This window comes from Pseudophryne corroboree, chromosome 4 (assembly GCF_028390025.1).
Source record: "Pseudophryne corroboree isolate aPseCor3 chromosome 4, aPseCor3.hap2, whole genome shotgun sequence".
NCBI lineage: Eukaryota > Metazoa > Chordata > Amphibia > Anura > Myobatrachidae > Pseudophryne > Pseudophryne corroboree.
Genome location: NC_086447.1, coordinates 76,603,615 through 76,675,703, shown reverse-complemented (window position 1 = coordinate 76,675,703; position 72,089 = coordinate 76,603,615). Strand labels below are relative to the sequence as shown.

Genomic DNA, 72,089 nt, shown 5'->3' with positions numbered 1-72,089 from the left:
GCAGAGGGAGGTGCCGGTAAGGCAGATTTTATGAAACGGCGGCGGGGCGAACATCTCGAACTCCAGCCTGTACCCCTGAGAAACTACCTGAAGGACCCAGGGATCCATGTGAGAGAGCCCACTGGGCGCTGAAATTTCTGAGACGGGCCCCCACCGTACCCGGGTCCGCCTAAGCAGCCCCAGCGTCATGCTGTGGGCTTACCGGACGCAGGGGAGGACTTCTGCTCTTGGGAACTAGCTGTTGCTTTTTCCTCTACCTTTGCCTCTCGGCAGAAAGGATGAGCCTCTAGCCCTCTTGCTTTTCTGGGGCCGAAAGGACTGTACTTGATGATACGGTGCTTTCTATTGTTGTGGGGTAATCTGTGGCAAAAAAGTCGATTTCCCAGCAGTAGCTGTGGAAACGAGGTCTGACAGACCATCCCCAAACAGTTTTACCCCCTTATAGGGCAAACTTCCATGTGCCGATTCGAGTCGGCATCGCCTGACCATTGCCGAGTCCATAACCCCCGTCTGGCGGCAATGGACCTAGCACTTATTTTTGATGCCAGTCGGCAATTATCCCTCTGTGCATCACGCATGTATAAGACCACGTCTTTTATATGCTCTATTGTCAGCAAAATATTGTCCCTATCCCTAGTTATTTTCCGACAGGGAATCTGACCATGCAGCGGGAGCACTGCACATCCATGCCGAAGCAACGGCTGGTCGCAATATAATGCCCTAGTGTGTGACTATATCTTATAGGGTAACCTCCTGCTTTCTATCAGCAGGTTCCTTCAGGACGGCCGTATCCGGAGACGGTAGTGCCACCTTTTCTGATTAGCGTGTAAACGCTGTATCTACCCTATGGGGTGTTTCACCGCGTGACCTATCCTCTGGCGGGAAAGGGTACGCTGCCAATAACCGTTTTGAAATTATCAATTTCTTATCGGGAGAAGACCACGCTTCCTCACACACCTCATTTAATTTCTCAGATGCAGGAAAAACTACTAATAGTTTTCTCTCAAAAAACACAATACCCTTTTTATGTGGTATCTGGGGTATAATCATAAATGTGTAATACATTTTTCATTGCCTCAATCATGTAACGGGTGGACCTATTTGGAGGGTACACTAGTCTCATCGTCGTCGACACTGGAGTCGGCATCCGTGTCGACATCTGTGTCTGCTATCTGAGGTATGTCGTCGACCTTTTATGTAAGGAGTTGACACTTTCACGTAATCCTTCCATAAATTCAACCACACCGGTGTCGACCCCGCAGGGGGTGACAACATATTTACAGGCATTCGCTCCGCCTCCACCTCATTATCCTCCACATACATGTCGACACAGCCGTACCGACACACAGCCCACACACAGGGAATGCTCTGATAGAGGACAGGACCCCACAAAGCCCTTTGGGGAGACAGAGGGAGAGTATGCCAGCACACACCAGGGCGCTATATATCACAGGGATAGCACCTATAAAAAAGTGTTTTCCCTTATAGCTGCATATATATTGTATACTGCGCCTAAAATGTGCCCCCCCTCTCTTTTTAACCCTTTCTGTAGTGTATTAACTGCAGGGGAGAGCCAGGGAGCTTCCCTCCAACGGAGCTGTGAGGGAAAAATGGCGCCAGTGTGCTGAAGGAGATAGCTCCGCCCCTTTTTCGTGGACTTTTCTCCCGCATTTTTATGGATTCTGGCAGGGGTTAATGTACATCCATATAGCCCTGGGGGTTATATGTGATGTATTTTTGCCAGCCAAGGTGTTTATATTGCTGCTCAGGGCGCCCCCCCCCCCCCCCCAGCGCCCTGCACCCTCAGTGACCGGAGTGTGTGGTGTGCATGAGGAGCAATGGCGCACTGCTGCAGTGCTGTGCGCTACCTTGGTGAAGACTGATGTCTTCTGCCGCCGATTTTCCGGACGTCTTCTTGCTTCTGGCTCTGTAAGGGGGCCGGCGGCGCGGCTCTGGGACCGGACTCCGAGGCTGGGCCTGTGTTCGATCCCTCTGGAGCTAATGGTGTCCAGTAGCCTAAGAAGCCCAAGCTGGCTGCAAGCAGGCAGGTTCGCTTCTTCTCCCCTTAGTCCCTCGATGCAGTGAGCCTGTTGCCAGCAGGTCTCACTGAAAATAAAAAAACTAAAACTATCTTTTTTCTAAAGAGCTCAGGAGAGCCCCCTAGATTGCACCCTGCTCGGTCGGGCACAAAGATCTAACTGAGGCTTGGAGGAGGGTCATAGGGGGAGGAGCCAGTGCACACCAGGTAGTCCTAAAGCTTTCTTTTTGTGCCCAGTCTCCTGCGGAGCCACTATTCCCCATGGTCCTTACGGAGTTCCCAGCATCCACTAGGACGTCAGAGAAACTAAACTTTTTCTAAGAAACTCAGGAGAGCCTCCTAGAATGCACCCTTCTCGGCCGGGCACAAAAATCTAACTGAGGCTTGGAGGAGGGTCATGGGGGGAGGAGCCAGTGCACACCAGGTAGTCCTAAAGCTTTACTTTTGTGCCCAGTCTCCTGCGGAGCCGCTATTCCCCATGGTCCTTGCGGAGTTCCCAGCATTCACTAGGACGTCAGAGAAATGGAGATTATTAATGATATAATTATAGTCTACTAAAATGTATATAACAATGAAATGCAGATGTATATACGTATTGGAGCTGTGTGTATTGATTCTAGGGGAGATCAATAGAGTAAAGTGGAAGTTGTTAGTGAGGAGTGTTTATTGCATGAATACATTGACTGAGAAGAGGGCTTTGAGGTTGTAATGATGTTGCAGCTGCTGCCAACACACGGGAGCCCACGCGCCGGTGAATTAGTGCCGTGTATAGTGTCATGGAGCCCACGCGCCGGTGAATTAGTGCCGTGTATAGTGTCATGGAGCCCACGCGCCGGTGAATTAGAGCCGTGTATAGTGTCATGGAGCCCACGCGCCGGTGAATTAGAGCCGTGTGCAGTAAAAGAGACGCATGAGCTGGTAAAGGCAGGGCCGTGTGCAAAGGAGGGGAGCCGCGCGCCGGTAAAGTAGGGCACTGTGCAAAGGAGGGGGCCCACGCGCCGGTACCCGGGAGGATATAAAAAATGCTCCCGCTGGCGAATGGCAGTCTGCAGATCCCCCTGACCAGTGCGCACCTCTGTTCCTTAATCTGCTGCTGAGCAAAAGAGCGAGCTGTAAACACAGCAGGGGCTGAGGAGACCAGAGAGAGCACCAGCACAGGGTTACTGAAGGCCAGTCACCAGAGGCCGTGGGGGTATTGAGAACGGAACTCCCGCCGATGTGCAGCACAATCAGTGTTGCCAACTCTGAAATGAAAAACAAGCAACCGATGACTGAAAAATAAGCCCAAACCAATCCTAAAAAGCCCCAAAAAAAGCCCAACTCAAGTTTTTTTTTTTATATATAACAAGTAACTAACATTATTGTTTGTCTTATTAAAATACATATAATTATTTATATAATCTGCCTTTTAAGGTCTTTACAATGATATTTATCTGCACAAAACTGGCTTTTAAAGAATACTGGAATTTTTATAAATATTATAGTTAGAGTTGTGAATTTAAGATACTATACTTTCATGTTTCCTCTAAAGAAAAATCTCAAGTGAAAATTGCCAACTGTATATACTGTATCTGTGGTCATTTGTATTCACTGTGAAATATTTATTCTATGGAAAGATAAAACAAATAATCTTAGAACATCCAACTTTGTACTTCTATTAAATAAATGAGGCCAAATCAAGGTAACAAAACAAAAGATTATTAAGACAATTCAAAATAATAAATGCATATATAAATATTAAATAGTAACTCAATTCAATAAATAACAAAGGAATTACTGAGAGGTAAAGTGCATTGCAGATGGCACACTGTGAGGTAAAGTGCATGGCACACTGTGTGAAGTAAAGTGCATTGCAGATGGCATACTATGTGAGGTAAAGTGCATGGCACACTGTGTGAAGTAAAGTGCATTGCAGATGGCATACTATGTGAGGTAAAGTGCATGGCACACTGTGTGAAGTATAGTGCATTGCAGATAGCACACTGGGGGTCATTCCGAGTTGTTCGCTTGTTGCTGATTTTCGCAACGGAACGATTAAGGCAAAAATGCGCATGTGCATGGTACACAGTGCGCATGCGCTAAGTAATTTAGCACAAAACTTAGTAGATTTACTCACGTCCGAACGAAGAATTTTCAACGTTGAAGTGATCGGAGTGTGATTGACAGGAAGTGGGTGTTTCTGGGCGGAAATTTACAGTTTTCTGGGAGTGTGCGGAAAAACGCAGGCGTGCCAGGATAAAACGCAGGAGTGTCTGGAGAAATGGGGGAGTGGCTGGCCGAACGCAGGGCGTGTTTGTGACGTCAAACCAGGAACGAAACGGGCTGAGCTGATCGCAGTGTAGGAGTAAGTCTCGAGCTACTCAGAAACTGCTAAGAATTATTTATTCGCAATTCTGCTAATCTTTTGTTCGCAATTCTGCTAAACGAAGATACACTCCCAGAGGGCGGCGGTCTAGCGTGTGCAATGCTGCTAAAAGCAGCTAGCGAGCGAACTCGGAATGACCCCCACTGTGCAGTAGCGGATCTTGCCACAGGCAAGCAGGACTTTTTCCCCGGGCGCCGCCTTCCGGAGGGCGCTGGCGCCATCCGGAGGGCGCCGCACCGTGGCAAGATCCGCCACTGCTGCCCGCTGTGTCCCTGTCCGCCTCCGCTGCCGTCCCCATCCCCGTCCCCGTCCGCCTCCTGAAGGGAACTAGACGCTATGCGTCTAGTTTCCCTTCCTGGAGAGTAACTTTGCTGAGCGGTGCGCGATGACGTCATCGCGCACCGCACAGCAAAGGTCCTCTCTACGAAGGGAACTAGACTCATAGCGTCTAGTTTCCCTTCGTGGAGAGGACCTTTTGCTGTGCGGTGCGCGATGACGTCATCGCGCACCGCTCAGCATTCAAGCGGCGCTTTTAATGTACAGGGGGCGTAATTGACCACGTATTAGGCCACGCCCCATTTCCTGCCCGGGGCGCAGAGCGCCCTTGAACCGGCCCTGCCACTGTGTGAGGTAAAGTGCATGGCACACTGTGTGAAGTAAAGTGCATTGCAGATGGCATACTGTGAGGTAAAGTACATAGCACACTGAATTACAAAGGTTTTATGTAAAATGGATATAAGCAAATTCATCTGAGCTGTCTCCATCGTCTATAGAAGCTTCCATGTTATACATTCCTGAGTTGAAGCGCTGAAGCATATTGGTAGTTGGTTTAAAATCCTTGCAACAAATACCCAAGCGTCTTAAACCATATCTGACATAAAGAATACCACATAAAGTGGTCCTAAATTGCTTCACTGTTGTGTGTCTGGTCAGTGTCTTTGTTGTTGTCATTGTTAAAAACAAATTAGCCCTACTGAATACACACAAGCGGCAGTCGGCAACAATAGACATAATGATTGACTCATCATCATTTCTTTAAGACTCTATTCATCCACAACGTCTCACCTACAGTATGTCTGTGTGAGGATCTGTGTTATATGGATGAATGACTAATTATCTCTGAAAGTCGGTGTCAGTGATACCTAAAAACAAAAGAAGCCCAAAAACAAGCAGCAAAAAAAATTATAAGCCCAAAAACAAGCAACAAGCAACCACCCAAAAAAATAAGCAACCAAAAGAAAAAAACAAGCCCAATTCCGCTTGTTATAAGCTGAATTGGCAACTATGAGCACAATCTCTTACCGCACAGAGCTGTAATCGCGGAGAGAGGCTGCCGCTTGTAGCGCTGACTCGTAGCTATGGGAGCCCCAATACCCTACCACAAGGCAGGTGATAGGATGCTGGCTAGGGAGCGGCGGTCCGGAAGAGTGTAGGCGGGGCCGACGCTGTTAGAAGCCTCCCAGAGGCAAAGATAGCTGCTGGCCATATTACATAGCCTATAGTAAAGCCGGGGAAGTCGCCAGTGAGCAACCAATCAGAGAGTCGGGGGAGTGGCCATACTGGAGGAACCCGAGCCAGAAGGAAGGATGAGGCAGTAAAGCATAGGAAGGGTGAGAAAGCTAATCTGCATCACACAGCACCTATTGCACTTCAAGACTAAAATTAGCATAAGCCAGCCCATTAGTAGACACTAAAGTCAGGCAATCCAGTGTGGGTTGGATGCTTAGAAGAAGCAATAAGACCACAAGCAAACTTACTAAAGTCCAGTGGCATGTCAAGGGACATTATATAGTAAAGGGGAAAGTTAATGACTATTTACCACAGTATTCAGACTGCATAGTGAGTGAGGATTAACTATTACCAAGCTAGTATGCATATGATTTCACATTATATTCTATTGATTGTCCTCAGTTAAGTATCTGACAAAGGAAAAGAAGGACTGGTACATCACTTTATTAAATATTGTCACAGAAATGGAGATTAGAATTGTGTATATATGCATACACAAGGGGGATGAGATTACCTATACTGCTGAGCATGACTAAAGACATTTGCGTGTAACTTCTAGTTATTTGAGACTACAAAGAAGAAATGCAGAGAGAGAGAGAGAGAGAGACTGATGCTGTAATTTTAATGTAGAGAATACATAAAGCAGGAATTAGCCTGTAAAAGGAAAGACTGTCAGCTAATGGACTGATCTGTCTGGATATCAATGGATTTAGAGTAATCTTATCCAAAGTTAGCACATTAACTATCAGCATACAGACGAGATATATTGTGTCCTATTATTTCATTGCCCAGATTGGTTAGCTACATGTGGCTACTGGATACAAAGTAATGTAATTGAATCCTAAAGTGATAATACTGTAACTTTTAAAGGAACTGTTACAACCCAAGAGAGAAGAGTTCATCATTACTAGTTAAAAGCTGGATTTAGACTCAGTAAAAGAGACTTTCAAATACTCAAATCTGGAGTATTATCATCACTATTCACTACTGACTTAATGGGCTCCAACTTGCGCAATACAGGTTTTAAGAGTACCCGGGTCACTCACTAACCTAGGTTTAACAAAACTATTTTTTTTGTTTTGCATGCAATTGTTATGTATAGGAAAGTGGGGAATTTAGTGAAAATTATAAATGTTGTAAGCATACACATATTTACAGAGATGTGAAATGTTATGTAATGTTATAATTAAAATTCTTATACTTACCAACTGTCGGTTGCTGGAGATTGATTCGAGAAAACTGAAAAAGAACAGGTATATTAATGAAGCATAAGTGTTAAGCAATTAAAATACGCATTTAATGTTTAGTGATAAAAGCTAGGCTACCCAGGTGGCTTAGTAATAGAATGATAGCTTTGGTGGAGGCACATTGGTAATATTGTAGGTAGCCCATATAACCTTAGGATTAAAGGGAGGGTTACAACACTTTACCAATAGTCTCTGGACTGAGCTAGTTTAGGGAGACCATAAGCCACAGTTCAGTTTATTTTGGTGGAACTTTGTCATAACAGTGTGATACTGATAGAAACTAAGCACCTGATTGTGATAAAGTTCAGCTCCCCCTCACAAGGGACAATTCTGTAATATAAGTGGGACATTGCACCGTGATATTAATCCTCAGCTGCCAGAGTGCTTGTTCAGTAAACTGCTACAGCAGTACCACGTGTGAGATCAGGTTCCTACCTACGAGCAATATCGAGCATACCCCAGCCACAGCTGTGTATTTAAAGGGACAGCTTCATTATTTGTGCTACACTAATGGCTATTGTCATAAAGTGCCTACGAATACTAAATGCAGTAGTGGGACAGCACCATTCCAGGCTTCACTATTATTGAGCTAGATTGTGTTAACCCAATATTTACCAGAAGCTACAGAGAAAGTCAACAATGCCTACTCCGCAAATATATTTTGTAAAGTGCCTTTCTACTTTTCTCTAAGTTCTACGTGCACCGACGCAAGCCTGGCCAAGGAAGATTTCAAGTGACATTGTATGGGACCATATTATTTATATTATCAGTTGCTACATCTGGCTACTACGGAATTTATTTTCCTGCATACTAAATATTTGCTATTTACCGTGTTATTTGTTACTGTCGATATTGAAACTGCATTTTGTTGCTACAACGATAAAACAAGAATTACTAGATTGTGTGTTTGTGCTGTAGTTACAGGGTATAATATTTAAAATATTAAGTGAAGCTAATTCTTTTAAGCCACATGACATTTAAAAATATTATTAGAGAACTGTAGAGCTATAAAGCTCGAGACGAAAAACGATAATAAAATCTAATTTGCACAAAGAGAAATTGAAGTTACAGTCAGATAGGGTTGCTAGTGGAAACAGCCAAGTTAGAGTGTTTTGTCCTCATATTGTATTGCATTATTACCCGATTGGGCCACATTATCTGTACTGTATTGTATTGTGTGTATTGTGGTAACTTTTCAATTGCAAACAGCTAAAGAGTGACGGAGTGATATAATTTAAATAAAGATTTGTTACTCTTGGAAACAAAAACATATACAGTATGTAGAACAGTGATATCACTGCCATAAACAATAACAATAACTTATATTTGAAGAACATCAATGTTACTCCCATAAATAACATATACAGTATGTAGAACAGTGATATCAGTGCCATAAACAATAATAACAACTTATATTTGAAGAACATCAATGTTACTCCCATAAACAATAAGTTATACTTTTGAAGCAGTGATGTCAGACCTGTAAACATTTTCTAAAGTGGCAGAATGTTAAAATAATAAAGAATAACATATTTATAGAGCATAAATGTTACTCCCTTAACCAATGACTTACACTATACTTATAATGCTGCAATATCAGTCTTGCAAACAATAACATATACATTGCATTGAAGTCACTGCTGTAAGCAATACTTTTTTGCTGCTTTCACATCGCAAAACCTGCTTTTGAAACGGTTCTTTAAACGGTTCTTAAAACGGGTCTGAGCAGTTAAACCCCCTTCACATCGCATGTTGTAACCAGTATATTACCATTTCATTACCGTTTTGGTACCTTTCACACTGAACCCGTTTCACCCATAGAAAACAGAAATTGTCATTATAAATGGACTTTTCTGGCCCACACATTATTAATAATTATTAATTAATTAATTAATTAATTATTAATTATTAATAATTTGGATAGTCGTACGATAGAACCCAGCAGCTTGAAGCATTTTAACCATGTTTTTATATATGAGTGCATCCTTGACTGTCCCAGTTATTTGTCTGCAGATTTCCTCATCCCCTCTGATTCTTAGCAGCTCCCTCACCTCTTCATCACTCCAAGTTGCCATTGTATAATATATTTGCAGTAAGAAAACGCTTCTAAACCCACTCTCATGTGTCTCATGTGTTTTTCCTCCAGCTTCCTGCTTCTGCCTGGTGACATCACACATGGATACAGCCTATCACCTTCTGTGGCTTGGAAATACCGTTTCTGAGCCTTTCACACTGCACAATGAAACGGTTCTGAACCGTGTAGGACCCTGCTTTTTAACCGTTTCAAAATACCAGTATTTTGAAAATGGTAAATTCAAGGTGGCCCTTTCACACCGCAGCTAGAACCGTTTAGGAAGGCTTAAAAATCGGCAATTTACCGGGTTAAAGCTGCGGTGTGAAAGGGGTATATGTTTGCAGAGCAGTGATGTCCCCAGTAAATAATAACTTTTAATTGGAGAATAGTGATGACACTAGTGTCACATGACTCATAGTGAAATTGTTCTATACAGTACATTATTATTACTACTCTATGGCCCTCATTCCGAGTTGTTCGCTCATTATTTTTTTTCGCTTCGGAGCGATTAGTCGCAAACTGCGCATGCGCAATGTTCGCAGTGCGCCTGCGCCAAGTAAATTTGCTCAAAAGTTTGGTATTTTACTCATGGTATTACGAGGTTTTTTCATCGTTCTGCTGATCGTAGTGTGATTGACAGGAAGTGGGTGTTTCTGGGCGGAAACTGGCCGTTTTATGGGAGTGTGTTGAAAAACGCAGGCGTTTCAGGGAAAAAACGCGGGAGTGGCTGGAGGAACGGGGGAGTGGCTGGGCGAACGCTGGGTGTGTTTGTGACGTCAAACCAGGAACGAAAAGGACTGAACTGATCGCAGTGGAGGAGTAAGTCTCGAGCTACTCAGAAACTGCTAAGAATTTTCTATTCGCTATTTTGCAAATCTTTCGTTCGCAATTCTGCTAAGCTAAGATTCACTCCCAGAGGGCGGCGGCTTAGCGTGTGCAATGCTGCTAAAAGCAGCTAACGAGCGAACAACTCGGAATGAGGGCCTATGTTGTAAAGAGTATATTGGACGTTCCGTCACAGTCCATATTAAAGTTCTCAGCTTTCATGCCCCTTAATTAAGTTGCCTACAGGCTTTATACAGCCTTAAAACCCCTCAATTATATACACTGCTGAAAAAAATAAAGGGAACACTAAAATAACACATCCTAGATCTGAATGAGTGAAATATTCTTATTAAATACTTTGTTCTTTACATAGTTGAATGTGCTGACAACAAAATCACACAAAAATGATCAATGGAAATCAAATTTATTAACCCATGGAGGTCTGGATCTGGAGTCACCCTCAAAATGAAAGTGGAAAAACACACTACAGGCTGATCCAACTTTGATGTAATGTCCTTAAAACAAGTCAAAATGAGGCACAGTAGTGTGTGTGGCCTCCACGTGCCTGTATGACCTCCCTACAACGCCTGGTCATGCTCCTGATGAGGTGGCGGATGGTCTCCTGAGGGATCTCCTCCCAGACCTGGACTAAAGCATCCGCCAACTCCTGGACAGTCTGTGGTGCAACGTGGCATTGGTGGATGGAGCGAGACATGATGTCCCAGATGTGCTCAATTGGATTCAGGTCTGGGGAACGGGCGGGCCAGTCCATAGCATCAATGCCTTCGTCTTGCAGGAACTGCTGACACACTCCAGCCACATGAGGTCTAGCATTGTCTTGCATTAGGAGGAAACCAGGGCCAACCGCACCAGCATATGGTCTCACAAGGGGTCTGAGGGTCTCATCTCGGTACCTAATGGCAGTCAGGCTACCTCTGGCGAGCACATGGAGGGCTGTGCGGCCCCCCAAAGAAATGCCACCCCACACCATTACTGACCCACTGCCAAACCGGTCATGCTGGAGGATGTTGCAGGCAGCAGAACATTCTCCTTGGCGTCTCCAGACTCTGTCATGTCTTTCACATGTGCTCAGTGAGAACCTGCTTTCATCTGTGAAGAGCACAGGGCGCCAGTGGCGAATTTGCTAATCTTGGTGTTCTCTGGCAAATGCCAAACGTCCTGTAAGCTCAACCCCCACCTGTGGACGTCGGGCCCTCATACCACCCTCATGGAGTCTGTTTCTGATCGTTTGAGTAGACACATGCACATTTGTTGCTTGCTGGAGGTCATTTTGCAGGGCTCTGGCAGTGCTCCTCCTGTTCCTCCTTGCACAAAGGCGGAGGTAGCGGTCCTGCTGCTGGGTTGTTGCCCTCCTACGGCCTCCTCCACGTCTCCTGATGTACTGGCCTGTCTACTGGTAGCGCCTCCATGCTCTGGACACTACGCTGACAGACACAGCAAACCTTCTTGCCACAGCTCGCATTGATGTGCCATCCTGGATGAGCGGCACTACCTGAGCCACTTGTGTGGGTTGTAGGGAGGTCATACAGGCACATGGAGGCCACATACACTACTGAGCCTCATTTTGACTTGTTTTAAGGACATTACATCAAAGTTGGAACAGCCTATAGTGTGTTTTTCCACTTTAATTTTGAGTGTGACTCCAAATCCAGACCTCCATGGGTTAATACATTTGATTTCCATTTATAATTTTTGTGTGATTTTGTTGTCAGCACATTCAACTATGTAAAGAACAAAGTATTTAATAAGAATATTTAATTCATTCAGATCTAGGATGTGTTATTTTAGTGTTCCCTTTATTTTTTTGAGCAGTGTGTATATATATTTATATATATATATATATATATATACATATAGTGCCTTGCTAAAGTATTCACCCCCTTGGCTTTTACCTATTTTGTTACATTACAACCTGTAATTTATTTCTTTTTTTTATCTGTATTTTATGTGATGGATCTGCACAAAATAGTCTAAATTGGTGAAGTGAAATGAGAAAAATTTATATAAAAAATAATTTTTATTAATAAAAATCTGAAAATTGGCATGTGCATATGTATTCACCCCCTTTGCTATGAAGCACCTCAAAAGTTCTGGTGCATTCAATTACCTTCATAAGTCACATAATTAGTGAAATGAAGTCCACCTGTGTGCAATCTAAGTGTCACATGATCTGTCAGTATAAACACCCCTTTTCTGAAAGGCCCCAGAGGCTGCAACACCACTAAGCAGGAGGCATCACACCATGAAGACCAAGGAGCTCTCCAAACAAGTAAGGGACAAAGTTGTTGAGAAGTACAAATCAGGTTTGGGTTATAAAAAAATATCCAAATCTTTGATGATTCCCCGGAGCACCATCAAATCCATCATCTTCAAATGGAAAGAACATGGAACCACAACAAACCTGCCAAGAGAGGGCCGACCACCAAAACTCACAGACCGGGCAAGGAGAGCATTAATCAGAGAGGCAGCACAGAGACCAAAGGTAACTCTGAAGGAGCTGCAGAGTTCCACAGCAGAGACTGGTGTATCTGCGCATGTGACCACAATAAGCCGTACACTCCATAGAGCTGGGCTTTATGGAAGAGTGGCCAGAAAAAAGCCATTACTTAGTGTTAAAAATAAGAAGGCATGTTTTGAGTTTGCCAAAAGACATGTGGATGACTCCCCAAATATATGGAGGAAGGTGCTCTGGTCAGGTGAGACTAAAATTTAACTTTTCAGCCACCAAGGAAAACGCTATGTCTGGCGCAAACCCAACACATCCCATCACCCCAAGAACACCATCCCCACAGTGAAACATGGTGGTGGCAGCATCATGCTGTGGGGATGTTTTTCAGCAGCATGGAGTGGGAAACTGTTTCAAGTCGAGGGAAAGATGGATGGTGCTAAATACAGGGATATTCTTGAGCAAAACCTGTTTCAGTCTGCCTGTGATTTGAGACTGGGATGGAGGTTCACCTTCCAGCAGGACAATGACCCGAAGCATACTGCTAAAGCAACACTCGAGTGCTTTAAGGGGAACATTTAAATGTGTTGGAATGGCCTAGTCAAAGCCCAGATCTCAATCCAATTGAGAATCTGTGGTCAGACTTGAAGATTGCTGTTCACAAGCGGAAACCATCCAACATGAAGGAGCTGGAGCAGTTTTGCCTTGAGGAATGGGCAAAAATCCCAGTGGCAAGATGTGGCAAGCTCATATAGACTTATCCAAAGCGACTTGCAGCTGTAATTACCGCAAAAGGTGGCTCTACAAAGTACTGACTTTAGGGGGGTGAATAGTTATGCACGCTGAAGTTTTCTGTTATTTTGTCCTATTTGTTGTTTGCTTCACAATAAAAAAAAAAACATCTTAAAAGTTGTAGCCATGTTCTATGAATTAAATGATGCAAACCTTCAAAAAATCCATTTTAATTCCAGGTTGTGAGGCAACAAAACATGAAAAATGCAAAGGGGGGGTGAATACTTTTGCAAGGCACTGTATATATATTGTAATACAGGTATTGTGAATAAGGACTAGCGGGCAGGTATTCCAGTTACAACCACAGTGTTTTTACTGGCATCAGACACTGTAGCACAGCATGCACAGGCTTGGGCCTGGTCACACAGGTACATACAGAAAAATGAATCAAATGAACATAAAAAGTCCTAGCACTTCACGTGCTCACAACTCATTCTGCTGCAGTGGCTTGCAGCTACACATGTCATGCTGTCCTGGAACGGCCAAAGTCCACAGTCCCTGGTGCTATACACTCAGCCCTGCTCACTGGCCTACTAACAGGCACTAGTGCAATGCATTGTGGGTAAATGGGATTTTTAAATCCCTCTCCTGCAACTGACTTCCTGCTGTCTCTGGGTGAGCTGGAAAACCTGGACATCTGTTTCTCCAGCTGCAGCTGTGCAGAATGTGCAGGGCTTGTTCTCTTCTCCCTTGGAGGGAGCTGATCCCACCAGAATGTGGGCAATTGTGGTGAGACACAAGCCCTCTCATATATATATATATATATATAGAATCCACAATATGCCGGCACTCCATATAAAGTAACAACGTGCTCCGGTGCTAACACCCAATAGCCATAGGTATCCAATGCAGAAAGAAGGAAGCACTCGGAGACAGCAAGGTAAGACAAAATGATGTATTCAAAATCGGTCAAGTACTTTCGAGGTCAGAACCCCGTCATCAGGACCACATCACAAAAAATTATAGCCACAAGACAATACCACACTTTACCCCACTTAAATACCCCTCCACAGTCACGCTGGCTGGCAACGCCGGACTCCGGGATCCAATGGCCGGAAGTGCGTCATCATGACCTACTTCCTGTGGACGCGGCCATTTTACACTTGGGACTGCATTCTCACATTGATTGATAATATATAATTTTTTTGTTTCACTGTTCTACATTATCATGTGATTATTCACCTGGATTATCGCCCTTCTCTTTCTTTTCAGCATGTATAGGGCGAAAGAGATTAGCAGTAATACTGTATTGTCTGAGATGAGAGGGGCAGGGAGAAGTCAGATGAGTTCTCGAGCTGGAAGGTGAAACGCCCACACACAACAGGGCAGGTGAGCCGAGTTCTCTCTCTAGAGGAAAGGTGACACGAGATGTTTTGTTAGAATAAGGTAATGTGAGTCCTTTTTGAAGAGTTAAGGTTGAGAATGCTGTACATGTTATTATTTTTATGGTTTTATAATGCATGCAGCAGTCTCCAGCTATCATGCAAACCCATATTAAAGCAAATAATAATAATCACTCTCTAAAAAAGTGACAGAACGTTAAAGTTTTTATCTACAGTATCTAAAAAATGTGTCCAGTCACTGACTCAAAATGTACATAAATAAATGAATAATACATAAAATAAATGTACAGTCCAAGTGCTAGAGTCCATTATTCTTAATAAGGGTTAGTTAGTCAGGATTAGATGCAATAAACCAATGTGTTTATTGGGAAAACAGCAACTTTTGCAATCAGTGTGATACTTATTCGAGCTCAACCATATATGATGCTGAAGAGCGAGTGTGTTAAATCACCCAAGGCGTGTGTATATCATAGCGTGATCGCACACCCAAGAGTGGTATAGCTAGCTTATAAAATGGTCCCTGTCTTTACGAAATAGATCTACGCGAGATGTATGGTGACACAGACACAGAATAGTACAGTCATGTGAGCTAATGTGTCTAAGCCTGTTTCTGAGTTTTCTGTCATTATACAGTGACATTTATTAATATTATATGAATTTTTTTATACCATGGATACATTAACGTCCTGTAAACATTTCTTGGAGATGTTGGTCCATGTTGACATAATACTGTAGCATCATGCAGTGGTTACTCATTCGTGTTGCAATCTCCTATTCCATCACAACCCAAAGGTGCCCTATTGACTTGAGACCTGGTGACTTTGTAGGCTATTGGAGAATAGTGAACTCCTTAGGCATGTTCATGGAACCAACTTTAAATTATATTATGTATTATCCTTAGTTAAATAAATGGGTAGACTGGGTCATAAAGGTATAAACATAATTAGCAACAATACCTATGTAGGCTGTGTATTTAAAAGGCCTAAAGCACAGGTTTTCAAACTCGGCTCTCAGGACCCCACACAGGGCATGTTTTGCAGGTCTCCTCACAGAATCGCAAGTGAAATAATTAGCTCCACCTGTGGACCTTTTAAAATGTGTCAGTGAGTAATTAATACACCTGTGCACCTGCTGGGTTACCTGCAAAACATGCACTGTGTGGGGTCCTGAGGACCGAGTTTGAGAACCTATGGCCTAAAGTATGTCTAGAAAACCTCCCCTACACAATTACACCACTATGAGTCTGTACTGTTGACAAACGGCAGGATGGATCCATGTATGATACCCAGGTAAGTGTTGTGTTGGTAATTTAAGGTGGCTAGGTTCTCTTTTACCTGCTGAGTTTAGCTTCTTTTGAATATGCAGGTTTCTTCAATCTTTCACTGAGAGGAGGATCGACACAAAATCCAGGATGTAATGGCAGCCGATAATGCCGCCCAGGAAATAAACGCACCACATCGGACATTATAAATGTGCGTCTCTTTCCCAGAACTCGGGAAATGTAATGTTGTGCGTCTGTTTCCCAACTTCAGAGTATAAAATCTGAGGTGTTGCAATATTTGACTAGAAAAAGTGTGCCTTATAGTATAAGAGAAATTCACCCATTGTTCCCCAAAAGTCCCATGATTAAAGCAACACACACCCTAAATAATCCCCAGTCCTCAAGGACTCATAAGCATCTTATGCTGATTTAAATGATATTCGGCATGGGTATATTTAGTGTGCTATTGTGACTGTATCACGTGTTTTTTCTGGAATATACTGCAGCAGAACATTTTGTATGCAGATACAGTTGCTATTACACACAGAATATAGGCATGCTGCATATCATTTTAAACAGCAGGAGCTGCTTGTGCGTCCTATTTGCATCATTTTGATGTGAATTGGATGCACAAGTAGCTCCTTCTGTAACACAATTTGGTATGCTGATACAGTCACAATTACACAATGAATATACCCATGCCACATATCATTTAAATAAGCATAATCTGCTTGTGCATCTTAATGCATCCCTTTGTGTATCAGACGCATTTTCCTGTGCAAAATGTGCAAAAATGACATGTACACTATATGGACTATTTTTACTGCTCCAAGCTTATTTATTTTTCATTCTGTGTCAAAATGTATTGAAACATATTTATTGCAAACGTGCTTGAAAAGTCTACTTACAATTCATTTCCAACATTTTCATAACTGACTCGGCCCAAAAAAACACCTCTAAATTGTCAAACTGTTTTGTGTCCGACTTGCAATATCGTACTCAATCACGTTGGCTGAGTTCTATACTTAAGACTACTTTAGAGCCGAAAGCATCATAAAAAGCCACTTTGCAGCTGCTATTACATTAGCCGACTTTGCAAAATGCCTGATGTTTGCGGCGATAGCATTTTTTGCAGATGTAAACAAATGACCCTAATGGCCTAGCTGCACTGCTGCTTGATACAATGTTTTTGCGGCTAGCACTAGATGAAAAGTTGCTGCAGGTACAGTATGTGGTGTATAATTGGAGCTTGAAAAGTTAGCTATTGTTAGTCAGGTTGACGTGCTCAGTATAAAAATTGATTTACATTTTATACAGGTTGAGTATCCCATATCCAAATATTCCGAAATACGGAATATTCCTAAATACGGACTTTTTTGAGTGAGAGTGAGATAGTGAAACCTTTGTTTTTTGATGGCTCAATGTACACAAACTTTGTTTAATACACAAAGTTATTAATAATACTGTATTAAATGACCTTCAGGCTGTGTATATAAGGTGTATATGAAACATAAATGAATTGTGTGAATGTAGACACACTTTGTTTAATGCAAAAAGTTATAAAAATGATTGGCTAAAATGACCTTCAGGCTGTATGTATAAAGTGTATATGTAACATGAATGCATTGTGTGCTTAGACTTAGGTCACATCACCATGATATCTCATTATGGTATACAATTATTCCAAAATACGGAAAAATCCCATATCCAAAATACCTCTGGTCCCAAGCATTTTGGATAAGGGATACTCAACCTGTACAACTATTCTGGCATAGGACATTAGGTACTTGAAGGCTGTGCATAACTCAGACCTTGGGCTGTTTTTTTAGATTAGTTAACCAATGGGGAAAAGGGAAGCAGAGGGGGTTGAGTTAGGGATTCTATATTATGGTTGGTGCCTCTGACTGAGGCCTTTTCTTCAAACCCCCCTCCCCCCATCTCCTTCCACTTTTTTGTTTGGTTTCCTAGTGGCAGGAGTTTGCTATCAGAATTGATGCCGTGCTAACTGTGGTAGTGTCAGGAGTGCATTGGCTGTTTAGACCTTATACAGAAGTCAGCGCCATCACTTTACCAGATGGTTCATACATTAGGCTTGGTAAAAGAGAGTAGGTGGAATTCATTGTTGGCACCGTTGTGTGTATAAAAGGTTGCTGCTGGATTATTGTGCCTCAGAGAGGTCATCTAGCTTGCTTACTGTCTTTTTGCCACCACACCAGTTAGTTATTTGTTATCAATAAACTGATGGCCAAATTTAACACCTGGGGGTAAATTTACTAAGGTGGGAGATTTTTAGAACTGGTGATGTTGCCCATGGCAACCAATCAGATTCTACTTACCATTTATCTAGCTGCTTCTAGCAGATAATAGATATAATCTGATTGGTTGCTATGGGCAACATCACCAGTTCTACAAATCTCCCACCTTAGTAAATTTACTCCCAGTTCTTGTTTTGTGCGTGGTTAAATATTAGAGTCTAAGATTATTACTACACTGTATAGTAGTACATAGTCAGCATATGCCGTTAAGGGTTTTACGCTGTTTACAGGATTTTCAGAGTGACCCGACCTTAAAAGCTGCTACAACATCACATACTAACACATTCAGTTGTATTGAATAATATTGGATTAACAAATTTGCTGTGTTTAAAACACTGAGAGTTAAACATGATAGCTCTGTTAACTTATCCAGGGAAATGAATAATATTGTTGATAAAATTTATCATGTCCGTATGTTAAGTGCAATGTTAAAAGAATAAATTCTTTGGTGTCAGATGAGAATAATAGAAAACAAAGCAATAATTATCAAATATAATCGTCAATAATCATAAAATGTTATTTATTACGTATGCAATACAATGAAACATGAAAAAAACACAAGTACAGTACATGAAAATGAACATACAAGCCTGGAAGAATCCTATAGTTACCCGTAAAATGCTTTTACTTTACTACAACAGCAAATGCATTGATACCAACATTACAGATGCATCTTAAATACACTTATAATTATTAGGGAATCCACATTACATTGAATCCCAGAACTACTTAGATTACACAAAGTAAAAGGAAAGGTGTCCATGACGCATTCATATTTTGTTCTTTAATCTCTTTGCATGTCAACCCTTAGCATTGTATTTTGGAACATACATGGCTAAACATTTGTTGTGCTGGCCCACAGTAGTGTGGGCCCCTGGGCACAACAATGCACTGGGGCCCAGACCTATCCTCCAGTGGTAGTGGTTGGGGGTGCTATCAGTGGCAGCTTTGATGTCCTGCGGGTGGTAGGGGGTGTTCTATCTTCCGCTCAGCATGTAGGACCTGGAGCAATAATTTCTGCTAATTACTCCTTTACTGCACAGATGGTGGGAGATGGGGCAAGAGGGAGAACCTGTATAAGGGGGTATTGGGCTGAATGAAGGGGCCCTGGTACAAGACTTCCTGGGTGGTAGGGGGTGTTTAATACGCAGCAGAGGGGTGGACAGTGGAGTGGGCTTAATATTCAGCATTTTCCGGAGGCATGGCAGCTTGCTGGACTGCAGATATCTCCAGTTCCTGGAAATAGATTTCTTAGCTTTGAATGGGATAAAACACTAGAAAGTCACACCTTTCAGGAGGTACTGGGGACTTGGGGATCAGAGTTCAGGAGTCAGAGCAATCCACCAACGAAAAAATAAAACTGCATACTAGCCGTGTGGAGCTGGAGCAGGGACCGGCTGCTGGAAGGCTGATATCTCTGGTTCTGGACATAGTAGAGACAAGCTGCCAGTGTTCACTAAAAGAGGAGAGTCCCAACTTTTGGCATATACCCTCAGAAAAACTATAAATCAAACAGAACCCGAGATATCTGGCTTTTAGCCTAGGGCCCTTATACTCCTGGGGCCCTTGGGAAAGTGCCCATTGAGCCCATACGAAAAGACGGCCCTGCCCACGGGGTCCTGTGTTCTAGAGTTGATTGTGCTGGCCTGGGGGGGGTCCCGTGTTCTGGGCTGTACTTTAGGAAAGTTAGGGATTCACCTTATGAGGTCAATTTTTGTACCTCAATTTTACTTTGTGTTAAATTGCAGAGTTTATTATAATTGTTCTGATTACCACTGCTCTTCATGCTTAGAGTGTGCTCCTGCATTTTCTCTTTTCTTCTGTATAGTTAAACATTTTCCTGAAAATCCTGAATTAAGGAGAGTAAAATGCTCAACAGTAATACTATCCATATCAATTAACATTTATCCATCATAAGCGAAAGCACTAATTCCAAATTCAGTGCTGGGGAAAGAAACATTAAAAACCTTCTAAAATATAAATATCAGATGCAGTTCTGTTGTTCCCATTTTTTCCTCTCGTGCCGTAAGTCTAAACATTACTGAGAGATCTTTCAGATTATGTTGCCTGAATACATGTTCTATCTGCATGGTATAGCACACATATCATAATGCTGTGGTGCATTAGTAGCACCCATTGCAGGCTTGAGATCCAGCTGCGCTCCTGGAGTACCCTGGAATGTGAAGTTCTGCAGCAGCGTTGTGAAGAATAGGAACAGCTCCATATTAGCCAGGTTTTCCCCAGCACAGCTTCTTTTACCTGCGGCAAACAGATATAGGAAACATTAACAACAGCTACAATAAATTTTACAGAACTAGTCACTGACCAACTGGTTCAGCATGGTTGCACTGCCCAAATTGAATAGAAGGCTTATAGAGCCCTAAGCTTAAGCTCAGCTTTGTCTGTAATCAAACCCATATTTTCCTAGAAGGTTTCTTGTTCCCTACATACTGTAAGGACGTTTAGACAAGGTGCTCTGGTTGATTTGCCTGCTAGTGATACAGCCAGAGAGTAAAAACATGAGCTCTTTGCTTTGTTACATATCTCTTCCCATGGTGATGGCAAATAAGGTACATGCACTTTCCGGAAAGGACATAAGCAATGTTATGCAAGATGCCTGGCCTATGTTCAACTTCTACAGTGACTTTGAAAGGTTGTAAATCCTAGAAAAATGCGTCACTTTGGTATTTACCTCCCAATTTGTTTGCACCCAGCACAATGACAAATGGTCTGCTATCTAAGAGAACTCCCTTCCAAGTTAATAGTATGGTATGTGGTTTAGATGTCTAGTAGCCTACAAGATTGGGTGTCTAGTAGCTTCTGGTTGTTGGAATTTATCAATCATGATGGTAGCTGTGTGTTTATGTGAGCCCTATATTCTACATCATTATATATACTACACATTGATAATGTCAATTATTATCTTTAAACATAAAGCTATAACTTTAAATACACCTTTATCGTGGGGCCGCTGCGGCCGCTAGATTGAATACACATGCTACGTACTGTGTACGCTATTTGCGTACAGAGTCCTATAGCTTACGGACTTAGCGTACAGGACGCCGCCCCGGGAATACAAAGTACACACCACGCGCACACAATAGGATGATAGATTTTAAACCTTGTTAGTGATACAATGTAATGATACGTTTATGCTTTAAACCTTCTGCAGCACGGCACTGTAATGATGATACACTTTAAACCTTGTGCAGCGCTGTTGGTACAAAGTACTCACAGTGCATACCCTTTACCAAATACACGTTAAAACCTTAAGTAGTTTGTGAATATAATAACCCTATAACCCCTAGCAGAGAAATGAGGACACAACACCGATATGGGGTAAAACCACAGGGTTCTAAGGCCACTGCGGATTAATTAGACAAAAGGAAATAACAATACAATTTATACACTACAAGCTAACATGATATCTAAACAGAATAATGGCTACAGAGAATGTACATACGTGAGAATTCGTTCACAAGCGCGTCCTGGACCAATCCTCCGCTATCAGGTAGAAAGCGTTCAGAGTCTTGTGTGACCAAGCCTGCTGCAAGCTCTATTTATTCACTTCATCCAAAACAATACAATGGTCACTGTAATCCCTTTGTCTATTGGACACAGAGATGTTCATTTACATTACAGGAGAGGTCATAGGTTGATTTGAAAAGGTGGGCGATGTCATTCTTAACTGCTCTTGGGGGTGGTATCCTCTGGATTCCCGCCGCATACATAATACAAAGTAAATACAGTTTTATATCTATATTCTACTTCTGCACATAACTATACGCTGCAACATGCAATCTTCCTCTAACCAACACCGGAATGTTTCCCTTAAAGTACCCTACAGCTGAATACCAAACACCACCTTGTAACCTTGTTCTGTCCTCTCCTATCCTGTAAAGGTGAATCCCTTTGTTCAGTAACTATTTTAAACAGCTATTTCTTTCTGATGTGGTGCAGGGGGCTATGTGTACAATGTGCATTATTTGGGTTAAATATGAAATGTTTTGATAACCCTCCATGCGCTCACAAACACTACCGTAAATGCGCAGACCACCCGCAGGAACGCGGGAGCGATCATACGCAAATTGCGAGTATGTGCACGAACGGCAGAATGGGCGCGCGCACAGCGGGCATGAGCCTGGTGTTAGTACAAGGCATATGCATTATGATATTTTTCGACTTTGACAACATCCACTAAGTAATGGTAAGAATATCTTACAGTATACTAAAATAAACTTCATGAAGACACTTAAACAAATTCCCATCGGCAGAATAAATGCACATAAATGGATGAATTCTGTGTATTTAATGATTGTGGATATATTGTCTCAAGTGCCTAACATCAAACTAATTCCCGGTAGGCCTGATTACCATTCTTTGTACCAAGTACTATTAATAACTAGCAAGGTTGTAGAGTTAAGGTCTTCTACTATAAGATTGTGGTATTGTTGTCACATATTACAACTGACCAAGGACCAGTCAGGTCATGTTTACAATTAATCTGGTTTCCCCAGCCCTGCCCAATATTGAGATAGTCATCATAAAAATGTGTTTGGAATTAGTATTACCCAATGAGAATGGTATGAATGCTTCATTCTTCTTGAAATGTCCTTCTGAGGTGAGAAAATGTTCTGGGTAAAACTCATCAGGTTTTTCAAAGTAGGCAGCATCTTTCAGTGCAGAGGTCAGAAATGGCATCACAGTGGTCCCCTGGGGAGAAATAGTTAGTTAGAACCTGCCCATTATATAACAGACATACAATGTTAAAAATAGAATACTTGGAGCCCACATATGGGCAGAACCAGTTGTTCAAAAGAGAAGGTCTGTGGCCAATATGACCAGAAATGTGTATTACCAATTGGACAGATCATGTCTCTGGTCTGACCCCTATAAATCCAGATCATAGGGCACCCAAGCAGTGTTTGATGATCACATACATACATATGCCAATTAAGCAATTGACCAATCAGATTGTATAAACAGAATAATAAAACCTGAGGCTTGGTTTTATTGTTATGAATGAAAATTATATACACCTGACCTACCTGGCCAACTGTTTGCTATGCAAATGTACAGTAGTTGGCTGCATTTTTATTGGCTAAAGCATACTGTACATTAGAACTTAAGCAGATTTAATGGAAGCAGTCTGGATCTATACAGTTACAATGTCTTGACTTTGTGTGACTTTGTAAACACCAGAATGACGGTATGTTTTTTTTTGACATGGTTAAAATTGTATTACAGGTTTTTAACCATGTGCTATTATAACTTTAATTATGCTCCTACAGTGGCATGTTTAAAGTTATAGTGTCAGCATCCTATCCTGGCACCAGCATTCTGGTGTCTACATAGTCACTGCCAATATTATGACTGTATACATCATACACCGAATCCAGAATGAGGACTATGCCATAGACTACATTGTGCAACTTTGGTCATGCCCAGAAGAGTGGGCTTACTTATACTGTATGTGCCCATTCAAGTTTGTGTGATTCTGCCACTCATACCTGTTAGCATCTGGATAAGAGGAATGGGAAGGCCACTGGGTGCTATAAAATCAGACAAGTACTGTACATTAGGGGATCCGGTCTGAAGATCGACAGTGTCTAGGTCGACAATGTTTAGGTCGGCCACTATAGGTCGACAGTCACTAGGTCGATATGGATGGAAGGTCGACAGGTTTTCTAGGTCGACATGTGCTAGGTCGACAGGTCTAAAGGTCGACATGAGTTTTTCACAATTTTTTTGGATTTTTTTCATACTTAACGATCCACGTGGACTACGATTGGAACGGTAAAGTGTGCCGAGGGAAGCGGTAGCGGAGCGAAGGCACCATGCCCGAAGCATTGCGAGCGAAGCGAGCCATGCGAGTGGACGCGGTGCACTAATTTGGGATCCCGGTCACTCTACGAAGAAAATGACACAAAAAAAAAAATTTCATCATGTCGACCTTTAGACATGTCGACCTAGCACATGTCGACCTAGAAACCCTGTCGACCTTCCATCCATGTCGACCTAGTGACTGTCGACCTATAGTGGTCGACCTAAACATTGTCGACCTAGATACTGTCGATAAAACGAACCACACCCGTACATTAGGGTATGTAAGTGCAATTGTTAACAGATGCAGTGTGTGTTTATTTTGAATTGCTTAATTCCAGCAAACATTCCTTACTGAACCCAATTTCTGTATGTCCCTATGATATGCTCTTGCAAAAATGAAACTCACCTTTGGAATTATGTAGCCCCTGAATGTGACATCTTGAGAAGTTGCATGTGGGGCGCTACCTGGTGCGATATCACCAAACCGCTGAATTTCATGGACGACGGCATCGGTGTACGGCATTTGCTTCCTATGTTCTACCTGAGGTTGAGCTGATCCAACCACACTTTCAATTTCATTTTGCACTTTTTCTGTGAGAAAAGAGATACTGTTTACTTAAAATATAATTAATGTCACAAATTCATAGCCTAGAAAAACAGAGAAGTCTCATTGTTACTTAAAGCTAATGCAAAAATTCCTGCATCAGATATGGGTGTATAAAAAAGTTTTCTCTTAAAGAATATCTGTTCTACTAATACCAAAATTAAACTAGTACATATCTATGATGTGCATAAAGTAATATATAATAATAATAATAATAATAATAATAATAATAATAATAATAATACAGGTTGAGTATCCCTTATCCAAAATGCTTGGGACCAGAAGTATTTTGGATATCGGCTTTTTCCGTATTTTGGAATAATTGCATACCATAATGAGATATCATGGTGATGGGACCTAAATCTAAGCACAGAATGCATTTATGTTACATATACACCTTATACACACAGCCTGAAGGTCATTGTAGCCAATATTTTTTGTAACTTTGTGCATTAAACAAGGTGTGTCTACATTCACACAATTCATTTATGTTTCATATACACCTTATACACACAGCCTGAAGGTCATTTAATACAATATTTTTAATGACTTTGTGTATTAAACAAAGTTTGTGTACATTGAGTCATCAAAAAACAAAGGTTTCACTATCTCACTCTCACTCCAAAAATTCCGTATTTCGGAATATTTGGATATGGGATACTCAACCTGTAATAATAATAGTTCTTAATACACACACATAATATAACATTGATGCTAGTTATGTCTTAATATTTCACTAACCCCAGATTTGTCAATGAAATAACACTGGTGGTTCACAGTCTATAACTGTTGGTTGGTTATGCTCACTTAAGCAAATGTTACTTTTGCCAGGACAGTCTTTGAAATGAACAGTCAGATACATACTGTAATTACCAGGGGTGGCATTGCCTAAATTTCTAGAATGTGAATGCTACTTTTTCCATTACACTTATTGTCCTCAAATATCTTTATGTTCTTCACACTGCTTTATATGTCAATTTATGAAGCGACCAGCTGACTTACCTTATTATAAGTTTAGATTGAAGCTAAAGGGCTCACAGACAAGAATCATTAACTTCAGCAAATGTTGCATAAATGTGTCTTCGACGCTTAGTCACAGACTGTACACAGAAATGCAAGGGGGGGGAATTTGACTCTTGGGGGGGATGCACTTTACGGTGGTGGGATCTTGCTCGAAAGTGTTCACTACCCCATATGGTAGCAAGCACTTTTGAGCAAAGGGGTGCAGATTGGGCATGGCAAGGGTGCGAATAGGGCTGCTGTTAAAAGGCCATGGCAAATCACCACCTTCACCTTCAATTGAATTCTCCCCTTAGTAGGGTAGGGCACCAGAGATTGCAGAGGAAGATGCATGGCAGTGAGAGAGGAAAATAAGGCAAGTGGCAGCATTTAGGATTGATTGAAGATGGGAAATGTGAAAACAGTTGAAGCCAGAGAGGGAGAGGTTACAGTAGTTGAGACAGGAGATGATGAGTGCATGGATGAGATTCTTGGTAGCATCAGGGATGAGAGGGGGCCTAATCCTAGAGAGATGCTGTGAAAGTGAAAATGGCAGGGCAAAAGATATTTTGAATGTGAAGGGTGAAGAAGAGGGCGTAGTCAAGGATGACACACAGGCAACGGACTTAATGAACAGCATTGTGTTATGATTCCAGCACTCTGGTCAGAGGAGATCTTATGGCAAGGACCGGAGCACTGGAACGGAATGCTGGGGAAGGGAACAGGACAGGAAAATAGCCCCTGGCGCCCTAACTCTGTTTTCTCACCCGTGTTGTCAGAAATCCCCTGCGAGACTATGGTTTCTTGAGCCCTTGGCAGCCGCGTTTGAAGGGCGGATTATGTCTGCCCAACTTCGATGCCCCCCGGTCTTAATGAGAGACAAAGGGAAACCCGAGACAGGGTGATAACAAGAGGCCCTCTAACTAAACAACCAGGCCAGGGGCTAAGCAAACTCAAAACTATAATATGTGCGGAGAAACCGCCAGGGAAAAGGACAACCAAAATATCCACTTGTCCAATTCTCCTACCCGGCACCGCCGAGTACCAGAGAGGACTTGTGGAAGCGGAACCCTCCGCAAATGCTCCAAACACAAAATATAAAAGGTAAAGCGGCTGAGCCGCAACACACGCCAGAGCCGCAACTCACGAACACCACTGGATATAAAACGGTGATCAGTCAGGACTCCAGGGAACCAAACGACCTCTTGGGATGAGATGACAACTCCCGAATACCGGACTTCTGAGGACTGGAATGACCGGATACAGCAGGACTGGAAACAGACTCTCAGCAAACAAAGGCAGCATGCAGGAAGCTATTACCGGCGTCTCTGAGAAGCCCTGGGAGTGTATTTAACAAGGAGTCCTCCAATCAGCTGCTAAAGTCTGATTAGAATAAATGTCGTGCAGCTGCCTTGCTGCACGGCCAGAGAGCAGGTGAATATCTTAATTTCCTAAAGCCTAGCAATGGGAAACGCGGTCCACCAGTGGCGTCCCCGTTGCTAGGGTCCGTGCGGCTCAGCGCGCCCGGCGGCTGTACGTGCACGGAGTGTCTAGTTGCTAGGCGCCGGGCCGCGCAGACCATCAAGCGGACCCCGGCGCCTAACAGTACCCCCCCCATGAGGAGGGGTCAAGGAACCCCTAAAGCCAGGTTTCTGAGGAAATTCCCAAAAAAATGTCCTCTTGAGCCTCGGGGCATGAAGATCCTTATCCAGGACCCAAGACCTTTCCTCCGGACCATAGCCTTTCCAGTGAACCAGAAAATACAGCCGATCCCGGGACAATTTGGAATCGAGAACCTTCTCTACCAAGAACTCCTGTTGTCCCTGTACATCCACTGGAGATCTACCCTGAGAGATCTTCCGAGGAAATCTACTGGAAGAAACGTATTGTTTCAACAGGGAACAATGAAACGTATTTCCAATCCTGAGAGATCTTGGTAAACGTAACCGAAAGGCAACTGGGTTGACTCTTTTAATAATAAGAAATGGCCCAATAAATTTGGGTCCCAGTCTAGCCGAGGATTGTCGAAGCCTGATGTTGCGAGTCGACAACCACACCCTATCTCCCACCTTAAAAGTGCAAGGACGTCGGAGCCTGTCAGAAAATTTCTTCTCTCGAAAGGCCGCTTTTCTGAGAGCAAGGTGCACCTTTTTCCAAATGGCTCTGAGATGGGAGGTTAAGGTAAGCGAGGAGACTGAGGAATGATGAAAAAAAGAATTAGCTCTGGGGTGAAAACCAAAAACTGAAAAGAATGGAGACTCTTTAGTGGAGGAATGACGAGAATTATTGTAAGCAAATTCAACCAACGGAAGAAACTCGGACCAATCATTCTGGAGTTTGGCTGAATACAAGCGCAAATATTGTTTCAATGATTGGTTAACTCGTTCGGTTTGCCCGTTGGATTGTGGGTGGTAACCGGATGTTAACGACAATTTCATCTTCAATGAGGCATAAAAACATTTCCAGAATTGTGCGATGAATTGTGGACCCCGATAAGAAACAATATCAGTAGGCAACCCATGAAGCCTGAATACATGGCGGAGAAACAAAACTGCCAACCCTTGGGCAGAAGGCAATCGGGGAAGAGCAATAAAATGAGCCATTTTACTAAAACGGTCCACTACCACCCATATGACTCGGAATCCGGCTGAAAGGGGAAGGTCAACCACAAAATCCATGGAAATATGAGACCACGGCCTGAGAGGAACATTTAAGGGCATAAGTTGCCCGATGGGCAAGGAACGGGGAACCTTATGCTGTGCACAAACCTGACATGAATAAACAAATTCCTTGACGTCTTTAGAAAGACCAGGCCACCATACTGAGCGAGAGACTAACTCCAATGTCTTAGAGACTCCTGGATGCCCTGAAACTTTGTTATCATGGAATTCCGTTAAAACAGTAGCTCTCAAAAACTCAGGGACGTAAAGACGACCAGCAGGAGTAATTCTAGGAGCTTGGTGTTGAAGCTGTTTTAACTGGGTAAATAAATCTTGTGTGAGGCCCGCCCAGATGACCGAAGATGGAAGTATGGGGGTAACAGGATTGTTATTGTGAACCGGAAGAAAGCTACATGACAGGGCATCAGCCTTAGTATTCTTGGAACCAGGCCTGAAAGTGATTATAAATTTGAAACGCGTAAAAAATAATGCCCAACGTGCCTGCCGGGCATTAAGCCGCTTAGCCGATTCAATGTATTGCAGGTTCTTATGGTCAGTCAATACCGAAATAGTATGTTTTGCTCCCTCCAGCCAATGCCTCCACTCCTCGAAAGCCCACTTTACCGCCAGTAACTCCCCATTACCAACGTCATAGTTGGATTCAGCGGAGGAGAATTTCCTGGACATAAAGGCACAAGGATGTAACTCCAGAGACTCCGGATCCTTTTGAGAAAGGATAGCCCCCACTCCAACCTCCGAGGCATCAACCTCCACCACAAAGGGCAATTCCGGATTAGGATGTCTGAGGACTGGGCCCGACACAAAGGCTTGTTTCAAGGCCCGGAAGGACAACTCAGCTTCACGCGACCAGTTGGTAGGATCCGCTCCTTTCTTTGTCAGAGCTACAATGGGAGCAACCAGGTCAGAAAAATAATGAATGAACCTCCTATAATAATTCGCAAACCCTAAAAAGTGCTGAATTGCTTTTAAATTGGTGGGTTGCGCCCAACTAAGGATGGCCTGGAGTTTCTTTGGTTCCATGGAAAATCCCTGAGGGGAAATTATGTACCCTAAAAAAGATACTTCCGTGACATGAAACTCACACTTCTCCAGCTTGGCATATAAATGATTCTCACGTAACTTTTGAAGAACCAGACGCACCTGGGTAACATGTTGTTCCATTGATTCAGAAAAATCAGGATGTCGTCTAAGTAAACGACCACGAATTTCCCTAGGAAGTCACGGAGCACATCGTTAATGAGGTCTTGAAAAACTGCCGGAGCATTGGACAGGCCGAACGGCATCACCAGGTATTCGTAGTGACCCGACTGAGTACTGAAGGCCGTTTTCCACTCATCTCCAGATTTAATTCGGATGAGGTTGTACGCTCCTCTAAGGTCAATTTTAGAAAAAATCACAGCAGAACGTAACTGATCAAAGAGTACAGAAATCAACAGCAAAGGATAGGTGTTTTTAACTGAGATCTTATTCAGGGCTCTAAAATCAATGCAAGGTCTAAGCGAGCCATCCTTTTTCTCCACAAAGAAGAAGCCTGCACTTAAAGGAGATTTTGATGGTCTAATAAATCCTTTCTCAAGGCTCTCCTTTACATAATCATTCATAGCCGCAGTTTCTGGCCCGGATAATGCATATAATCTTCCCTTTGGCAATGCGGCACCAGGAATTAACTCAATAGCACAATCATAAGGCCGATGGGGAGGCAGAATGTCCGCATTGCCTTTGGAGAAAACATCAGCAAACTCCTTGTTGTCACAACTGAGGGTTTAGGCTGACGGGAGGAAGCCTCAGTTGTAGGGGCTGGAATGAAGTTAAACTTAGATGGTTTAATCAGACCCCTGGACATGTAAGTGTGGAAGGAAACCCGAAGGTGTGACCATGACAAGCAAGTTAAAAGTCAAATGAAAGTTTATTAAACAGACTCCGTATAATCACAACAGCGTTCACAGTCAGTATTAGCAGTGGCAGATAATACAGTTCCTGGATCACTAAACCATAAAAGTTATAACAGGGCACTGGTAGGTTGCAGAACAGATGTTATAGTCCTTGGGAAGAATAACCTTACCAGGCCAGGCTGTAGTAGTGGAGACAACCGAGGAACACGCCAGTAGGTGTATAAGATGATGCTGGTAACTGGAATGCACTGTAGGAGTCACTGGACGGAACCAGCCAGATGGTGGAGACACGGAGTTAAAACTGAAAGATGCTAGTGTGCGTGGAAACAGATGAAATGAAGAGTGGTTACCGGTGGTAGTGGATACTGCTGGTAAGTAGAAATCCGCTGGGAGAACACCGGCTCTTTAAGGAGGCTGAATTCTGTTGGAAGCAGGTTGCTGGAAACAGATGGGTAATAGCTGAAAGCTTGGAAGCTGGAAGCAAACAAAGTAATAGCTGAAAGCTGGATCAGTCACAGAGGATTGCAAAGTCAGGCTGCACCGCAGGATGGAAAGCAGGTGCGGGTCTCTTTGTGGATGCTGGAGACAGGAGCTGGAACCTGGAGAAACAAGCCACAGGAGAGAGAGACTGGAACAAGGTATGACATTCAAAGCACTGACCTCTATCTGGCCCAGACACAGGATACTTATACCTGCTGCTATGCAGGCATTGGCTGGGCAATTATGCAGATTCCAGAGATGGTGGATTGGACGAATTGGAGCATGTGATCAAATCCAACATGGCTGCGCCCATGCTGGAACCTGGAGGGAAAACCTGGTTTGGAATGAAAATGTGCAAACATAATGATAATGGCGGCGCCGGCCGCGGAGGACAGGAGACGCCAGATGACAGTTATATGCTGAGACACTTGGAGGGCAGCAGAGGCCGCGGCAGGCATGATACATGATTCTGAGAACCTGCAGCAATAACACAGTAACGGCGGCGGAGGCCGCGGAGGACGGGAGACGCCATGTTGGATTCAAACATGGCGCCGCTGTGGTAGTGTCTCAGAATGACAGGAGGGATGTGCAGAGTGTTGACACAGATGAGATCCGGATTTGGAACGCTGGGCCAGTCTCAGAAGACACCTAAACGGCAGGTAATGGCGTCCAGATACCCGGATCGTGACACTGGTATTCCACCGGAATGAGTTCTGGAATGATAGCTGCTACTCTGACTGGAAACGTGATACATTCCTTATCACAAAAAGTACCCCAATGTGAAATCTCCCCCGACCGCCAATCAATGGTGGGATTATGAAAGGCCAGCCAAGGGTGACCCAGAACAACTGGAACTGCTGGGCAATGTGTAAGAAAGAACTCGATTTTCTCGGAATGTAGAGCTCCTACTGTAAGTAGTACAGGGGGTGTACGGAGAGAAATAATCCCATTAGACAGCGGACTCCCATCTAAGCCATGCATGGTGACACACCTACCCAAAGGTAACTGAGGAATGCCTAAGGCCTTAGCCCAAGTTAAATCCATAAAGTTTCCTGCAGCTCCACTGTCAACAAAAGCCGACACAGAAGAACTGAGGCTGCCAAAGGAAACTTTAACTGGGACTAAAAGGGAGTCGTTCGAGGAGATAAGCTGCAGACCTAGGTGAACCCCCTCACAATTCACCTGGTCAAAGCGTTTCCCGACTTGTTCGGACAATTACGAGCAAAATGTCCCTTACCCCCACAGTACAGAAAAAGACCAGAATTTTGCCTTCTGGCTCTTTCTTCAGGAGACAGCCGGGAGAGACCCATCTGCATGGGCTCCTCTACGTCTTCAGGAATGGAATATACACACGGACTTGACCTTACAAGTGCTCCTTTTTCAGCCCTCCGCTCTCTGAGACGACGATCAATCTTAATAGAAAGCTCCATGAGTTTATCGAGAGTCTCAGGAGCGGGGTACTGAAGAAGACTGTCTTTTATAGACTCTGATAAGCCGAGGCGAAACTGACTGCGCAGGGCTGGGTCATTCCAGCCACAGTCGTTCGACCAACGGCGAAACTCTGTACAATAAACCTCCGCAGGATTTCTACCCTGTCTGAGAGCGCGCAACTGACTTTCAGCGGACGCCTCTCTATCAGGGTCATCATACAAGAGCCCTAAAGACTCAAAAAAAGCGTCAACTGACAACAATGCCGGATCCTCTGCTCTTAAACCAAATGCCCAGGTCTGAGGATCCCCCTGGAGCAAAGAAATAATAAACCCGACCCGCTGAGATTCAGTACCCGAGGAAGTCGGTCTTAAACGAAAATAAAGTTTACAGGATTCTTTAAAATTAAGAAACTCTTTTCTATCACCAGAAAAACGGTCAGGCAAATGCATCTTTGGTTCAGGGACTACCCTTGGGGAAGCTCGCAAAAGATCTTCCTGCGACTTCACCCGAAGAGAAAGATCCTGAACCATCTGAGTAAGTTCTTGAATCTGGCTGACTAAGAGCTGACCAGGATTTGGCCCTAAACCTGTTGGATTCATGAGGCCGATAAACTCTCACAAAACTGAATGAGAAAAAATTAAACCCCGTTTAATTTTAAGTTTTGGTATGGCCGGTAATAATGTTATGATTCCAGCACTCTGGTCAGAGGAGATCTTATGGCAAGGACCGGAGCACTGGAACGGAATGCTGGGGAAGGGAGCAGGACAGGAAAATAGCCCCTGGCGCCCTAACTCTGTTGTCTCACCCGTGTTGTCAGAAATCCCCTGCGAGACTATGGTTTCTTGAGCCCTTGGCAGCCGCGTTTGAAGGGCGGATTATGTCTGCCCAACTTCGATGCCCCCCGGTCTTAATGAGAGACAAAGGGAAACCCGAGACAGGGTGATAACAAGAGGCCCTCTAACTAAACAACCAGGCCAGGGGCTAAGCAAACTCAAAACTATAATATGTGCGGAGAAACCGCCAGGGAAAAGGACAACCAAAATATCCACTTGTCCAATTCTCCTACCCGGCACCGCCGAGTACCAGAGAGGACTTGTGGAAGCGGAACCCTCCGCAAATGCTCCAAACACAAAATATAAAAAGGTAAAGCAGCTGAGCCGCAACACACGCCAGAGCCGCAACTCACGAACACCACTGGATATAAAACGGTGATCAGTCAGGACTCCAGGGAACCAAACGACCTCTTGGGATGAGATGACAACTCCCGAATACCGGACTTCTGAGGACTGGAATGACCGGATACAGCAGGACTGGAAACAGACTCTCAGCAAACAAAGGTAGCATGCAGGAAGCTATTACCGGCGTCTGTGAGAAGCCCTGGGAGTGTATTTAACAAGGAGTCCTCCAATCAGCTGCTAAAGGCTGATTAGAATAAATGCCGTGCAGCTGCCTTGCTGCACAGCCAGAGAGCAGGTGAATATCTTAATTTCCTAAAGCCTAGCAACGGGGAACGCGGTCCGCCAGTGGCGTCCCCGTTGCTAAGGTCCGTGCGGCTCAGCGCGCCCGGCATCTAGCGTTGCTAGGGAGCCGGCGGCTGTACGTGCACGGCGTCTCTAGTTGCTAGGCGCCGGGCCGCGCAGACCATCAAGCGGACCCCGGCGCCTAACACATTGAGGGAGATATTGTCTACGGAAAGAACGGAGATGATTGGGCGATAGAAGGGTAAAACAATGAGTACAATTTTGGTCATGTTTAGTTTGAGAAAATTCTGGGACATTCAGGAAGATATGGCTGAAAGGCAAGAAAAGATGAGACAGAATGAAGGCAGTGTGGTCAAAAGAGGATAGGTACTGTATATTTAGTGTCATTAGAGAGTGTAGAAATTATATTGGAAATTGAAGGAGATGATGACGTTTCCAAGGGTAGAAGAGAAGGGTGCCAAGGGTGCCACCCATTGGGTGTTATGTTGGGGGCATGACCATGTGTCACAGCCCCACTGTTTGTCATGCTATAGGCATGTCTAGTATTTAGATTCCATGCATGCATGCTGCTGAACAGGTGGTATATCAGGATTATGCCAAAAAGGATGGACTGTTTTGTTAAAATCAGGCCTGTTGGAAGGTATAGGGTAGGCTGCTTGAAGTTGGAGGGCTGGTACTGTATATGGTATGGGGTAAGGGAGGGGTCAGATTAGAGGAGCTTGGTGAGAGTTTTAGAGAGAGGAGGATAGATGAGGGCATTGAACGTAAAAGAGAGAGATAAAGGCAGTGAAGAGACAACAGGTCTTGGAAGACTGGGATAAGATAACAGTTTGAAAAAAAAATGACTTTTTGGAAAAGGAAAGGGCAGTGCTATAGGAGGATATCATAAATTAGTGGAGAAACTGATGAATGTAATGTATTACGTATTATGTTATTTTCTACTATACTGTACAATCACATCACTCAATATGTTACAGAATCACATCCCTCAGAATCCCTACAAATAATGTGACTATGTATAAGTCCAGACTTACAGGTCAAGAATATCCTGGATCTAATTTCATTCCATTTTCCTCTTTAAAAATGATTGCGATAGTCTATCTATTAGTGATCTTTCTTACTTTCTGCTTGGATTCCACCAAGTTATTTACCGCACCTCTTCCTAGATTTGGCCATTGACCAACAACCTTCGACGGTTAACCACCAATGGTAAATTGTTCTGCAGTCAATACCATCGATGGCACAGAGCCCCACAATTTTTTTTTTCCGACCCCACCTTTGAGTATTAGAGCAGGGATGAAACCCCTGAGTGTTCCCTCATCGATGGTTTCACACATTGGCATTGAGGTTAACCACTGAAGGTATCATCAATGGTGACCGTTGATGGTTAACTCACCGATGGCCATCCCTGCCTCTTCCTACAGTGTATTGGCAACATTTATTGATGTAAATATAGTATTGCTACATAACGTATATGCAGGTATATATGACTCCTTTGCGAACATTCTAAAGATACAGCTTTCTTTCTATACTCTAAATCTTTGGGGGTGATTCAGACCTGATCACTGGGCTGCAAATTTTTGCTGTCCTATATTCGGATAGTCGCTGCCTCCAGAGGGAGTATAAATTCACCGTGCAAGTGTGCGATCCCATGTGTACGCAGAGCTGCAAAAATCCACTTTGTGCAGTCTGTGCGCAGCCCAGGACTTACAGCATGATGAGAAGAGGCTGATTGAGCCGGTGCTGACATCAGACACACACCCTGAAAACACTTGAACATGCCTGCGTTTTTCCTGACACTCCCAATAAACGCTCAGTTACCACCCACAAATGGCTTCCTCCTGTCAATCACCTTGCAAATGACCGTCTGATCAGATTTTTCGCACCATCCCGTCGCTGACCGGTGATGCCATTTGTTGTTGTCCGACGTGTGCGCATTGCAGTGCATATGCATGCGCAGTTACTACCTGATTGCCCACTGTGCAAATAGGCACAACAATGATCAGGTCTGAATCACCCCCTATGTTTCCTTTTTAACGAATTACTGGCCCTTTATTGTATGTTTTTTCATATTGATTTTTTTATTTTTATTTTACTTTTTTATTGTTTATATTTTGGGCAGGAAATGTATCTACTCTCTATTAATATAATAGCATATAGAATATATTACATATTTAATTGATATTAAATATTCACATAATTAATCTTTAGTTACCATGTTATGATTACTATTGCATAAGTAGAGCCTCACCTAAACATTAAATATAAAATCTGTTGTTGGAAACAATCAAATGAGGATTATTTCAGATCGCCAAAATATAAGGTCCCCCTGCGGAAAAGGTTTGGACCTCCTTTAGAATCAAGACGGGAGAGAGAGAATTGGAGAAATGAGAATGATTCCCGTTTTTTAGGGAGCAGATACAACAGACAAACACTAGACAGCCCTCAATGTATGACAACATTTATGGGGTTCCGGAGGTGAATAGATATAAGCTAGTAAAGAAAAGAGGGAGATGGGGAGGTTTGAAAAAGAAAAAAGAAAAAAAAAAAAAGGAAGAAAGCTTTTAAGTCTGTGAGAAAAGGGGAAAGGAGAATACATAGCCATAATGAGGGAGGAGGAGTGAAAGAGGACATTTTAAAGGATACTAAAGCAGTAGGGTGTGTGTTAAAGAAAGGCTTAAAGTTTGTGCCTACTAATACAGCAAAGACATTTGGGGCCAAATGTAATAGAGTGAGAGTTTCAAAAAGTGAGAGATTTGGTAAGGTTTTGCAGTTTTTTTTTAACTGGCAATCATTCACACAGCAAGATCAAACTGCTTTTGCACGTGTAAATGATTGCCATTAAAATAAGCTTAATGGAGTTTACAGGAGAATTATCTCATCACCATCAAGCTCACTGATTAGGGGGGTGATGAACACAGAACGGTATGAGAAAAAGGTGGATTCATGAGTTAAAAACACTGCAGCCGGGAGGGTTAAAGGGCAGTTTTGACTTGAAGTGGTTTTTGGAATAGGTGGTTTTATTGTGTCCCTATTGTGTCCCTTTGAGGAAGATGTAATGTGATGTTTGTTATGATCACCCTTTGAGAGTTCACTCACTGTTGATGTATAGTACTTAATAAGAAAAAAAACTTTAAATTGACTTTTCTCTATAATAGTTAAAGATGTGTTAATGTCATGTACCTTTAAATAACCCTGAATGAGCATGATGGTACATGGGAATGAGCATACCAGAATCATGGGAAGCAGTATAAATGGAATGAACGGACTAAGTCCACCTACAGATAGATCCACGGTTATCTGGGCCTCTTTGCTGTGCCTAGGCACACCATGGTTTATTTACATAACCCCTTCATCTATTGTTCTCAGGTGCAGTACAATACAGAGAGAACAATACAGCAGGGGATTAAGTCATTACAGCAGGGGATTAAGTCCGACTGCCCAGTCTCAGTTATTCCTATTAAAGGTCAAGAGAAATGTGGACCCATCTGTATGCCTTGACAAATACCCAATTAGGGTGCAAACGCGTCGGCGGGTGGACTCGGTCCTAATTTGTTCTGTGTGAAGTGGGGAGGCAGTATTTGGGAGCGGAGAGACCTGGTCGCGCTTGACCGCGGGTAAAGTAAATCCTGCTGTAGAAAGCACCATATAACAATGGCATCCCAAGGATCTAGTGAGCTCCCCTATTAGTACATCTGAATACCAGGAGTAGTACCACTGTAATCTGCTTGCCTGATACATTTATATGCACCCAATGGGAGAGAAAAGTCTTTAAGTATTTTTTTATAATAAACTGTTTTATTTTGGAAGACCTATAGTACCTGTGTTTGGGTTTGTGAACTACCCTAGAAATCCAGAGTGGGTTGAAACATAACTATGCTGATCATTCGTTATGTGGATACAAAGTTGCCTGTATAAAGAACATTTGAAGATTGATTTTACGTGGATGAGAGACAAAAGGCTCTATTGAAAACTAATAGAAACAGAGCTGTGGATTTCTTTTGTATGTTTGGAGATTATAAAATCCAGGGTTGTACTTGCCCACAGGGGTACAGTGGAAAACCCTGGTGGGCCCTACTGCCTGGGGGCCCACCCCTTCCTCTAGGTATCAGGTTCCAGACTGTGCTGTTACTATCTAGTACATTATCATGCATGCACTACAGTATTTAATGTATATACTTATCTAGAGGACCAACTCTTGCAAAATGGTTAGGCAAACCAAGGTGGTGGCTGGGCACACCCCCTCTAGAGACTGGCCACACCCCTAAACATGGGCCCCTACCACTGTATTCCCCCGGTGGGCCCTACATGCCCCTTGTCTGACACTGATAATATCTGATCTATTAGATCAGGGGTGGGGAACTTTTTGGCACTCCAGCTGTTGTTGAACTACACATACCAGCATGCCCTGCTACAGTATTGCTACTTGGCCATGCTAACACAGTTGCAGAGCATGTTGGGATGTGTAGTGCAGCAACAGCAGGAGGGCCACAGGTTCCCCACCCCTGTATTAGATGGTGACAAGTACACCAGAACTTCCCCTCTTTTGTTTGGCATCATAAAACATTTTGCTTTTCAGGGTACCCACAGTAGTGTCCTAGTTTATTTTATGAACTATCATAGTTCCCTAGGTCACATTGTAGGGCTGCCAGTACAGATTATGCCACACAGTACCCCTAATTCACATTATTACACACAGTGTCCCCAGTTAATATTATGCCAAACTATAGTGCCTCCATTTCATATTGTGCCACATTACATTTCTGATTATGTAACATTAAAGTGCCTCCACATTGAAATGAGCAGATTATGACACATTACAGTGGCCTCCAGTTCATATTATATGCAATGAGCAGATTATGACACATTACAGTGGCCTCCAGTTCATATTATGCCATATATTCAGTGCCCCGTACCATTAGAACATCCACTACACAATCTAATCACTGAAAATGTAATGTCACACAATTCAGGCTGTGCAATGGGTCAGACCCAAATGCTTAGCAGGCAAATCTGGGAAATTGGAATGCAACTTTATAACCTGGGTCCAAGCCCCCCTAAGCCTCTGGGCCCCATTGCAATGGCACCCCTTGCACCTACTATAGTTATGTCTCGAAACAGCGGCCACATTGCGCATTCGCGACCAATCATCCCGGAAGGATGCGGTTGCATCATGACTGACCAACGGCTGGCGTCCGGGGGTGGCGACATGGCGTTGATGGGGAGTGGATAAAGAAATGCAGGTGTCTCATGGCCATCCTCCGGGCCAGCCGATTATGTCGCCTGCGTTCCCTGAGATTGGAAACATGGTGGTGGTGCGTTTGCCTCTATTTGAGGTTTTTGCAATGTGATCACAAATGAATTGCGATCTCATCGCGGGGCAGCGCCACACACGCTGGGCGGCCTTAACCTGTGCTGGGCAGCCCTAGCATACAGTATGAGTTTGGTGGTTACAGATTTTGCTAAAATAGGAAAATGTGCGACCAACTCTGAATAACCCCCATAGTCTACAGTTATGTAAGATAATTGGTCAGTCTGATGATGAGTTTGATCTCACAGTGTATGGCTAGCATTACATATAGATTTATTTTCTTACTTTGGATCTCTGGATATTTCATCATAAGCAGGAGGCCCCATCGCAGAGTGGTCGAGGTGGTCTCCATACCAGCAGCAAATAGATCTGCCATAAGTACAGTCAGGTTCTCATTGTGGTAATACAACGTGGATTCTGGCTTCCCCTGTGGAATATGAATAGAACATCATCATTTGCCTCCTGTTTACACTGATTTTAAATGTTTTCTGTAAATTAGAGGATAGAACTGTAATTTTTTGAGGTACTGTACTTGATGTATTTTGAAAAATGCATCTCAAATTTTACATATGAAATTGAAGGAAAAAAACATAATATAGAGCATTTTACATTCACTTATTGATGTACAAAAATACTAAAGAAAGCTATACAGACCTAGTTGTTCCAGAGGTATATTTATTAATGGTCTATTTTATTTTTTATTGATTTCAAATCAGTGAAAATCAGTCATAATCAATGTTTTGTTTCAGTGACTAAAACACATATTTATACCCTTTTCAGACAGAAAACCCAGCAATTACCCGGCAATTCAGTGCCGGGTCGTGTTGCCGGGCTCTGTCTGACCCCCCCCTACCTTTCACACATAGAAGCAAATTTCTGGGTCAAGAATTTCAACCAGGTAAGTTGCGAATCAACACGAGTATTTTGTCTGTTTAAAAGGGTCAACCCAGGTCGAAATTCCAGTGTCTCTAACCCTGGTAAATTCCTGGGTCAAAGTCCTGGGAATTTCAAGTTGGGTTGACCATTTCACACAGAAAAAGGAACCGTGTTTTTAGTGAAATTACCGGGTAGAACTGTTTCACCTGGTAATTTCATTTTCTGTCTGAAAGGGGCTTTACTAACAGATTAATTTTTTATAGAAATTTTTAAGTGTTAGTAAATTTGTGTTTTAGTCCTGGAAACACAGCATCAGTTTAGATCAATTTTCAGCAATAAGAAATAAATAGAAACTATACCGTTTAGAAATTACAAAAAATATATATATTATTAACAGATTATATGGAAGACAATTACAAATGTATTCAAATATTTTACTTCACAAAAAAACCTACACCATTGATTTAGATAGATTTTCAGCAACTCAGATATATATATATATACAGAATGTATGGAAGACAATTAGAATTGTCTTATTAAAAAACATTTGCAATTGTATTAAAACATGTTACTTCACAATAAAAAATGTTAGTTAAATAAATGGAGAATGTTTGTTTACAATGCATACTGTAAATCTAATATAAAAGTCATTAAACATTACCTTTTCTCATAATGTAAGCTTTTAGTTACAGTATTGCTACTGAAGATTAACTTTCTCCCTGCTCTATTGTAACTATGATATACAGTATCTAATTTCTGAAAGATGCGAGTGCACATCTGATTGGCTGACAGTCTCTGACATGGCGGACACCCAGTCATTAACTCACTCTGAAGGGGATACACCTTGGAGAGTGATAAAGTGGAAGGTGATAACTCACCACCCAATCAGCTCCTAACTGACATGTTACAGGCTGTGTTTGAAAAATGGCAGTTGGAGCTGATTGGATGGTACTTTATCCCTCTCCACTTTATCACTCTACAAGGCTTAGTATATCTGCCCCTGAGTCGGGCAGCCAAGAAGCTCCACCCGTCACATGGTTGTTTTTTATAAACCTTACATGAATTACGTAAGGCAGTTAATATAGGGATACCACCACAATCCGGAAACATTTTATTAGTCAGTAGCTTTTATAAAATTAATAGAGAACAGTATTTATATTATTTTACAAAGGGCCCTATTATTTAAAAAAGAAAGGAAGCAAAACCTTTTTTTGAAAATTTGTTATATGGGGCCATCATTTTTTTACTTTTATACAATAATTCCTTTAACCATGCTTGCCAACTATCTGGGAGCAGCCAGGTCAGCTCACCGGGAGGCTCGGGACAAGGAGACAGTCAGGGGGGCATGGAGATGCAAACGCATCATTGCAGCCCTGCCCCCGCTATGCAATGTCCACATTATAGTCATTGCAAAGCAGGGGTGGGACTATGATGAAGTGATTTGGCGCAAGTCGAGTCAATGCCCCGCCCACTTTTTTGTAACACTGCGGGTGGGTGCTTGCGGCTACCTGAGTAAATGGGGGGTGCCACCAAGTTGCAGAAGACTTGCCCCCTTTTTCGGGTGGCCGGGAGTGCCATTCCGGAAGAGTAGGCAAGTATGTCTTTAACACACATTGTCATCATTTAAATATTTAATACTGTACAGAGAGGGAAGGAAAGGGCCCTCGTGATGTAGAATCCATTAATCCTGGCTATTTGACCATTTGAAACTATCTGTCCATCGCTACTGGGTTTCAATCCACCCTCCAAACTACAGCATAGTACATATGGCAATTTAGAGGTGAAAACTGCCAAAGATGGTTTGCTGGTTGAAAACACTGCCAACCTTGCCCTTTAGTAAATTTACCCGATCTATGTAATAAAATTGACTGCTGACATTAAGAAGACCATGCTGACCTTCTTGTGTCAACATTCTGAATGTCAACTTAGCATACCATACACCTCTGACACATGAGTATTTTATTTATGTAATAATAATAATTGTTTTTTTATAACGCTTTTCTCGCACTTGGGCTCATGTTGCTTTACGAGGCTATGCTGCGCACATAATGTGAGACTACAGCAGGAATACCCAGCCCGGTTTTTGCTAGCACCTCTTTGGCATACGGGAAAAACAAGCAAAGTTTTCCTGTCGGGGTAACCGGTGTAATATGACAATATGAGGTTCCATTAGATTCTGCCCCTAGGATGTGTTTGTAAATAGGGTAACCATATCTCTGAGGCTAAACATATATTTTCTTACTTGTGTCTGAAATTTGTGTTGTATTACACTTTTGTGAAATAACACACTTGAACAGTAGGCCTGCATTATTCTTTTAAACATAGATATACGTAACATTTTGTAAAATACAGAATACAGTAAAATTCTGTTTGTGGACTTAGGGCCTGATATAGGGATGTACTCTAATGCATTTAGCGACTGGATCGCTGCAGTCTGAATTACTTTGTGGAGTGCGTGAGAGCAGCGGCCGCACTGCGCATGCGCACCCCGGGAGCCCAGTGAGATGCTATCAGCATCTAACTCGCTGTGATCGCCTCTGCCTGATTGACAGGCAGAGGCAGGAAAGGGGCGGGAGGGGGCGTGCCAACGGCATTAGAACGCCGTTGGCGGGGCACGGACTGGACAACAAAGGCACGTCCGGACTGTTGGGTGGGCGGCCCTCGGCGGCTGCATCACGTCACACGCAGCCACTGCTGCGACCCGGAGTGCGGCGTGTAGCTCCCTGCCAGAGAGCAGGAGCTCCGCAGGCAGGGAGCTACTCACCGGGTACAAAGACATTGCCGCCGTGCGATGCTTTTGTACCTGTGCGGGGCAGACTAGCCCTGTGCTGGGCATCCCGCCGCATGTCAGAGTATACGATCAACTCTGAATTACCCCGTTGGGACGGAGACGTTGTCATCACACCATGTTTTGTGCATGCAGGATTGCAGCTGTAGGAGACACACCCCTGGGTTTTTGCTGCCATTCCCCTTTACCTCCCATAAGCAGCCCCCAACTTTCACTTTGCAAATAAGGGGGGTATTCAATTTGTGCCGATCTTTCCGACAGTCAGAATAGCAGCACTTTTCGACAGTTTTCAGGTCGAATATGTATTCATCCTATTCAATGAAAGTGTTGGCACTTGTCGGAAAACAGGTGGATCAGCGAGTTACTCGCCGATCCCCGTTTTTTGGTGGAAAACGCAGCTGTTTGCCACTGATGCAGATTCGACTTGTAATGGCCAGCATTGAATAGTGGGCCTAATTCAGACCTGATCGCAGCAGCAAATTTGTTAGCAGATGGGCAAAACCATATACACTGCAGGGGGCAGATGTAACATGTGCTGAGAGAGTTAGATTTGGGTGGGTTATATTGTTTCTGTGCAGGGTAAATACTGGCTGCTTTATTTTTACCCTGCAATGTAGATTTCAGTTTGAACACACCCCACCCAAATCTAACTCTCTGCACATGTTACACCTGCCCCCCTGCAGTGAACATGCTGCTACGATCAGGTCTGAATTAGGCCCAGTGATGTGTCGGATCCTCTCCGTCAGAGAGGATCCAACATCAGTTGAATATACCCCTTGATCCTCAATGCGAGTGGTATTGCAAAGATACCTTGGCGCATGAATAGTGCAATAATAATAATGCATGCGCAGTTGCCCGAAAATAGCCATACTGCAAATAACTGCATTGCATTCATCTCTGAATCAGGCCTTAAATGTATGGATTAATGCTTTGACATACAGTTATACTTATGGGTAATTAATGCCAAGTCATGCAAAAATTAACGGGTTGTGGTTGTTTTGCTGGCGGCCGGGATCCCGGCGATCAGCATCCTGTCACCGGGATCCCGGCTGCAGAATGCCGGAGGAGGGGGGGGGGGGCTAGTACAATGAAGCCCCTTGCAGGCTTGGTGGCGAGCTGTGCTGGCTACAGGTTCTATTCCCACTCTACGGGTGTTGTGAACACCCACGAGTGTGAATAATCCCTGGTAGTCGGCATGCCGACTGTCGGGATTTCGAGCGGTCGGTATTGTGACCGCTGGTCTCCTGATCGCCGGTCACATCACTACATCCCAAATTAATGTGTCATTTATACTGTACCTCTAATTGCTTAGCCAGGAACGCATCAATCAGATTCCTCTGGTCAGTCACATCCAGTTCTTCCTTCTGTTTTTTAAAAGTCGCTCTTATAAAGTCATGCAACGTTCTAATGTTTTCAAAAACGGTTTGGTGGACGCCCGGCACCCAGTCCATCACACCGGGAAAGGTATTGTACAGCTTTAAAAGAAAAATGCAATTTTAAGAAAATCTGAAAATGATTATGAAGGGTGAAACCATTTTCCTATCATATATAGCACAGGTTCTCAAACTCGGTCCTCAGGACCCCACACAGTGCATGTTTTGCAGGTAACCCAGCAGGTGCACAGGTGTATTAATTGCTCACTGACACATTTTAAAAGGTCCACAGGTGGAGCAAACTATTTCACTTGCGATTCTGTGAGGAGACCTGCAAAACACGCAGTGTGTGGGGTCTTGAGGACCAAGTTTGAGAACCTACTGTATGTAATATAACGTTGTAAAAGTTACAATACAAAAATAAGATGAGTTGATATAAACAATAGAGAATATAGGGGGACATTTACTAAACAGTGATAAGAGCAGAGAAGCATACCTTCCAACATGACCCTCTCCAGGAGGGACACAATGTTCTGCTTCTGGACTTCTCTTAATGTATGATTGCGATCACCTGTGCTGAAACACCTTTCTTATTCATTACCCTGTTCAGCACAGGTGATGGCAATCATACATTAAGAGAAGTCCAGAAGCAGAACATTGTGTCCCTCCTGGAGAGGGTCATGTTGGGAGGTATGGAGAAGTGAGCCAGTGGAGAAGTTGCCCCATCAACCAATCAGCAGCTCTTTCTCATTTTATAGTATGCAAATTATAGATGTTACTTCAGTGCTGATTGGTTGCCATGGGCAACTTCTCCACTGGTTCACTTCTCCACTCTTATCACTGCTTAGTATATGTCCCGCATAGACCCTCAATCAGCATGGATCGCTATAATACTAAAACGCAAATAAGCTGTTTATTAGAAGACTGCGTGTGCGCAAAAGCCGAATTGAGATCGCCATGCTATCGCAGCCTCAGTGAAAAGACTGCAGAGTGATTGACAGAAAGTGACTGTGCGTGGGTGTTAATATGGCGTTTCTGGGGAGTAGTTGGAGAAACGCAGGCGTGTCATGCCCAATGGTACTTGTTACTGTTAATGGTACTTAGAATTTGCATATGGATCACATCTCTGCAACTTTATCTCTCCACAAGCTTTGATAAATCTCCAAATTAAAGGACTAAGCCTTGGAGAGTGATAAAGTGGATGGACATTTTATGGAAATTAAGTACCAGCTAATCAGCTCCTAACTGCCATGTTACAGGCTGTATTTGAAAAATGACAGGAGCTGATTGGCTGGTACTTTATCTCCATCCACTTTATTACACTCAAAAAATTAGTACATAGACCCCCTAGTCAGCTGGGGGAGATGTATCAAACCTTAAAAAAAGATAAGGTGAAGAAGTTGCCATAGCAACCATTCAGTTACCAACTATTATTTCATAGACTGCGCTAGATAATTGGCTACTTCTCCACTTTCTCTCAGGCTTGAGGCATCTCCCTTTATGTACAATAAGTTAGTTATTTACATTACTTTCTAAGCTCTCACATAAATGTTATGAATCGAGATTCAGTTTTTCTTTGTCAGAGTAAACGCTAGCATCACCTAACCCCATACTTGCCTACCTGACCCTCTCCATGAGGGAGAAAATGCTCTGTTCCTGGACTTTCCTGGTAATGTATGATTGCCATCACCTGTGGTGAGCTAGTTAATTGATAAGAAAGGTGTTTCACCACAGGTGATGGCAATCATACATTACCAGGAAAGTCCAGGAACAGAGCATTTTCTCCCTCATGAAGAGGGTCAGGTAGGCAAGTATGCCTAACCCTCTCTTTCCCAAACGTCCTTACTGTGATCAAACCAGTTAACTAGTGCAAACCCCCCAAAATTAACTGCAGCACCAAATGTAAGTCAATATAAACTTAATGATTTATATGTACAAATAGGAAAAAAAAAGATTTAAATCCATGGGAGGAGATACACAAGTGCACCACCAAGTACTGTATGGTCGCAGCTGTTTTGTAAATCCTTGAAGTTCCTGCTGCAGGGTAAATAATATGAGGTAGAGATGGGGGCCGATTCAATTAGCTGTTGTGTTTATTGCGCAGCTAAAGCTCCAGGTTTAACGCCCAGAGCTATTAAATTATTATACAAATTTCCTATCCGCTAAACCCAAAGCTAACTTGCACTAACCCATATACGGGATACTCCGTGTGTTAAGCCCCAGAGAGTGCACTTAACATGGATTTTTCCTTGCAGCCCCTGAGGTTCAGGTGAATAGTCTACAGTAAGTGTACACTGTTGGGCTTACTGCAAGGGGGTAGTGGAACTTAATTGAATAGACCACTGCTAATTGAACCTCCCCCATAATATGTGAACTCCTATAAGACAGCGCACAGTGTTGTAGTGAAGACAAATCTGTATATTATTAGAAATCTATAATCACACCAATATGGTTATTATACAATGTGTATATACTGTATTTAGCAAATAGAATAAACATACAGAAATGTTCTGCAAAGCTGCATTCCAAGTAGAGATGTGCACCGGAAATTTTTCGGGTTTTGTGTTTTGGTTTTGGATTCGGTTCCGCGGCCGTGTTTTGGATTCGGACGCGTTTTGCCAAAACCTCCCTGAAATTTTTTTGTCGGATTCAGGTGTGTTTTGGATTCGGGTGTTTTTTTACAAACAGCTTAAATCATAGAATTTGGGGGTCATTTTGATCCCATAGTATTATTAACCTCAATAACCATAATTTACACTCATTTTCAGTCTATTCTGAACACCTCACACCTCGCAATATTATTTTTAGTCCTAAAATTTGCACCAAGGTCGCTGGATGGCTAAGCTAAGCAACACAAGTGGCCGACACAAACACCTGGCCCATCTAGGAGTGGCACTGCAGTGTCAGACAGGATGGCACTTCAAAAAAATAGTCCCCAAACAGCACATGATGCAAAGAAAAAAAGAGGTGCACCAAGGTCGCTGTGTGACTAAGCTAAGCAACACAAGTGGCCGACACAAACACCTGGCCCATCTAGGAGTGGCACTGCAGTGTCAGACAGGATGGCACTTAAAAAAAATAGTCCCCAAACAGCACATGATGCAAAGAAAAAAAGAGATGCACCAAGGTCGCTGTGTGACTAAGCTAAGCGACAAAAGTGGCCGACACAAACACCTGGCCCATCTAGGAGTGGCACTGCAGTGTCAGACAGGATGGCAGATTTAAAAAATAGTCCCCAAACAGCACATGATGCAAAGAAAAAAAGAGGTGCAATGAGGTAGCTGTGTGACTAAGCTAAGCGACCCAAGTGGCCGATACAAACACCTGGCCCATCTAGGAGTGGCACTGCAGTTTTCTAGCGAGAGGATGAGTGCTTGCATCCTCATGTGAATCTGAACCACTAGCCATGAACATAGGCCAAGGCCTCAGCCGTTCCTTGCCACTCCGTGTCGTAAATGGCATATTGGCAAGTTTACGCTTCTCATCAGACGCTTTTAATTTTGATTTTTGGGTCATTTAACTGAACTTTTTGTTTTTTGGATTTTACATGCTCTCTACTATGACATTGGGCATCGGCCTTGGCAGAAGACGTTGATGGTATTTCATCGTCTCGGCCATGACTAGTGGCAGCAGCTTCAGCACGAGGTGGAAGTGGATCTTGATCTTTCCCTATTTTAACCTCCACATTTTTGTTCTCCATTTTTTAATGTGTGGAATTATATGCCAGTATCAATAGCAATGGCCTACTACTATATATACTGCGCACAACTGAAATGCACCACAGGTATGGATGGATAGTATACTTGACGACACAGAGGTAGGTAGAGCAGTGGCCTACCGTACCGTACTGCTATATATGCTGGTGGTCACTGTCAGCCAAGTGCAAAACTAAAATGCACCACAGGTATAGAATCTAGAAGGATAGTATACTTGACGACACAGAGGTAGGTAGAGCAGTGGCCTTCCGTACCGTACTGCTATATATACTGGTGGTCACTGTCAGCAAACTGCAAAACTAAAATGCACCACAGGTATAGAATCTAGATGGATAGTATGCTTGACGACACAGAGGTAGGTAGAGCAGTGGCCTACCGTACCGTACTGCTATATATACTGGTGGTCACTGTCAGCAAACTGCAAAACTAAAATGCACCACAGGTATAGAATCTAGATGGATAGTATACTTGACGACACAGAGGTAGGTAGAGCAGTGGCCTTCCGTACCGTACTGCTATATATACTGGTGGTCACTGTCAGCAAACTGCAAAACTAAAATGCACCACAGGTATAGAATCTAGATGGATAGTATACTTGATGACACAGAGGTAGGTAGAACAGTGGCCTCCCGTACCGTACTGCTATATATACTGGTGGTCACTGTCAGCAAACTGCAAAACTAAAATGCACCACAGGTATAGAATCTAGATGGATAGTATACTTGACGACACAGAGGTAGGTAGAGCAGTGGCCTTCCGTACCGTACTGCTATATATACTGGTGGTCACTGTCAGCAAACTGCAAAACTAAAATGCACCACAGGTATAGAATCTAGATGGATAGTATACTTGACGACACAGAGGTAGGTAGAGCAGTGTCCTTCCGTACCGTACTGCTATATATACTGGTGGTCACTGTCAGCAAACTGCAAAACTAAAATGCACCACAGGTATAGAATCTAGATGGATAGTATACTTGATGACACAGAGGTAGGTAGAGCAGTGGCCTTCCGTACCGTACTGCTATATATACTGGTGGTCACTGTCAGCAAACTGCAAAACTAAAATGCACCACAGGTATAGAATCTAGATGGATAGTATACTTGACGACACAGAGGTAGGTAGAGCAGTGGCCTTCCGTACCGTACTGCTATATATACTGGTGGTCACTGTCAGCAAACTGCAAAACTAAAATGCACCACAGGTATAGAATCTAGATGGATAGTATACTTGACGACACAGAGGTAGGTAGAGCAGTGGCCTTCCATACCGTACTGCTATATATACTGGTGGTCACTGTCAGCAAAACTCTGCACTGTACTCCTCCTATATAATACTGCTGGTCCCCAGTCCCCACAACAAAGCAGTGTGAGCACAGATATATGCAGCACACTGAGCACAGATATGGAGCGTTTTTCAGGCAGACAACGTATAATACTGGTGGTCACTGGTCAGCAAAACTCTGCACTGTACTCCTCCTATATAATACTGCTGGTCCCCAGTCCCCACAATAAAGCAGTGTGAGCACAGATATATGCAGCACACTGAGCACAGATATGGAGCGTTTTTCAGGCAGAGAACGGATAAAACTGGTGGTCACTGATCAGCAAAACTCTGCACTGTACTCCTCCTATATAATACAGCTGCTCCCCAGTCCCCACAATTAAGCAATAAGCACAAATATTTGCAGCAACATTAATAAACGGAGAGGACGCCAGCCACATCCTCTCCCTAACATTTCCAATGCACGAGTGAAAATGGCGGCGATGCGCGGCTCCTTATATAGAATCCGAATCTCGCGAGAATCCGACAGCGGGATGATGACGTTCGGGCGTGCTCGGGTTAACCGAGCCATACGGGAGCAGGGCCGTCTTAACGGCAGTGTAGGCCCCTGGGCACAGCAATGCATTGGGCCCCCTACCCATCCTCCAGCGGTAGGGGTGGGGTGTGCTATCAGCGGCAGCTTTGATGTCCCGCGGCCGGTAGAGGGTGTTCTATCTTCCACTCAGCATGTTGGACCTGAAGCAGTAATTTCTACTACTTGCTCCTTTACTGCACAGATGGGGTGGGAGGGAGAACACTAAACTGTAGAAGAGGGCATTGGGCTGAATGAAGGCGCCCTGGTACATGACTTCCAGGGTGGTAGCGGGTGTTTAATACGCAGGGGAGGGGTGGATAGTGGAGTGGGCTTAATATTCATAATTTTCTGGTCGGAGGGCAGCTTGCTTGACTGCAGATATCTCAAGTTCCTGAAAATATATTTTTTTAGCTTTGAATGGGATAAAAAACTAGAGAGTGCTACCTTTCAGAAGGTTCTAGGGACTTGGGGATCAGAGGTTAGGAGCCAGAGCAATCCTCCAATGAATATATAAAACTGTATACCAGGCGTGTGGAGCTGGAGCAGGGACCAGATGCTGGAAGGCGGATATCTCTGGTTCTGGGCACAGTAGAGACAAGCTGCCAGTGTCTAGCAAAAGGGGAGAGTCCTAGCTTTTGGATTATATACTCAGAAAAACTCTGTGTCAGACAGAACCTGAGATATCTGGCTGGGAAAAGCAATTAACAGGCTCAGATGGGGACCACTGCTTTCACGCTTGATATCTCCGGTTCCCCAAGGCCGGTTTTCAAAAATCTGGTACCCCTGGAAAGAGGGGACCCTCAGCTATCAGCCTAAGGCCCTTATACTCCTGGGGCCCTTGGGCAAGAGCCCATTGAGCCCATACGAAAAGACGGCCCTGAGACTCGGGAGAATCCGAGTATGCCTCGGACCCGTGTAAAATGGGTGAAGATCAGGGGGGTTCGGTTTCCCGAGGAACCGAACCCGCTCATCACTAATTCCAAGGTTGTTGTACAGACATGGTAAGCTGAGAAGAGGCTGATTGTGAACTGATTATAATTATCAAGCTTTGAATCCATGCACTAGTCGTCAGGGGAATGTATACGTACAAAGTAGCTAAAGACACCCAAAACTTTGAAAATAATATAAGAATAACTTACCATGACAATAGGTTTTCCCATGAGTTTTATATTGCCATTAATTAGGTACATGAGCTTTAAAATGGTTGGATCATCGTACTCAAATCTGCGATTCAGTAGTATGGATACAATGATATTGGCTACAGCAGTATTAATGATGCTCAAATTATCAAACGGTTTTCCTAGAAATGAATAAATACACAGGTTATCACCAATATTCATTGTGTGTGTGTGTGTGTGTGTGTGTGTGTGTGTGTGTGTGTGTGTGTGTGTGTGTGTGTGTGTGTGATGTTAAACAAATAAACAAATTGTGATCTCACTATAAAAATAATAATTTATTAATTTTGAAAAAAATATTTACAACATTTTACTGTATTGTTACCCTCACCACTATTTATAAGGGGTCATTTTATTCTTACACTCCCATTTATGTTTAACTAAGTTATAATAGCATTGTTGTATTGTTACCCTCACTGTCAGAGTAACAGCCTGATTCAATTGTCATCAAAAATTAACACTCACTGCAGTGTCGGACTGGGGCATGTAGGGCCCACCGGAGAAATGCAGTGGTAGGAAACCCTGTTTAGGGGTGTGGCCAGTGCGCAGAGGGAGTGTGGCCTGCCACCACATTCGTTTGACTAACCAGTATCGTGCAAGGTCTGGGCCCCTTCATAAATATATACAGTCAATTCAGCTGCTGCATGCATGATAATACACCAAATTAATAACAGCAATGCACTGTAGAAAATACACCATAGTCCTGTGCAGTATAAGGTAACATATGTATGTATAATTCAAGTGCACAGTCAGGAACCTGACCCTTAGAGGAGGAGGTGGGCCCCCAGGCAGTGGGGCTCACCGGTGGTTTCCCCTTTACCCCTGTGGGCCAGTCCAAGCCTGACTCACTGAATGCTGACTATGGATGTTACTGTAAGATTGCTTCAATATTTCAGTGCTATGGGGTCTATTTACTAAGCCTTGGACAGATAAAGTATAAACTGGATGGAGATACCAGCCAATCAGCTCCTAACTGACATGTCACAGGCTGTGTTTGAAAAATGACAGGAGCTGGTTGGCTGGTACTTTTTCTCCGTCCACTTTATCTCCGTCCAAGGTTTAGTAAATAGACCCCTTCTCTGAGTCACCTATCCCTTAGGGACAAATTAGTTGACATGTCCCAAAAGAGTATTTTCACATCCACTTTCACTCTCTGACCACCACACATCCTTATACACAGATCAGGTAGAACCTAACTTACATAAAGGAACCCACACAGGGGATGTAGTCCAAATGTCGACATTAGGGTTAGGCTGGAGGGTTAGGGTTAAGCTGCGGAGGAGGACAGAGTTATGCTGAGTGGGCAGGGGGGTTAGAGTTAGACACTAGAGGCAGGGTTGGGGTTAGGGGTAGGGATTAGGGATAGGGTGATAATACCAGAATGCCAGAAGATCAGAGGCCTGAAGTCACGGTCACATGACCAATGGGTCCTGCAGCTATCAAGAGCAGGTAAGTCTCCAGGAATGATATGTCAACATTCTTATATATCGACATTTCGTCAACATGAAGAATGTCAATATGATCGATGTCAACATTATGGGGTATATTTACTAAGGTGCAGGATTTTTTGAAGTGGAGATGTTGCCCATAGCAGCCAATCAGTTGCTAGCCATTATCTTCTTGAAGCAGCTAGTTAAATGTTAAGTAAAATCTTATTGGTTGCTATGGGCAACATCTCCACTTCTAAAAAAAACAGAACTTTAGTAAATATATCCCTGTGACTGTTGACATACAGTATCAAACAACACCCTGCACTCAGTGCTCTATATTCTACATGTAAAAGGGTAAACAATTCTCTGACTAGCCCTGAAATGCATACCATTTTTATTTTAGAGTTGGAAACTTTGTCCTCCTGCAGGCCACACCCACGAATGTCAATATTTGGGGGGCATGTCTGTCTGACACCCACCAATTTTGCATCATGTTGTGGGCCAGCCCAGCACTCAGGCCTCAGCTGGTCTACCCCAACCTACACTCTGCAAAGATTGTACGCTGAGCACATGCACACAATATTGATTCATCACCCAGTCGGCGCTGCTGCTCAATTCCCCAACCTCCCGACCACCCCACTGAGTCGATATAGCTCATGATCAGTTGAGAGAAGAGCAGGAGCACCAACCACATACTAGTGCTGTGGCTGCTGCCATTCATGATGGTCATAAAATTGGTGTCACACGCCAGGGGCAGCGGCCGCCGCGCTTACCCCTGCATGTCTGCTGGTCCGTTTGGCGGCCTCCCCCTTCGGCTGTCCTCGGGTTCCGGCGTCTGGCTGGTGCGGCTCCCGGCGGTTCCCCGGAGCGTGGGCGCCGCCATGACATCCGGCATCACGTGGGCGGGGAGCGGGTGACGTCACTAACCCGCTCTAAAAATCCAGTAGAGGCGGAAGATTCAAAACCAGACGCCGGGCAGAGCCCCGGCGCCTGAGTATCGTCTCTTTTCCTGAAGTGGATGCCAGTGCTCCTGTACGCAGTGTGTCTCCCTGCAGCTGTACTCCAGTGCTTCCAGCATTTCAGGGTGCTTTTCTGCAGCAAAGTTTCCAGTGTTCCCAGCAACTGGTGTGTTCCTCTGCAGTGCCGTCACCAGTGCTCCCTGGATTCAGCATGACCTGCGGGCTGAACAAACTTTAGTGTTTCCAGTCATCAGTGTCTTTCACCATCGCTCACAAGTTCTTCAATCATCAGTGTCTTTAAACATCGCTCACAAATTCTTCAGTGTCTTCCACCATCGCTCACAAGTTCTTCAATCATCAGTGTCTTTAAACATCGCTCACAAATTCTTCAGTGTCTTTCACCATCGCTCACAAGTTCTTCATTCATCAGTGTCTTTAAACATCGCTCACAAATTCTTCAGTGTCTTCCACCATCGCTCACAAGTTCTTCAATCATCAGTGTCTTTAAACATCGCTCACAAAATCTTCAGTGTCTTTCACCATCGCTCACAAGTTCTTCAATCATCAGTGTCTTTAAACATCGCTCACAAATTCTTCAGTGTCTTTCACCATCGCTCACAAGTTCTTCATTCATCAGTGTCTTTAAACATCGCTCACAAGTTCTTCTTTAGCCTTGGACACAGCCCATAAGTTCCCTTTCTTTTATGTGTCACTGTATTGCTCCCTTCCCATAATAAAGTTCTTCAGCATTTTACACCAAGCCTAACTGTCAGAGTCCTGTATGAGGAAAACCTATATCCGGCCATCTCTGCTCCGACCCAGCTGTGGTTCCTCTTCCCGACCATCGGAAGAACCCCCGAGTTCACAACACTCCCAACCCAAGTCAGTGACAATTGGTATGTAGTACTTCAACATCGACTAAAGCCGGTGCTCAATGGCATAGAGCATTTAAACATGGCACCTGACATCAAAACAATACTTTACAATGCTGAACAAAAAAATATAAAATTGACAAAACTGGAATCCATCATTACAGAAGTCTCTGTACTTTATTGCATTGGGTGGCAAAGGTCTTCCTCATAGAGGGCTAGATGTACTAAGCCTCGAAAAAGTGATAAAGTGGAGAGTGATAAACTAGCAACCAATCAGCTCTTAACTGTCATTTTTCAAACAAGGCCTCAGACATGGCAGTTAGGAGCTGATTGGCTGGTACTTTATCTCCATCCACTTTATCACTTTTAAGGCTTAGTACATCTGGAATAGAGTCTGTTGTTGATTTTTGTGAACATTTTTGTTAGTCATTTCTTACATTTCATTAGTTGCTACGTACTGTACTTCAAATGGTTTAGGTGGCTTGCATAAAACAGAGAGTATTCTCAAGTGTGCTGGAGTAAGGTGCGTTCCCCCTCCTCTCCATAAGTTATAGCTCTTTGTGTAGATTTTGATGGCTTGTTGCTGTTCCTCTATTCGCTGAAGCATATAAAGGGTGCAATTCCACATGGTCACTACTACTTGCTTCATTTGGTGGCATGGCAAATGTCCAGATATTTTTGGGCCACAAACCACAACTCCTGCATGTCCTGGTCATTTAAAAAAAAAAAAAATCTGGACCACCGAATTTATTTTGTGGGCAATACATGGAACAATTTAAAATTCATCCAGTTGTAATGCTCTCACAATGTTACATGAATAATCAGAAATTACAAATCCTTAGGAGAGTCTTAGTGGGGTAAGCCATCTTGCTATGACATCCTTGTATGCCTAAAAGTGATACAGAGATTACCCTGCCTATGAATTAGCTTTTGTTATGTGTTACTCTAGATACTGTTGCTGAAGGCAATACACCCACCCAGTGGGCTGTCACAGTCATGTAATCTTTAGATTGACGAGTACCACTTGTCAACATATCTGTGGTTAAGTGAACAGTGGGTACAATGGCATTTTGTAGGCCAATAATTATTGGAATGTGGTAGCAGGGACAGAAGCCCTCAAGTAACCATCTTAGACAAACAAACAATTAAATTAGCTAACCAATCAATCCTTTTTTTTACAGCAACTGAGGAGAGAAAATGCCCTTAAAGAAGAAAAGAAGGATGTTCAATCATTAATACCGTCCCCAAAGTCCCCATTGATTACAATTTTCAGAATAAAACAATTAAATTAACTTATGAATCATTCCAATCTTCCTTTACCTGCCTTCCACTCCATATATGCAGAACTTCACCTCACTTGGGCCTTTGATCTACTTTTTACTTAAAGAAAACGTTATTGGACACTGGGGTTGTTTAGTTTAGTAAACTGCCATCTTGTCTGCCACTGCAGTGCCACTCTGTTTCCTAGATGTGCAATGTTTGAAGTTGAACTGCTACATGTTTGTGCCACCAACTGCTATCGATTAGCTTTGTCAGCCAGCTAGCTCAATGCAACCTTTTGGCCTAAACTGGATGAATACTATTTTATGAGCTGTGAGGTGGTCAAAATTGACTGGAAATGTATGCTATTGAGGTTAATAATACCGTAGGAACAAAAATAAAAATACAGATCCAAAACACAAGAGGGTGGTTTTATCAAATTAGAACCAAAACACAAAATTAATACAGATCCCATACCAAAACCAATATATATATATATACCTGCACAGGAGCATGCTATAAAAGTTCACTGATTTACCTGTATTACTGTCTTTAAAAAAAAAAATGCTGCTACCCACAAAATGGCTGACCCCCTGGTTAAATTGATGAAACAAAAACAATTTGTCAGTCGAGTTAAGGTGCACAAACTGAAGGAACATGAGAAGGAAGAGTGGAGGTGTGGTGGGAATGAAATGCAACTGAAACAGAATAATGTCATGACTGCAAATTGAAAAATCAATCCTAACACAGCTCAAATGATTCAAATCCGTAACATAATGATAACCAAGAAAGTTCCTACAGTAATCTGTAATCTGTGTTCGTGTGGTGGAAATTGTAAAGTACAGTAACTCACCTCCATAAGATTTAATAGTCTGTGATAAACAAGAAGCCTCTTCAATAATCTTGTTTTCTATACTTTTCTTGCCCATCCCATAGTCTCGTAATGTGGATATAGTAAATCGTCTCATCACTTTCCAGTTCTCACCATTAGCAAAGATAATACCTGCGCAGAATAAATATATATGACAGTGAGTACACATTAGTAATTCACAAGATCTGCAAAACATGAGCTTCACTGAGAATACAATTTGGTTCAAACACTTGTGTACAGTATGACGTCACTTTTTTACTTGTCACTCGCATCCAACAAGCAACCCTAACAGTGACCCCGATACAAACCTTCAGTATGTCGGCATTTACTGTTGTGACCCCGGGATTCCAAGTGGTTTTGGGATCCAGCACTGGTCACATGGCCATCGGTATCCCGACTGCCAGGATGCTAAATCCATCTCATGTATTAATATCCTTCTAAAGATATGTCCTCCAGAACTAGATGAGGCCGTACCAATGACCTATACAGTGGCATTATTACTTCTTTTTTCCTACTAATGATTACTCTCCTTATGCAACCAAGTATCTGACTAGTGTTTCTAGTTGCTTTGTTGTGTTCTTGTCTTAGATAGTTTGCAAATTGGCTCACATGGCTGACAGCATCAATGATGTCTGGTCGCGTGCCAATGCTTGCATACGTTATCTAGTGGTACTTTAGTAAGGAAGTTTCCTAATTTTTCTGAATTTCTACCTCTGTTGTTGGAAAAATTCAGTACAATACAAATTTGTTTAGCATCGCTCAATGTTGCCTTAGTCTACAGCACATGTCCTCAAACTTGGTCCTCAGGACCCCACATAGTTCACGTTTTTTAGGTCACCTGTGGATTTTTTAAATGGGACAGTTGGTGATACACAGTGTACCTGCCGGGTGACCTGTATGGGGTCCTGAGGACCAAGTTTGAGAACCACTGGTCTATAGTGATAGTCCCTGCACTTAGATTTTGTATGATATTCCGACCTATTGGTTCAGCTGCCCAAGGTCTTTAAATTTGAATTTGTCACTTAGTAACAACTTGCCATTACTTATTCAGTTCTCTTGTCCAGCAAGGAGTAGATCATTTACATGATAAATAAGCTTTCCTCTCTATACTTGTAACATAGACAATGGTCAGTCTTTGAATGAATAAAGTTAATCTATAGCATTGCACTGTCTAACTTGGGGCCTAATTAATTTCTGTATGCACATGCTTTAGCTTGTGCGATTTTCTCAGCTTCACAACTGGTAATATTAGCTTCCACCCAGGAAAAGTGATGCCCACCAGCGCTATCACAAACTCATTCACAATTGAGTACTCATTCGCATCCTATACGCTAAAAACAAGAAACATCGGGTCTAAGAGATGGACTATGGCTATGCAGAATGGATACGACAGTACTGACTCAGGTGCCATGTTTCTGTATGTACAAGCTTGCAGCTAATGGCAGATACATGACCCACAAATGGTCCCACTCCTCATAAACTCCCTGATACCACCTCCAAATGATCACTTCCTGTCCATCACTTTTCCATGAAATCCTCATTCTGAGCGGGATTGCAGCAGCACCTTAATGAATGTGCAGAGCAAACACAGCACAAATGCAGCCTACCAATAATTGCTTGCTTGCATGACCATTGGCCATAGTGTACAAACATGAATTATGCCCTTGACGTACCAGCAGCCCTTTTGGTTCAGCTCATACAACAAGTTCTTTACAAGACATACTTTTTTCTTTGGGAATATATCTGCATTGTGATGCTCTGGTGGTTTCATGTATATTTAGAAACATAGCATTTGATGACAGATAAGAACCACTTGGCCCATCTAGTCTGCCTCTTTTTTTTTTTTTTTTTTTAGTAACCTCAACCCTATTTGATCCTTACTTCCTTGTATAGATATTCATAGAAACAGAGAATTAATTCCACTAGCTTACCATTCAAATAGACTGAATATAACTATAAATGGTAGAGTAGAAAATCATACACAGAAAATATAACAATGACCATTTGTAGTGTACTGTACCCTGCAACAGGTGAAAAGTTCTTCCAGTAGTCAAGGCTGGATTTTTAAATCTTGGCAATAAGTCAGGCTTTGTAACAAACACTACTTCCAACAGTGCTTCTTGCAGAAGACCCATTTGTTTTTTTACTTTTTTATGGTTACTTGGCCTATCCACAATGGTCCATGTGTCATTGTTTTTTTTTTAAGCTGTAAGCTCTTTATCTATGGCGGATTTCCACTCTTTCCAGTTGCTTTATAGCATTGCTTTTTAAAGGGTTTGAGATTTCCATCAGATAATGTTTGAAAATGTATTGCTTTAACTCTTAGGAGGTATTCCATTGTTGATCCTCATAGTGGCCCTGCTACGTAGCTGATCACTTGTAACGATCGTGTCAGTCTTTAACTTGATTCAAGCTGTGGGCATATCTACAGTGGCATCAACGTTTTTGTGGTGTTTCATTGTACTGCTTAACTTTAGTTGAAGTGGTCTTGTGAAACTCTGTCTCTTGACTTTAGAAGCTTTTTGTTGTTTATGTTCCACAATTGGTATCCTTTGTTTTGTTGACAGTATCTTGACATGATATCATAATATGGACCTTCAGTAATATCTAGTTTTCACTTCCTTTCTTTTAAGGATATGGGCATATGCTTCAAACCCAAAGACACATAAATGACTCATACAGATGTGTCCTGATACATCTTTGCTGAAGTCATGCCAAACAGAGCCTTTTGGTATGCCAGGTCTCGTGAGACTCTGGTAGCATCAGGTGTCTGTTTTTGCATTGCAACTTAGATGCATTTTCTGGCAAAAAAGATGACCAATGCTAGCAGAGTTGTAGGGAAACTGTCAGCTCACATGCACCATGCATCTCCCGCTGCATGGTGTAATGAGGGGGATGGGTAGAATTTGCCGGTGGTCGGAATGCTGGCAGTCGGGATACCAACTGTGGTATCCCGAGAGTATGAATCCCAACAGGGTATGGGTAGAATTTGCCAGTGGTTGGGATGCCGGCGGTCGGGATCCCAACTGTGGTATCCCGATAGTCTGAATCCCAACAGGGGATGGGTAGATTTTGCCGGTGGTCGGGATACCAACTGTGGTATCCCGATAGTCTGAATCCCAACAGGGGAAGCTAAGTATACTTACCTTCCCCCAATTGCTCCCTAACTCTGCCAACCTGTAGCCTAAACCTAACCCTTCCTCCCCCTTAACCTAACCCTATCACTCCCTGGTGGCACCTGAACATAACCCACTTCCCACAGCCTAAACCTAACCCCCCCCCCCCCCCACCCACCCTGCGGAGCTTAATCCTAGCCCTCCAGGGGGTGCCTAAGCTTAACTCCCTCTCTGCACAGCCTAAGCCTAACCCCCCTGGGCCGCAGCCTAACCCTAACCTCACAGCCTAAACCTAACCCCCCCCCCCACATCCTTCCCCTACAGATATACCTCTCCTGGCAGCTGGATCATGGTCGCTCAGGATCCTAGTTGTTTGGGATTCTGGGGTTGGCCTTGTGACCCTATTCAGGATGCATTTCAAGTAGTGTCCGGATCCCGGAGTCAGTATTTCGACAGCCGGGATCCCTACCACAAGGATCTTGACAGGATCCTGTAATGAGGCTAGATGTATGAGGACACATCTGTAGTTAGGATTACCATGGTTCCTATGCAGGAACGTATAGTGAGAGTTTTGGTACAGACTGTGGTGTATGAGATTGTGAGTTTAAGTCCTGTATATGGAATACTGAGAAATGTGAGTTTTAAACGTAGAAGCATAGCTGGCAAAGATGCCAGGTGCACGGAAATGCATTGCTTGCTTTTGCCAAACTCTTTGTACCCTCCAACTGCTAAATCTGCTGAAAATGAGACTGATACAGCTACCATGATGCGATCTGCCTGACTTCATTGCACAGGTCTGTTACCCAGGCTACCAGTCCAGCTACTACCGGGATACCAGTTATTAAATGAATACAAAAATCTGTCTGAGATGCAGCAGTGAGAGACGCTCTGTCTTCTAATACTGAGAATACTGGTATACTGTAGCCTCTCAATAATTACAGGATTCTATATCAGGGCTGTTTATTTGGGTTGGGGCTGATATGTTGGTGGTCGGAATCTCAGAGGTCAGCATACTGTCTCCAGGATCTCAGCTGCCAGAATGCGGCCAGGATCCTTGTGGGCTCGGTGGCTCGCTGCGCTCACCACAGGTTCTATTCCCACTCTATGAATGTCGTGGACACCCACAAGTGGGAATAGCCCCTGTTAACCAGCATTCCAACTAGCGGCATTGTCAATGGACGTGGTTCACCGACCGCTGGTATATCAACTGCATCCTGTTTATTAATTTCCTATCTATATCCATGTGTTACAGACAATATACTAATTGCAGTCATTTCCAGTGGTGACTCCTACCTATGTGGAGGAGAGCCTCTGCCGCCGGCCGGGTGACGAAATATGCACAATGAAGCTGACAGGTGCATGCACACAAGCAGTGGCTTAACTGTGCATGTGCAAAACCCTAGCTTCTATAGATTGCATCAGAAGCAGCCCATCGTAGCTGGATATGGCTGACAATTAGGCAGGTAGTGGCTTCCCACAGGAAGAACACTCTCCGTAAATTGCAGCCTTGACTGGCAGTCCCAGAAGGAGGAAACATCTCCCAATGGAACTGCCTATCCTGAGGGGGGCTGGCAGATATCACTCCCAATAGTACATCACTGCCAATCACAGTGTAGCCAGTGCAGTCACGGACTGCAACTGGCTCACTCAGGTGGCAGAATTTAGTTGGGCGGCTCCTCTCTGCAGACACCACGTGTGTGTGTGTGTGGGGGGGTCCTCAACCAATCAGTAGTGATCTGCTAGCATGGTAGACTCCGGGAGAAGGTGCAGTGATGCCGAGGGACTGGGATTTGCGGCTGCAGGCAGATTATCTTCCGGCAGCCAGTCACTATGTGTTTCTGACTGGTCACATTGTTTGAGACCAGGTCAGATAATGTACAGTCAAGTGTGGTTACAAATGATGTGACCATGCCAGGAAAGAGGTTAAGGTAACCACCATAGCCCATGTAGCCCATTATAACATTTGGGCAACCAAGAGCTACCTACAGTATACTGTAAATAATAACTATTGGCTATTTATTTTAATATTGAAAACATAGAGACTAGTCATACACTATTTGCTATTGTAATACAGGTTGAGTCTCCCTTATCCAAAATGATTGGGACCAGAGGTATTTTGGATATGGGATTTTTCCGTATTTTGGAATAATTGCATACCATAATGAGATATCATGGTGATAGGACCTAAATCTAAGCACAGAATGCATTTATGTTTCATATACACCTTATACACACAGCCAGAAGGTCATTTTAGCCAATATTTTTTATAACTTTGTGCATTAAACAAAGTGTGTGTACATTCACACAATTCATTTATGTTTCATATACACCTTATACACACAGCCTGAAGGTCATTAATACAATATTTTTATTAACTTTGTGTATTAAACAAAGTTTGTGTACATTGAGCAATCAGAAAACAAAGGTTTCACTATCTCACTCTCACTCAAAAAAAGTCCGTATTTCGGAATATTCCGTATTTCGGAATATTTGGATATGGGATACTCAACCTGTATATGTATATTGTTTCTATGATGTTAAGAGTTGTGAATGTATCGTGATTAGAATTTTATTTTCTGTGTATGTATTTTTATATTAAATATAATATTACATCTAATATTTGAGACTTTATTCTTTTGGGCCGTCTGTGTGTAGTCAATTGCTATTTCTATATTTACATATCCAGCGTATGTATGTACAGTATAATGGTGGTCATTCCGAGTTGTTCGCTAGCTGTTTTCGTTCGCAGCGCAGCATTTAGTAAAAAAAAGTGGCACTTATGCGCATGCGAAAGCGCCGCAATGCGCACGCACAACGTACTTTCACAACAGCCGAAGTAGTTTCACACAAGGTCTAGCGAAGCTTTTCAGTCGCACTGCTGGCCGCAGAGTGATTGACATAAGTGGGCGTTTCTGGGAGGTAACTGACCGTTTTCTGGGAGTGTGTGGGAAAACGCAGGTGTGTCAGATACAAACGCAGGCGTGGCTGTCCGAATGCAGGGCGTGTTCTTGACGTCAAAACAGGAACTAAATAGCCTGAAGTGATCGCAAGCGCTGAGTAGGTCTGGAACTGCTCAGAAACTGCACAATCTTTTTTTGTTGCCTTGCTGCGATCCTTTCGTTCGCACTTCTGCTAAGCTAAGATACACTCCCAGAGGGCGGCGGCTTAGCATTTGCACAGCTGCTAAAACAGCTAGCGAGCGAACAGCTCAGAATGAGGGCCAATGTGCAGACAGTGTGTTAGATAAAAATTCTTTAAGGGAAATAAAAACATTTACCATAGTCCTTTATCAATTTAGTTATGATTGGGGCATCAGGTCTGTCAGAAAATTCCTCAGCGTGGTTGACTAGAGCATCTTTGATTGTATCATAACCACTTAGGATGACCATCTTCTTCATGCCCAACTGGACGCTGTATACTGGCCCGTACTTCTTAGACAGCTGTAAATACCATAAGCAAGAGCATAAGTCATTGAAACTACAGTCAGCAATAAATGACATAACGCCAGTCATTTCCTACAGTGGAATAGCACGAACTGCAGTAGCAATTCCATACCTAAAGAATATCTCACAAAGTGACCTCTAAAAAGGCGTCACTAAAGGGTTTTATTTTAAGACAAGGTACTGTGTATGTTCTGAGTGGGTTACATACGTTATACCAGCATCCCTTCCTGAATACTGTGGGCTTAATTCAGTAAGGATTGCAAATTCTGCTAATTAGCAGAATTTGCAATCCTTTTGCTACCATGCTGGGGGCCGCCCATCACGGGGCAAGGCCGCCAAGCATGCTGACCGGAGGGCCCCCCCCTTCAACAAGCAGAAAATGAGAATACATTGCAATTTTTAGCAGAAATAGAGGATGCCTCCTGTCGGCGCAGCTTAACTGCGCCCGCAGAAGGCCCGTCGCCATCTTCATGATCGCAGCGGCTGCGTGTGACATCACACAGCCACCACGATCAAACCCCCAACACACCCCCATTCACGCCGCACCACCCCCGTTTGCGCCGCACCTCCCCCACAACGCTCTGTCTCCGCCCTGGAAACGGAGCATTGATGCACCCCACACCCCGTGACTGGCTCTGCCTGATTGACAGGCAGAGGCGATCGCATTTTCTGTGACGCATTTTCTGAGACGATTGTAATAATTCCAGTTGGATCACAATTTGCGATCCTTTTGCAAGTTATACTAACAGAACTGAGTGTACTGTATATGTTCATTCTGTACTCAAAGTCTCCAACACACCTAGGCCGAGATTTATCAAGCCTTGGAGAGTGATAAATAGTACGGTGATAAAGTACCAACCAATCAGCTCCTAACTGCCATGTTACAGGCTGTGTTTGAAAAATGACAGTTAGGAGCTGATTGGCTGGTAACTTTATCACATGCTATTTATCACTCTCCAAGGCTTCATAAACCTGGACCCTAGTTCTTTACCATTTGCGGTCCAATTTGGTAAATATGTTCCAATTTCTTCTACTTTAAAGAATGTGGGGATATAAATGTTTTCAATATTTTCGTTCTTACAGGACTAGCGGAAGAAAAAATGGTTTACAATATTTATTTTAAATGCAGGTATAAATGATTTGGGGACATTTTCTAAGCAGTGATAAGAGCGGAGAAGTGAGCCAGTGGAGAAGTTGCCCCATCAACCAATCAGCAGCTCTGTATAATTTTATAGTATGGAAATTATAGATGTTACTTCAGTGCTGATTGGTTGCCATGGGCACTTCTCCGCTCTTATCACTGCTTAGTAAATGTTCCCCTTAGGGTACTAAGCCTTGGAGAGAGATAAAGTGGATGAAAATAAAGTACCAACCATCCAGCTCCTAACTATCATTTTCCAAATCCCACCAGTAACATTGCAGTTAGGAGCTGATTGGATGGTACTTTATCTCTCTCCAATTTATCTCTCTCCACGTCTTAGTATATCTACCCTTTAGGGGTCTATATACTTAGTACTAAACCTTGGAAAGAGATAGGGGTATATTATTTACTAAGCTCCCGATTTTGACCGATTTTGAGTTTTTTCTTCAAAGTGTCATCTCGGGAATTTCCTAAACTAAAGTCTCGGCAGTGATGAGGGCATTCGTATTTTTTTTGAAGGCAAAGAAAAAAAATATGAATGAATACACCATCGGTCAAACACGCCTGTTATTTTATACAACTCTGTAATTTACTAAAAATTTATATTCACAATCACTGCCGGCAATAGCCAAACACTGCCATGAAAAAGTACAAATCGTAAAAAAAAGCAGTTTTCAAATAGACCTGCTTTTTTATACTGTGTTCTGATAGGCATGCACGGATCAGTGAGATCCGTGCATGTTTATCAGTGGAAAGGGGTGTGAAAGATTTAAAAATCAGAAAAAAATTTTTGCGTGGGGTCCTTCCTCCTAAGCATAACCAGCCTCGGGCTGTTTGAGCTGTTCCTGGTTGTAAAAATAAAGGGGAAAAATTGACTGGGGTTCCCCCATATTTAAACAATCAACACCGGGCTCTGCGCCTGGTCCTGGTGCAAAAAATATGAGGGCCAAAAAAACATAGGGGTCCCCCGTATTTTTAACACCAGCACCGAGCTCCACTAGTCAGAGAGATAATGCTACAGCCGGGGGACACTTTTATATTGGTCTCTGCGGCACTGGCATTAAATCACAAACTATTCACCCCTGGCTGGGTACCCCGGAGGAGTGGGGACCCCTTAAATCAAGGGGTCCACCCCTCCAGCCACCCAAGGACCAGGGGTGAAGCCCGAGGCTGTCCCCCCCATCCGTGGGTGGTGGATGGGAGGCTGATAGCCTTTTGTGTAAAAAAAGAATATTGCTTTTTGTAGCAGAACTACAAGTCCTAGCAAGTCTCCCCTGCAAGCTGGTACTTGGAGAACCACAAGTACCAGCATGCGGGTGGAAAACGGGCCCGCTGGTACCTGTAGTTCTACTACAAAAAAATACCCAGATAAAAACAATACACAGACACCGTGAAAGTAAAAGTTTAATGAACATACATGTCGGGACCCCCCGTGACTCCTGTCAAAGAGGGTCCCTTCAGCCAATCAGGGAGCGCCATGTCATGGCACTCTCCTGATTGGCTGTGCGCTCCTGCACTGTCAGTCAGGTGGCGCATTGTGGATACATTGTAGCGCAGCGGCGCTCCATTATAACCAATGGAGGGAACTTTGCAGTCTGTGGTAAACCACGAGGTTAAGTGGGGTCACTCTTGTGGTTGGCCCCACTTAACCTCGCGGCCCACTGCATACCGCAGAGTTCCCACCATTGGATATAATGTAGCGCTGCTGTGCTACATTGTATCCACAGTGCACCGCCTGACTGACAGTGCAGGCGCGCACAGCCAATCAGGAGAGTGCCATGACGTGTCGCTCCCTGATTGGCTGAATGGACCCTCTTTGACAGGAGTCACGGGGGGTCCCGACATTTGGGGAAAGGGGATCCATGTGTAAAGATGGATTCCCTTTCAGTTCGTGGATCGGGTATTTCGCTTTTTTTTTTTTAACAAGTACCTGGATTTTAACTTATAAGAAGAGGACCGATCTACCCCGGATTCTTTGTAAGTATAATTTTATTTACAGGTACCCCTGGATTCTACTGGACAAGAGGACCGAGGGGCTCCATGTCAACATAGGTAAGTATGTATGTATGTAAGTGTGCATGTATGTTCATTAAACTTTTACTTTCACGGTGTCTGTGTATTGTTTTTATTTGGGTATTTTTTTGTAGTAGAACTACAGGTACCAGCGGGCCCGTTTCCCCCCAGCATGCTGGTACTTGTGGTTCTCCAAGTACCAGCTTGCGGGGGAGGCTTGCTGGGACTTGTAGTTCTGCTACAAAAAACAATATTCTTTTTTTACACAAAAGGCTATCAGCCTCCCATCCACCACCCACGGATGGGGGGGACAGCCTCGGGCTTCACCCCTGGTCCTTGGGTGGCTGGTGGGGGGGGACCCCTTGATTTAAAGGGTCCCCACTCCTCCAGGGTACCCCAGCCAGGGGTGACTAGTTGGTGATTTAATGCCAGGACCACAGGGACCAATATAAAAGTGTCCCCCGGCTGTGGCATTATCTCTCTGACTAGTGGAGCCCGGTGCTGGTGTTAAAAATATGGGGGACCACTATGTTTTTTGTCCCCCGTATTTTTTGCACCAGGACCAGTTGCAGAGCCCGGTGCTGGTTGTTTAAATATGGGCGGACCCCAATCAATTTCCCCCCCCCCATATTTTTACAACCAGGACTGGCTCAAAGAGCCCGAGGCTGGTTATGCTTAGGAGGGGGGACCCCACGCAAAATAATTTTCAGATTTTTACCTCTTTCTTCACCTCCTAATATACACAATGAAGCCCTGCACAGATCTCACAGATCCGGCCGGGATTCATTGTGTTTTGTCAGGCAGTGTTTTACTAATCACTCCCGTAAAACATTGCCTGACATTACGAATGACATCGACATCGGAAAATACGAAAATGAAGAATAGTAAATGAGCCGTAAAAAAAACAAAAAGTTGCAAATTCACACTACCGATGTGATTCGTGTTTAATCTCCCACCAAATCCCGACATTTACGAATCTTAGTAAATATACCCATAGAGTGAAGAGAGATAGTTTCTGACTATCATTTTCCAAACACAGCCTGTAACATGACTGTCAGGAACTAATTGATTGGTACTTTAGCTATCTTCGCTTTATCTTTTTCAAAGTCTAGTATGTTAACAGGAGTTATGCATTACCTCTAAAAATGTATTAATAGGCTTTGACATGTCAAACATGTGTAGATTTCCAATGATGGGCAAAGGCTTTGGTCCTGGGGGGAAATTCTTGTAATTTTGTTTCCTATTGTTATACACATAGGTCAAAAATAGGATGACCACAGCGAACAGAACAATTGTGACAGGGTCCATGGCAAATAATGTCTACTGTAAGATCTAAAGAGAGGGAAGACAAAGCATTGGTATTTTAAAACACATAAAATCCAGATACAGTACAAACAATATCCAATAATCTGTCTTCTGTCCTCCTATAGTGTTGCCACCAGAGAGGAGTAGAGGAAGCTGCCAGATTGCCCACTGTGGATGAACTTCATTGTATGTATGGTGTCAAGGGACTAATTCTGAGGGATATGGTCATTAGGTCTACACCACTTAGGTCGACAGTCATTAGGTCGACCCCTATTAGTCGACATGCATTAGGTTGACAGTGTCACTAGGTCAACATGTACTAGGGCAACAGGTCATAAGGTCAACATGAGTTTTTCAAAATATTTTAAAATTTTTTGACTTTTTCATACTTTACGATCCACACGGACTACGATTGGGAATAGTAACCTGTGCCGAGCGCAGCGGTAGTGGAGCGAGGCACCTTGCCCGATGCTCGCCATGCGAGGGGACACGGTGCACTAATTGGGGTTCTCCATCACTTTACGACGAAAACTACACCAAAATAAGTAAAAAAACTAATGTCGACCTTTTGACCTGTCGACCTAGTGACCCTGTCGACCTAATGCATGTCGACCAATAGTGGTTGAACTAATGACTGTTGACCTAAGTTGTATCGACCCAACGACCCATACCCGATACTGAGGGGTCTATTTACTAAGCCTTGGATGGAGGTACAGTGGACGGAAACAAAGTACCAGCCAGTCAGCTCCTAACTGTTATTTTTCAAACCCAGTCTGTAACATGGCAGTTAGGAGCTGATTGGCTGGTACTTTATCTCCATCCACTTTATCTCCATCTAAGGCTTAGTAAACAGACCCCTGAGTTCTGATTCATGTTCTTGGACTTGAGCAATTATTCACTATTTGTGTGGTGACTCCAGAGGTGGGGTTGCAGCACAGTTCAAAACTCAAATATGGGAGCCAACCCAACCACTCCGGGCCTCACTGGCAGTTGGTGTGGCTCCCTTATTTGAATTTTGAACTGTGCTGCAGCCCCACCTCTAGAGCGCCCACTGCCCACTGCATTAAAAAATTCAGACGCGCATACGCTATCCTGAGTGTATGCACAAAGGTGCTGTTGTGTACGGCTCAGATGGTATCAGAAATGGGATGGCAAAGTGATGGCCATTCCTGGAAGGTGACTGGGAGGTGACCTGAAGTGAACACAAAAAATAAAGTCTTGTAGACGTGTTATGGGAGAGTCACGGGTGTGTTAGTGAAAATGTCTATACTCCCAGATGCATAACCGCTTCTACAGACGCTATGTTCAGATGGAGAAAGTGCAATTCGATGGTACATGCAATGATGCTGGCGTGCCAAGAATCACCAGCAATGTAAGAGCATGCAGAGATGCTGAAAGTGGTCGTCTCAGAGCATGCACATTCAGACGCAGGCTACTATACCTGGGGTAGACTGAAACTAGTATCTGCATATTATAATTGCCATAACTCCGCCAGTACTGTGCTATAACACACTATACCCAGGATGAGATTGATCCCTAGCTCCCTGAATAGTGTTATACAAGTGTTAGGGTCTCCTGCCCTGTGCTGCCACGTCGTCATGGCAACCGGGAGACAAGTGCTAGTGAAGTAACCTGAGCGCAGCAGATACTCCGGTTCGGGTCTTTTGCTGTGCAGTGGTTATAGGCTCTGTGCACGGCAGGGGATCCGGTGCTGGTTTTTGTGCTCACAGTCTGTGAGGTCTGAGTGGGGCGTGGACAGCACCTGCTTTATAAGGCCTCTTTTCAGGGTAAGCAGATGCTGCTGAATCTTTGTTGGTTAGTCAGTTCATGAAAGTTAGCCAGTACTGTGTAGCTTTGTATTTGTTTGTTGCTTACTGCAAATAGGCCAGGGGATTTGGTATTACACTCTGCCAGTCCAGACCTAGCAGTAAGACTGGAGTCAGTCGTTTGGCTTGCTGGGGTTCTGTTACTACTCTGTGAACTTAGCAAGTTTGCGGCTGTATTCTAAGACTTGCCTGTCTAATCCTGTCTCACTGTGCTAGGTGTCAGGGGTCAGTTTAGTGGCAGTAAGCTAAAACCTGTGCACTGCAAGTGAGAAATAGGATTATGGAGACTCTCCTTGTGTCTATCATTCCATCTCTGACCAAGGAGTTTGCTGCCACACCCGTTGGTAACCCTTTAGGGTTTTGCTGTTGCCCTTAGCAACAGCATTTTGGGTTCTCTACGTATTAAAACACAACATCTTGCTTTTTCCATCTGTGCAGTTCTAATACAAGGGAGATACCCAGTTACTTAGCCTCTGGGCTTCTCTGTTCACTTTGTGTGTGTTTTGTTGCCCTATTACCTTCTGTGTACGTTATGTCATATTCCCCAGTTTGTCTGTGAGTCCATTTGTTTTGCATAACAGTTCGGACACCAGTACATTCCTGCAGACACTGGAGTGCATAACAGTTCTGACACCAGTACTTTCCTGCAGGCACTGGTGTGCATAACATATTCAGCAGCCTAATACTCCTGTTGAAATTTTGTGGGAATATGGAGCATACCCCTCAAAATACGTTGCAACAGGTGGTCGATCAGGTGCAGGTCCTGACTCGACAATTTAATGATTTGTCCATTAAAATGCACACCTCCCAGGCTGCTGGCGGAGCTCCCGCAGCAGCAGCACCTGCAGGGGTTAAGGAGCCGAAAGTAAATCTCCCGGATCGTTTTTCTGGAGATCGCTCGCAGTTCTTTTGTTTCAAGGAGAGCTGCAAGCTATACTTCCGGCTTAGGCCTCAGTCTTCTGGGTCGGAGATTCAGCGGGTGGGCATAGTGATTTCCTTGCTACAAGGAGACCCACAGGTCTGGGCATATGGGTTGCAGCCTGACTGTCCGTCGCTTAAAAGTGTTGATGCTTTTTTTACGGCACTGGGCATGTTGTATGATGACCCTGACAAGACGGCCTCAGCCGAGGCTCAGATTTCGATCCTTAAGTAAGGGCGAAGGCCAGTTGAGGTTTACTGTACGGAGTTTCGGAGGTTGGCCCATGATACCCAGTGGAATGACCCAGCCCTGAGACACCAGTACCGAAGAGGTCTTTCTAACCAGATAAAGGACCAACTGGTACAATATCCCTTGCCTGATAGCTTGGATCAGCTCATGCAGTTATCCATCCGGGTGGATAGACGGCTGAGAGAGCGTAGGCTTGAAAGGGAGACTGAGGTTTCCTTCTTTCCCAAGGGAACCTCAGACTCCGAGGAATTTTCTGAGGAGCCTATGCAGATTGGGGCTACCCGCCTCTCCTCGCGTGAGAAGACGCGGAGGAGACAGCAGGGGTTGTGTTTGTACTGTGGGAATAAAGGTCATGTGGTAGTATCATGCCCAGAAAAGCCGGAAAACTTCAGGGCCTGAGGGTGATGGGAAATATCCTGTCAGGCCAGAAGTCAGAATTTCCCAAGAAGACTTTTATCATTCCGGTGACCTCGGTCAAACTGTCAAGACTGAGGCCTTTGTGGACAGTGGGGCTGACGGGGTTTTTATGGACCGCCAATTCGCCCTGAAACACTCTGTTCCCTTAGTACCCTTGGCATCGGAAATTGAGATTTGTGGGTTAAACGGGGAACCATTATCCCAAGGTAAAATTACCTCTTGCACTAGCCAGATTTCTTTGTTTATTGGAGCCACACACTCTGAAAAATTGTCCTTTTATGTGACTGTCTGTACTTTTGCCCCATTGGTGTTGGGGTTACCCTGGTTAAGGGCCCACAATCCTCAATTTGACTGGGTCTCTGGGGAGATTCTTAGTTGGGGTACTGATTGTTTCAGGAGTTGCTTGAGCCTTCCAGTCAGGCTCTCGCAGCTAAGTTTGCCAGGATTGCCAGGGTGTTATGCAGATTTTGCGGACGTGTTCTCCAAAAAAGTTGCAGAGGTACTACCTCCCCATCGCCCCTATGACTGTGCCATTGATTTGTTGCCAAATGCTAAGCTTCCCAAGAGCAGGTTGTACTCCCTGTCACGTCCTGAGACTCAGGCTATGGCAGAGTACATTCAGGAGAACTTGGCTAAGGGATTTATCAGACCTTCACAGTCTCCAGTTGGGTCGGGGTTCTTCTTCGTGGGTAAAAAGGACGGTTCGTTGCGACCCTGCATCGACTTCATGGAATTGAACCGTATCACGATTAAAAACTCATACCCACTGCCTCTCATTTCGGTCTTGTTTGACCAGCTTCGTACTGCCACCATTTTTTCTAAGATTGACCTACGCGGTGCGTACAATCTAATCCGAATAAGAGAGGGGGATGAATGGAAGACTGCCTTTAATACCCACTCAGGGCATTATGAATATTTGGTGATGCCTTTTGGGCTCTGTAATGCCCCGGCAGTCTTCCAGGATTTCATGAATGATGTGCTCAGGGAATATTTGGATAGATTCTTAGTTGTTTACTTAGATGACATCCTAATCTTCTCCCATTCCCTGGAGGAACATCGGAGGCATGTACGCTTAGTCCTCCAGAAACTCAGAGACCACCGGCTTGGGGCGAAGCTGGAGAAGTGCGAATTTGAAGTTCAGCAAATCGCATTTCTAGGATATATTATCTCCCCAGAAGGTTTCCAAATGGAGGGTTCCAAGGTACAGGCAATCCTGGATTGGGTGCAGCCCACTAGTTTGAAGGCGCTTCAGCGTTTCCTGGGCTTTGCGAATTTTTATAGACGATTTATCGCTGGATTTTCGTCTATAGTGGCGCCCTTGGTGGCACTCACTAAGAAAGGGGCGGATGTTGCTCACTGGTCTTGTGAGGCTAAAGCGGCTTTTGCCCGTCTCAAAAGGGCATTTGTTTCGGCCAAGGTGCTGCGACACCCAGATCCAGAGCGTCCTTTTGTGGTGGAGGTGGATGCCTCTGAGATGGGTATTGGGGCAGTGCTTTCTCAGATGGGAGTGTCTGATAATCGCCTTCATCCCTGTGCTTACT

The 72,089-nt window shown here is 43.7% G+C and overlaps 1 protein-coding gene across 1 annotated transcript; it reads right to left on the bottom strand.

The window, feature by feature from the left end:
• Positions 1-19,267: 19,267 nt before the first annotated feature.
• LOC134908920 (cytochrome P450 2K6-like) lies at positions 19,268-67,158 on the bottom strand. Its single transcript, XM_063915167.1, has 9 exons — positions 66,970-67,158; positions 62,513-62,675; positions 56,102-56,251; positions 50,692-50,852; positions 43,904-44,080; positions 39,227-39,368; positions 24,469-24,653; positions 22,808-22,949; positions 19,268-20,495 (listed from the first exon to the last, which is right to left on the bottom strand). Exons 1-9 carry the CDS (start codon positions 67,138-67,140, stop codon positions 20,317-20,319), a joined length of 1,470 nt encoding a protein of 489 aa, XP_063771237.1. The 5' UTR covers positions 67,141-67,158; the 3' UTR covers positions 19,268-20,316.
• Positions 67,159-72,089: the final 4,931 nt, after the last annotated feature.

Excerpts from the sequence above, each read along its gene's own strand:
- LOC134908920 (XM_063915167.1), bottom strand. The coding sequence starts at position 67,140 with ATGGACCCTGTCACAATTGTTCTGTTCGCTGTGGTCATCCTATTTTTG. Across the intron at positions 50,853-56,101 it reads GACTATTAAATCTTATGGAG|GAAAACCGTTTGATAATTTG; the intron begins GTGAGTTACTGT and ends ATTCATTTCTAG. Across the intron at positions 22,950-24,468 it reads GGGGCTACATAATTCCAAAG|GGGACCACTGTGATGCCATT; the intron begins GTGAGTTTCATT and ends ATTTCTCCCCAG.